The sequence below is a fragment of the Schistocerca nitens genome, chromosome 10, assembly GCF_023898315.1.
Source record: "Schistocerca nitens isolate TAMUIC-IGC-003100 chromosome 10, iqSchNite1.1, whole genome shotgun sequence".
NCBI classification, from domain to species: Eukaryota; Metazoa; Arthropoda; class Insecta; order Orthoptera; family Acrididae; genus Schistocerca; species Schistocerca nitens.
Window position 1 is genome coordinate 232952068 of NC_064623.1, and position 72089 is coordinate 233024156.

The 72089-nt window shown below is 43.6% G+C and overlaps 1 protein-coding gene across 1 annotated transcript; it reads left to right on the plus strand.

Moving 5' to 3' along the window:
- The first annotated feature begins 7613 nt into the window (after positions 1 to 7613).
- On the plus strand, positions 7614 to 41392 carry LOC126210038 (arylalkylamine N-acetyltransferase 1-like). The gene is made up of 4 exons (XM_049939140.1): positions 7614 to 7794; positions 16278 to 16444; positions 23155 to 23279; positions 41150 to 41392. Exons 1-4 carry the CDS (start codon positions 7614 to 7616, stop codon positions 41349 to 41351), a joined length of 675 nt encoding a protein of 224 aa, XP_049795097.1. The 3' UTR covers positions 41352 to 41392.
- The last annotated feature ends 30697 nt before the right edge of the window (positions 41393 to 72089 follow it).

Below are 72089 nucleotides of genomic sequence, written 5' to 3' on the forward strand. Positions count from 1 at the left end.
ATATTGCTTTCTCCTACGCGTATCTCGCGAAAATTCCATGGAGACAAAATTAAAGGATTTTTCCCGGGAACTATTTGGGACTGGAACACGTGGAGAGCGAGGGGGGGGGGGGAGTAACAAAGTACCCTCCGCCACACATCCTAAAGTGGTTTGCGGAGTATAGACGTAAATGCAGATGCAGAGCTGCAACAAACCAGTTTCTGGCTGAAGACCACTACAAGCATCACAGCAACAACAACGACGACGAAGACGACGTAATTTTTGTAGTACTCAGCCATACACAATTGATATCAAAGTGTACGGGCCTGAAGATGACGTTCACGCAGCGCCGAAACTAGTAGCCAAATAAATATGAAATCTTAAATACAGCTGGGGGAGTTTCATTTTCAAAGAAAAAAAAATTATACCAGCTGATGTCCCAGCATCATCTAGTTTAAATATGGATGTACGAAGATTAATTTATGTAAAGCAGCTTCCGCCGGCTGTCTATACTGTCCACGATGACTCAGTGCTAATTAACTGGAGACGTATTGTGGAGGACGTCAGATCAAATATCTCACCGATCATCGAGGATTAGGGTTCCACAGTTACCCTGGGTTGTTTATGGCGAGTCCGAGGAAGATTCATTTGAAAAGGGCGAGCTCGGTGCCCTTCGCCAAACAATCCCCCTTCCGTGGTCGTGCTTCGTCTATAATAAACTTACTGCGCACGGGACGTCAGAGTTACAGCTTCCTTCTTTTTTTTACGACTACGAAGTACCAACAACAATGCATCTGTGGTGCATGCTTCTCCGTAATCTACAATATTACCGAACGAATGCAGCCTGACTATTTAAAATTTTGTTTTCAAGATTTCTTAAAATTACTGACAATTTAAGCATTTAAAATGCCACATATTATTTTTTCAGTCTCTGTCACAGTTGCGCTCATTGATTTTTATTTCTGATGACCAGTTTCAGACTAATTGAAAGTTTTCAAACCATAGCCTGGAGACAATGAACAGCTGTTAATGTAACCCTTACAAAAATTTTACAACGTTTCAACATTCCAGAAGATTAAACAACTCTGATTTGTGTAATGGACACTGAATACCGTTATAAATGTTGGCACATATGGAATACCCATAAATGGTATGTACATATTCAGGAACCATTAAGTTCACAAACACGAATAGTGAAAGGTGTCAAGCTCTCTCCAGACGTACGTGGTCTACTGAAGGTCCATGTGTTGACCGTGTCGAAGTAAACTGAACAGAGGAAAAAATTGGTTCAAATGGCTCTGAGCACTATGGGACTCAACTGCTGAGGTCATTAGTCCCCTAGAACTTAGAACTAGTTAAACCTAACTAACCTAAGGACATCACACACATCCATGCCCGAGGCAGGATTCGAACCTGCGACCGTAGCGGTCTCGCGGTTCCAGACTGCAGCGCCAGAACCGCGCGGCCACTTCGGCCGGTGGACAGAGGAAGCTAGTCGCTATGTGTAATATTGTTATACGCTGCGAAGCCTTGCATGCTTCATGCTTCGCAGTGATAATCATCCGCTATTCGTTAAACAGTATTAATCTTAGCGAAAATTTGACGACACCTCATGATATCAGTTAAACGGTTATAACGCACCAATTAAAACTGCCAAAAGTCAACACCATAATCTGGTTCTACAGTCACACTCCTCAAGTCACCATACAGTAATGGCGAAGGGTACGTTGTACCACTACTAATAATTTCCTTTCCAGTTCCATTCGTAAGTAGAGGGACGGAAAAATGTCTTTATACCACCGTACGAGGACTAATTTATTTTCTTTTATCTTCGTGGTCTTTAAGCGAAACGTACTTTGCTGGCAGCAGAATCGCTGTGTACTCAGCTTCAAATACCGAGTCTCTAATTTTGCGCAATACTGTTTCGTAAGAAGACCGTCACATTCCCTCCAGGGATTGCCGTTTGAATTCAGGAAACATCTCCGGAATGCCTGCGATCTGATCGAACAAATATAGCAGCACGCCTCCGAATCGCTTCGGTGACCTCCTTTAATCCGACCCGATGGGAACCCCAAATACTCAAACAGTACTCAAGAATCGGTCTATCTCTTTTGAGAATGAGCAACACTTTCCGTAAGTGCACCCAATAAATCGAAGCTGACCATTCGCCTCTCTCACTACAATTCTTACATGCTCGCTCCATTTCATATCGCTTTGCAACGTTACATATATTTAACCGATATGACTGCCAAGCAGCAACCATTATGCTGTATTCCAAAGTCACACGATTTTTTTTTACCTTCATTCGCATTAACTTACATTTTACTACATTTAAAACAAGCTGACCTTCAGCAGACCACAACAATATCTGTAACCACAGGCCAACCGCAGAGATTTTTCTAGGGGAGGGGGAGGCAAGAGACTGCCATTTTTTATACATAAATGATTTGATCATTTTTCAAATGGGTGATGTCAGTTTTCAGATGGGTGATGCCATTAGAACTAAATTTTTTAGCAAACACCAAAACCTTATTATATGTCAGAGAACTGACTTCTAGAAGTATATGAGAATTGTTTAATGAAACTGCATTCCAGATTGCAGTGGAGAGGGGGGGGGGAGTGTCCCTTATTAATCCGCAGTCCCTTGTAGTCGCCTATGGCCATAATTGCAATAATTAGTAAGTAAGTATGCTTTTATTATTATGTAAAAGACAACTGTGTGAAAAGTATATGAAAGAATGTTACGGCAGTGTTCGAATCTATTGCGTAGGTCACTATTGGATTACAGTGTAAGATATGTGTATGACATCAGAGGGGCATATGACGATTAACATTTCATTTTGACCTGTGTCGATGATGATGATGTTGGTTTTCTGGGGCTCTCAACTGCGCGGCCATCAGCGCCGTTCAAAGTCCCAATTTTTACACAGTGCAATCTACCCACTGTCACCAATGGTGATTATGATGAAATGATGAGGACAACACAGACATCCAGTCGCCGGGCGCCTGTGCCGAGATTAATCGTTGCTATTTTTTGAGACGAAGGGATGACTGCGTCAGACTGGTGCCTTAAAGACTACCTATGCCAATGTCACAACTCAACACTGACTTAGGGTACAATGGAACCTAAACTCAATATAATGTTAGTATGCGGCCCTGCAATATCGTTGTAAGATCACCCTCTCCAAGCCAACCATTGTTAGGAGATGTCCATTATTTAAGCGGAGATTTTTTAAAAAATTCCTATTTCCCCCCCCCCCCCCCCTTGAAGGGGTTTACCCTGCATTTTTAAATAATTAAATTTATTTGATATGTTCATGTTTCATGTTTTTGCTTCATACAAATAAAAATACCTACACTACGTGATCAAAAGTATACGGACACTTCACTCAAAACGACTTACAAGTTCGTGGCGCCCTCCATCGCTAATGCTGGAATTCAATATGGTGTTGGCCCACCCTTAGCCTTGATGACAGCTTCCGCTCTCGCAGGCATACGTTCAATCAGATGGTGGAAGGTTTCTTGTGGAATGTGAGCCCATTCTTTCCGTAGTGCGGCACTGAGCAGAGGTATGGGAATCAGTCGCTAAAGCCTGGCACGAAGTCGACGTTCTAAAACATCCCAAAGGTGTTCTATAGGATTCAGGTCAGAACCCTGTGCAGGCGAGTCCACTACAGGGATGCTACTGTTGTGTAACCACTCGGCCACAGACCGTACATTATAAACAGGTGCTCGATCGTGTTGAAAGATGCAATCGTCATCCCCGAATTGCTCTTCGACAGGGGGAAGCAAGAAGGTGCTTAAAACATCTATGCAGACCTGTGCTGTGATAGTGCCACGCAAAATATCAACGGGTTCAATCCCCCTCCATGAAAAACGCGACCACACCATAACACCACCGCCTCCGAATTTTACTGTTGGCACTACACACGCTGGCAGATGATGTTCACCGGCCATTCGCCATACCCACACCCTGCCATCGGACCGCCACATTGTGTACCGTGATTCGTCACTCCAAACAACGTTTTTCCACTGTTCAATCGTCCAATGTTGACGCTCTTTACACCAAGCGATGCGTCGTTTGCCATTTACCGGCGTCATGCGTGGCTTATGAGCAGTCGCTCGTCCAGGAAATCTAAGTTTTCTCACCTCCCGCCTAACAGCCATAGTACTTGCAGTGGATCCTGATGGAGTTTGGAATTCCTGTGTGATGGTCTGGATAGGCGTCTGTCTGTTACACATTACGACCTTCTTCAACTGTCAGCAATCTCTGTCAGTCCACGGACGAGGTCGGCCTGTACGCTTTTGTGCTGTACGTGTCCCTTCACGTTTCCACTTCACTATCACATTGGAAACAGCGGACCTAGGGATGTTTAGGAGTGTGGAAATCTCGCGTACAGACGTGTGACACAAGTGACACCCAATCATCTGACCACGTTAGAAGTCCGTGAGTTCCGCGGAACACCACATTTTGCTGTCTCACGATGTCTAATGATCACTGAGGTTGCTGATACGAAGCACCGGGCAGTAGGTGGCAGCACAATGTACCTAATATGAAAAAAGTATGTTTTTGGGGGTGTCCGGATATGAAATGTCAGTGTTCCTTTACTTACTTTGGAGATGAAGTACAACGTTATTTGCCTCTTCCTTCGAACTGTACGATTACGTAGCTTGCCAATCTATTGATTTATGCTATAACTAAGAGAATTCTTTTCGGTGTGCACTCAGCTCTGACATCATGTTCATGGAGGACAAGCGAGACCGCATCGATCGGCACAGGTGGATGAGCTCTCAGTACGAGAGTATAATCGGCAAATTGACTGGCCGGCCCCTTCTCCCGACTTAAATCCTATCGAGGACGTTTGGGATGCGGTGGGGAACGTGCTGTAGCACGTCCACACGCCCAACGGCCATCAGCAGTTGTCAACCGTACTGCTGGAGGAAGTGAATGTCCTACAACAAAAACTCGTTACCCAACTTGTTGCCCGCAGCTCGTGGTCTAGGTACTAGAGTTGCCTCCTCTGGATCACAGGGTCCCTGGGTCGATTCCCGGCAGGGTTGGGGATTTTCTCTGCGTGGGGACTTCGTGTTTGTATTGACGACATCATTTCATCATCAACCTCATCCTTCGTGATGGTGGCTAGATTGGACTGTGAAAAAATTGGGCCTTTGTACAGACGCTGATGACAGCGCAGTTGAGCGCCCCACAAACCATACATCACCATCATTACCAGACTTGTGGCCTGCGTTGCAGTCCTTGGTGATCGTGCAGTTTATTCAACAACCATTACTCATCTTTTGTAATGTCCAGGGGGCTATAAGAAATCGCAGTGACTCAGTGTAATTAATGTCTTTGAATAAAAATGTCATTCATATCCGTCTCATTGCGCATTTCTTTCAATTACCTTCTGTATTATGCTGTAGTCGTTCTTTCTGTGTGTGGTTTAAGTTTGATCGACCTATGTTACTTGACAGTTCGACATCGTGCCAAAGCTACTTTCGTTCTTTCGTTTCCCGCTGCCATGTTATATGTATAACGCTCACGAATATAAAAAATTCCAAAATGATTTTACCGTACAGAAATTACAGGGTGACAACTATTGAAGTATATAAAATAAAATCGTCACAACTTCTGAAAGGTTTACGCTACGACGTTTCAACTGCACGGTTGGCAGCGGTGCATGATGTGAATTAGTATACGTTGTGTGGTTTGGTTTAGTGACGAAATCCTCTTTCATCTGGATGGTTTTGAATCCCTCTTTCAGTTGGATGGGTTCGAAACCCTCTTTCATTTGGATGCGTTCGTCAATAAACAAAATTGGTGCATTTGGGGAACTGAGAATCCACATTTCCCGATCGAGAAGTCTCTTCACCCTCAATGCGTGACTGTGCGGTGTGCAGTGTCCAGTCACGGAATAATCGGTGCGATATTCCTTGATAGCACGGTGACTACCGAACAGTACATGAAGCTTTTGGAATCTGACTTCATCCCCATTATCGAAAGTGATCGCGGTTTCGACAAGATGTGGCTCTTACTAGACATAGCTCGAGCATACCGAAGCAGGAGGGTGTTTTATGTCCTGGAGGAGCACTTTGGGGACCGCATTCTGGTTCTGGGGCACCCAGAGGCCACTGGCATAGCCCTCGATTGTCTGCCATATTCTCAGGACCTTAACACGTGCCACTCCTTTTTGTGGGGCTATATTAAAGGTGTACAACAATAACGTGAAAACCATTGCCCAGCCGAAAACAGCAATTCAGGAGGTCATCGACAGCATCTACGTTCCAACACTTCAGCGGGTCATGCAGAATTTCGCTATTCGTCTGCGCCACGTCAGCGCCAATGATGGCAGGCACATCGAACTTGTCATAATCTAAATTCCAGTATCTTACATGATGAATGAAGTGTGTGCACGCCGTAGTTTGTAAATAATGTACTTGTTTCATGTTGTTGTGGTGTTCAGTCCTGAGACTGGTTTGATGCAGCTCTCCATGCTACTCTATCCTGTGCAAGCTGCTTCATCTCCCAATACGTACTGCAGCCTTCATCCTTCTGAATCTGCTTAGTGTATTCATGTCTTGGTCTCCCTCTACGATTTTTACCCCCCACGCTGCCCTCCAATACTAAATTTGTGATCCCCTGATGCCTCAGGACATGTCCTACCAACCGATCCCTTCTTCTAGTCAAGTTGTGCCACAAACTCCTCTTCTCCCCAATCCTATTCAATATCTCCTCATTAGTTATGTGATCTACCCATCTAATCTTCAGCATTCTTCTGTAGCATCACATTTCGAAAGCTTCTATTCTCTTCTTGTCCAAACTATTTATCGTCCATGTTTCACTTCCATACATGGCTACACTCCATACAAACACTTTCAGAAACGACTTCCTGACACTTAAATCTATACTCGTCGTTAACAAATTCCTGTTCTTCAGAAACGCTTTCCTTGCCATTGCCAGTCTATATTTTATATCCTCTCTACTTCGACCATCATCAGTTATTTTGCTCTCCAAATAGCAAAACTCCTTTACTACTTTAAGTGCCTCATTTCCTAATCTAATTCCCTGAGCATCACCTGTTTTAATTCGACTACATTCCATTATCCTCGTTTTGCTTTTGTTCATGTTCATCTTATATCCTCGTTTCAAGACACTGTCCATTCCGTAAAACTGCTCTTCCAAGTTCTTTGCTGTCTCTGGCAGAATTACAATGTCATCAGCGAACCTCAAAGTTTTTATTTCTTCTCCATGGATTTTAATACCTACTTGGAATTTTTCTTTTGTTTCCTTTACTGCTTGCTCAATATACAGATTAAATAACACTCCCTTCCCAACCACTGCTTCTCTTTCATGTTCCGCGATTCTTATAACTGCCATCTGGTTTCTGTACAAATTGTACGCTCCCTGTATTTTACCCGTGCCACTTTTTTTTGTGTGGTTCTATAATTATCACACTATACAGCGGGGCTGTGGACCCACACATGAAGAAACCACTAGTTCCTGTTTCATAGTTTCCAGTTTTCTGAATTTGATAGAAAAGAGCCGAGAGTTCTGTAGCAGCCATCTGTGTCCACTTGGGTAATGAAATTACTATACAAAGACAGCTACAAGCACGCTTCTGCTTGTGCAGGTCATGTCCTCGCCGGGCTTCGCCATCCGGACGCTGACGGAGAGGGACGGCCCACAGCTGGTGTCCTTCCTGAGGCGCTTCTTCCTGAGGGACGAGCCGCTCAACGCCGCGGTGGGCATCATGGCCGACGGGCAGGAATCCTCCCCAGAGCAGGAGGGCTTCTGTCTGGAGGCGCTGCCCGAAGGTACGGCTGGGTCAGCTCACCACAAGGAGTCACTCCTCTTAAATACCGGCTGGCTGCCGTGTAAATGCTGGCAGAGCTTCTCTATTTTTTATTTTTTCAGTCTCGTCTATAATTATCGTCTGACAGCAAAACGTAGTAGACATTCTAATGCTTAATGCGAAACCGGTTTACACTGGAAAAAGTTAGTTCCAATTTTGGCCACCAGGTGCAAATGTGGCGCTGCGAATGCAAGAAAGACGTACAGATTTGTGTCCATATTTAATGGATCAGCAATGGGATGTGGGCAGGAAAGGTAAAACAAATCAGAAAGACCTCATGTTGGTTTTAAGGAAAGGTCAAACAAATGAGAAAGACCTAATGTTGATTTTATTATTAACTGTTGGTTACATAATTTGTTCAATATAAGCACTGGAGACATCAACGAGATGCAGTACAGCGCCAGATTTGCACCTGCTTGCCAAAATTGTAACTAATTTTTTGTCGTTGCTTAACATTGTTAGGAAAAATATCGAACAGTTCTTGTCCGATTTATTTCAAGTTTGTACACATTGCCCTAATAAACGTTGTATGAACAGAGGCTAAATATTTTAATATATATAATACAGAAACATATATGTAATATACAAAGGGAAAACGTTGTTACCAAAAATCTCGGAAAGTTCTTCAGCGATTTATTTCAAAGTTTTACACGATACTCTAATAAGCATTCGGACAGATGTGGGATACATACTTTTTTGTGTATGTAATATGTAGATTTATATTTAATATAAATAGAGGAAGCGTTGTCAGCAAAAATTGCGGTAAGTTCTTCACAGATTAAATTTTAACACGATATTGTAATAAACGTTCGATCACACATAAGTTATGTTGTTTTATACGACAATGTGTAGTTTTTCTGTTATACCTAACTGCGGGAGAGAAAATGCTCTGCTGTGTTGTGAAAATGTGCAGCTTCGGTTTCAACTACAATAACATAGAATTAGACGAAATGTTTCCTCCGAATACATTCTTTTTCCTAATATATAATTTCAAACAAAAAGTTTGCACAGTATTGTACTGTTTTGTTTTCTTCCCCGCCGTGGGTTTTATAGCAAACGGGAAAGTTGTATTTGTGGTGTGTCGGCTTATGATAGGAATTGTATTCCGGAATTTGAAACGTCCGAAACTTTTTAATCCTATCCCTTCGCAGGTTAAAACTATGCGAAATACTGCCACTGAAACTACTATACAGACCCAGCAGCTGGAGTGGTATCCCTCATATCCCAAATACCAATGATCCCACCCGGTTTACCCATTCATTTTGATCGACTTCAGTTCCCAACCAGCATTTCACTTCCAATACGAATAAACAACGCTCAAGTCAGAGAGAGCGGTGACGAGAAGATGAACAGAGAAGGGAGTGGGGGGGATAATGGACACAGAGAGAGGGAGGAAGATATGGACAGAGAGAGTGGGGAGGAAGTGATGCACAGAAGAGGGGAGAAGGAGGTGATAGAGAGAGGGAGTAAGGAGTTTAGGATGTATACGCAATTAATACAGTATTACGTGAATAAGAAGCACTATCGTGTTTGCTAGTATACTATAATGCAAATGATCAGCTTTCCAGTAGGTAGCAGTACTGCCAACTTGTTTCTGTGTATAAGGTAAGATTATGCAGTCCGTTTGTCATTCAGAAATCTCCATCTGAATGTTCATTGGCTGTGAGAATACCATGTTATACTAGATACATTATGTTATCAAAAGTGTGGTGTCACCGCCAGACACCACACTTGCTAGGTGGTAGCCTTTAAATCGGCCGCGGTCCGTTAGTATACGTCGGACCCGCGTGTCGCCACTATCAGTGATTGCCGACCGAGCGCCGCCACACGGCAGGTCTAGAGAGACGTCCTAGCACTCGCCCCAGTTGTACAGCCGACTTTTCTAGCGATGGTTCACTGACAAAATACGCTCTCATTTGCCGAGACGATAGTTAGCATAGCCTTCAGCTACGTCATTTGCTACGGCCTAGCAAGGCGCCATTGCCAGTTACTATTGATACTGTAAAACATGTACCGTCAAGAGCGACGCTCATCATTAATGGATTAAAGTTAAGTATTCCACCAGCTACGTCCGTTTTTCTAAAGTCTAATTTCCTTGTCCTGTTCCAGACCTCACGCCAGCTTGCGTGAGCTAAAAACGCGAGCCTTTCGGCTTCCTCTAGTACCCGGTGTTGGCTCTCCTGCCAACCCACAACAAAAAGTATCCGGACATCCCCAAAAACATACGTTTTTCATATTAGGTATATTGTGCTGCCACCTACTGCCAGTAGACATTCCACATCGTGAAAGAGCAGAATCAGGCGCACCACGTGGTCAGGTGATTGGGTCACTTGTGTCATACGTCTGTACGCGAGATTTCCACACTCCTAAACATCCCTAGGTCCACTCTTTCCGATGTGATAGTGAAGTGGAAACGTGGACACCTACAGCACAAACGCGTACAGGCCGACCTCGCCTGTTGACTGACAGAGACCGCCGACTGTTGAAGAGGGTCGTAATGTCCAACAGGCAGTCATCTGTCCAGACCATCACACAGGAATTCCACACTGCATCAGGATCCACTGCAAGTACTATGACTGTTAGGCGGGAGGTGAGAAAATCTGGATTTCATGGTCGAGCAGCTGCTCGTAAGCCACACATCACGCCGGTAAATGCCAAACGACGCCTCGCTTGGTGTAAGGAGCGTAAACATTGGACGATTGAACAGTGGTTCAAATGGTTCAAATGGCTCTGAGCACTATGCGACTTAACTTCTGAGGTCATCAGTCGCCTAGAACTTAGAACTACTTAAACCTAACTAACCTAAGGACATCACACACATCCATGCCCGAGGCAGGATTCGAACCTGCGACCGTAGCGGTCCCGCGGCTCCGGACTGCGCGCCTAGAACCGCGAGACCACCGCGGCCGGCCGATTGAACAGTGGAAAAGCGTTGCTTGGAGTGACGAATCACGGCACACAATGTGACGATCGGATGGCAGGGTATGGCTATGGCGAATGCTCGGTGAACGTTATCTGCCAGCGTGTGTAGTGCCAACAGTAAAATTCGGGGGCGGTGGTGTTATGGTGTTGTCGTGTTTTTCATGAAGGGGGCTTACAGCCCTTGTTGTTTTGCGCAGCACAGGCCTACATTGGTGTTTTAAGCACCTTCTTGCTTCCCACTGTTCAAGAATATTCTGGGATGGCGACTGCATCTTTCAGCACGATTCAGCACCTGTTCATAAGCACGGCATGTGGCGGAGTGTTTACACGACAATAACACCCGTGTAATGGACTGGCCTGCACAGAGTCCTGACCTCAATCCTATGGAACACCTTTGGGATGTTTTGGATCGCCGACTTCGTGCCAGGCCTCACCGACCAACATCGACAGGCTTTAGCGACTGATTTCGATACCTCTCCTCAGTGCAGCACTCCGTGAAGAATGGGCTGCCATTCCCCAGGAAACCTTCCAGCACCTGATTGAACGTATGCCTGCGAGAGTGGAAGCTGTCATTAAGGCTAAGGATGGGCCAACACCATATTTAATTCCATCATTACCGGCGGAGGGCGCCACAAACTTGTAAGTCATTTTGAGCGAAGTATCTGTATACTTTTGATCAATAGTGTATACAGTAAGAAAAGGAAACATCGAACTACACGTGTCACAAGCGGCGGGGTGTGGCCTATTCAGGCAGCCGTTTATAGTTCTGCCAAAATGCTGCTTGCGTCCCTTCGGGATACGACAGTCTTGCTAATATGGAATCAATGTTTTCAGGGGGACCATATTCAACGCCATGTAGAACTTATTGGCTCCACACGACTTGTGCCTGAGAGAAAAGACGTCGTGTGCGGCCATGTAGAATCGGACAAGAAAGTCGCTTGTTATAAAGCTGAATTATGAGAAATAAGTTTTAATCTGATCTTCATAAAGGACATAAACTGAAGGAATGTTAAAGAGTAGGCAGTTCTAAACTCTCGGAATATTTTGTAAACTTAAGTAAGAAAAATGGATGTGATGGTGCTGCAGTAGGTGAAATGGCTTTAGTTTATCGTGCTGTAAGGCGTAATTTAAGTTATTCCAGTACTGACTGTGAAAACTAATTTGTACTGGCGTAACCATAAGCGCCAAAACGATGAGGAAGAACGCAAGACTAGAGAAGGCGGTGAGGCGACTGCAGCCAATAGACCGCTGACAAAGAGCGTATCACGACAGGGGCGACCTCTGCAAGAGGTGAATACAAGCGCCGCCCCTGCCAGCCTAGGCGCACATTAGTGGACGGTATTCGCAGAACATTGGCGAGGCCTGGCAGATAGTGCTACGAGGACAGTTATTAGTGATCCATATCCATTGCCTGTTTGAACATTGTATGCAGCAAGGACTCCGGTTTATGTTGCACGTCGCCCATCACTTGTGACACCATTGTTAATTCAAGTTAAGTACTGTCAATCTGCTTTATTGAAATAAAACAACTGATGGCATTCGCTTGAGTTGTTGTATAGCATTCCGAGAATGTAGCATCCCTTAGGCACTCTATACGAGACGAGTGGGCAAAAAACCCCACAAAATTAGTATCCCATAATGTCGCGAATTCAAAAGTTAGTTCACAACTGAAATGTGGATGTAGAATGCAGACTGCTCATGAAAAATGTGCTAGCTCCCAAGAATGTTAGTTAGACTTTTTAGAAGTTCTAATTACACTACTGCCCATTCAAACTGATACACCAAGAAGAAATGCAGGTGATAAACTTGTATTCATTGGACAAATATATTATGCTAGAACTGACATGTCATTACATTTTCACGCAATTTGGCTGCATAGATCCTAAGAAATCAGTACCCAGAACAACCACCTCTGGCCGTAATAACGGCCTTGATACGCCTGGGCATTGAGTCAAATAGAGCTAGGATGGCGTGTACAGCAGCTTCAACACGATACCACAGTTCATCAAGAGTAGTGACTGGCGTATTGTGACGAGCCAGTTGCTCGGCCACCATTGACCAGACGTTTTCAGTTGATGAGAGATCTCGAGAATGTGCTGGCCAGGGCAGCAGTCGAACAATTTTCCGTATCCAGAAAGGCCCGTACAGGACCTGCAACATGCAATCGTGCATTATCCTGCTGAAATGTAGGGTTTCGCAGGGATCGAATGAAGGGTAGAGACACGGGTCGTAACACATCTGAAATGTAACGTCCACTGTTCAAAGTGCCGTCAATGCGAACAAGAGGTGACCGAGACGTGTAACCAATGGCACCCCATACCATCACGTCGGGTGGTACGCCAGTATGGCGATGACGAATACACGCTTCCAATGTGCGTTCACCGCGATGTCGCCAAATACGGATGCGACCATCGTGATGCTGTAAACAGAACCTGGATTCATCCGAAAAAATGACGTTTTGCCATTCGTGCACCCAGGTTCGTCGTTGAGGACACCATCGCAGGCGCTCCTGTCTGTGATGCAGCGTCAAGGGTAACCGCAGCCATGGTCTCCGAGCTGATAGTCCGTGCTGCTGCAAACGTCGTCGAACTGTTCGTTCAGATGGTTCTTGCCTTGCAGACGTCCACATCTGTTGACTCAGGGATCGAGACGTGGCTGCACGATCCCTTACATCCGTGCGGATAAGATGTCTGTCATCTCGACTGCTAGTGATACGAGGCCGTTGGGATCCAGCACGGTGTTCCGTATTACCCTCCTGAACCCACAGATTCCATATTCTGCTAACAGTCATTGGATCTCGACCAACGCGAGCAGCAATGTCGCGATACGATAAACCGCAATCACAATAGGCTGCAATATGATCTTTATCAAAGTCGGAAACGTGATGGTACGTATTTCACCTCCTTACAGGAGGCATTACAACAACGTTTCACCTGGGAACGCCAGTCAACTGCTGTTTGTGTATGAGAAATCGGTTGGAAACTTTCCTCATGTCAGCACGCTGTAGGTGTCGCCACCGGCGCCAACCTTGTGTGAATGCTCTGAAAATCTAATCATTTGCATATCACAGCATCTTCTTCCTGTCGGTTAAATTTCGTGTCTGTGGCACGTCATCTTCGTGGTGTAGCAATTTTAATGGCCAGTAGTGTACGCAGCAGTAGCAGCAATACAATTTCAAACAGAAAATACCCAGTCCACTGTGGCCGTTGGTACTGAACTCACATCCTCAAAATTCTACAGCCAACAACGTGTGTCGGTCGCGCCGTTTAAATAAAAGGCGCCAACCTCACAACGGCCATGAGCTTTGTGCCAATCGTAGAGTAAAAGAACTGCAGCACATGCACGTTAAGCCAGTTCATAAACGTGAGAAACACAGGTACACAGCCACCAGCTGAAGAAGTCCTTTCCAGAGACACACCAAATGGTGCAGGAAGCCTGCGGTGATTAGTGCTTTAGTCGTACTAGCCGTTACGAATGGTTCAGACCGTTTAAAACTCGCCGGACGGAAGTTCGAGATGAGCCTCGTTCAGGACGCCCTTCGACATCTACCGACATCGCTCATGTCAGGAACGTCAACGAAATTGTACGTTCCAATCGAAGACTGACCGTCCGAGAGTTTGCAGAAGAATGTAACATTCCAGTTGGGTCCTGTCATGAAATCCTGACAGCATCCTGGAACGCATCGTGTTGGCACTAAGTTCGTCCCACGGCTCACGAGTCAAGACCTGAGTCCCCCGCTATTTCACCCCTGTTGGTGCGTGACTACTGAAGAAAAACCGGAATCACTGTGCTGCCTCATCGTCCATACTCTCCAGACGTGGCTCCTGCGGACTTTTTTTTAATTTCCAAAGTTGAAAACCCCTTTGAAAGGACGAAGATTTGCAACGATAGACGAGATAAAGTTCGCAGACGGCGTTTCGCGCGATATAGTAAGAGGCATACCACGAGTGCTTCCGGAAGTGGAAACGGCATTGGGACCGGCGTATCAACTGTGGAGAAGAGTATTCCGAAGGAGACCATGCACATTAAGTAAAAGGTAAGGCTAGAAAAATTTTGTGGACGAAGTTCCGTAATCATAACGTGTAAGCTTTCACGGCCGGCATCTCCATTAATTAAAACTTCCGGGCTGAAGTTATATAAAATTGCTTCTCCTTCCTGACGTTTCGTTGCCTACTGCGTGCAACATCTTCTGAGGTGAGTTAGCGACTGGCTGCTGGGCGCTGGTGGTCCCGCTTATATAGAGCGCTTGGATGGCGCCACCACTCATCACGTGCTTTCTACTTTAAAACTGTCTCTGGCTAGTGCCATCGCTCTCGATTATAGGTAATCCTAGGCACAAGTGAGGAGTCATAAAAACTTTAGTGGACAGGGCTATAACATCTGTGAGCCAATTTATTTGCAAGATGAATTAAGCCATCTGCGAACGGCTTTCAAGAGAAATGGGTACACTGACAACGTAATAGATCGAGCACTCCACCCTAGAAGAAAAGTGTCCGAAAATACACGACAACAACAACTGTCGGCTGGTAAATTTTTTCTTCCATTTATTCATAACATCCCGGACCGTATTGGGAAAGTTTTGGCCAAGTTTAAAGTGGACACAATCTTTCGACCTACCAAGAAAATTAGTGAAAGTTTAAGATCGGTTAAAGACGCACGACACCCCTTAGCTACCCCAGGTGCGTATAAAATTCCGTGTAGCTGTGGCATGGTTTATATTGGAACAACTAAAAGGAGTGTTAATACCCGCCTAACGGAACACAAAAGGAACTGTAGATTGGGACAGACTGACAAATCAGCTGTAGCGGAACACGTTTTCAAAGACGGTGATCACGAAATAAAATTTAGAGGGACACACGTGATAGCTAGGACCTCACATTATTATACTCGCATGTATAGAGAAGCTATAGAGATCTACAAGCACGGAAATAATTTTAATAGAAAAGAAGAAGGATTAAAACTAGACAAGATATGGCGGTCGACTCGGTACCAACGAAGTGACTATCGATTACCTATAATCGAGAGAGATGGCGCTAGCCAGAGATAGTTTAAAAGTTGAAAGCACGTGACGAGTGGTGGCGCCATCTAAGCGCTCTATATAAGCGGGACCTCCAGCGCCCAGCAGCCAGTCGCCGACTCACCTCTGAAGATGTTGCCCGCAGTAGGCAACGAAACGTCAGGAAGGAGAGGCAGTTTTGTATGTGGACCACGTCAATTCAGCCCGGAAGTTTTAATTAATGGAAGTTCCGTAATTTTTTGAACAGACCTCGTAGATTCTTCATGTTAAAATCTTTGAGTTAAAAGTAAGACAGTATGTCTTTTTTTCCTTCATGAGAGTGCATCAGCCTGTTACCAATCTGAGAAGTTCCTGGGCGTCCCAAAAGTTGTGAAAATCCAAACAGCTTGAAGTTTTGCGCTTGTCGTGCATTTAGTTTCACGGAGAAATCTTACTCTTTATCCCCATTATTCCTGCGTGCCAGCTTGAGGTATCGAGCACGGCTGTGATGGTGGACTTTTTGGCAGGACTGTCGCTGCAGGCAGTGGACACGGAGAGCGGGAATTTGTTGGGAGTCAGCCTCAGTCGTCTGCACCAGCCGGGGCTCGAAGCGGAGGCCGTGAAGAACGCCGAAGCGTGTCCGGATCCTGCCTTCCGCAAGATTCTGAGGCTCATCGCGTTTGTCGACCTCCAGGTAAGTAGTTCCCTCTCCAGCAAGGCCAGACGAAAACTGCGCCCATTGAGATTTGCGTTCATACAAAAGTCTGTGAAATTCTCTCTCAATACTCCTCAAAACTATTTGTTCACAAAGTCACGGTCTACCTGCAGCGCTCCGCGGGGTAGCCGCGCGGTCTACGGGCGTCTTGCCACGGTACGGGAGGCTGCCCCGTCGGAGTTTCGAGTCCTCCCTAGGGCATGGGTGTGTGTGTGTGTGTTGTCATTAGCTTACGTTAGTTTAAGTTAGATTAAGTAGTGTGTAGGCTTAGGGACCGTTGACCTAAGCAGTTTGGTCCCTTAAAAATTCACACACACACATCTACCTGCACCCTCAGAGACTTCATCCAGCAAAAACACCCCCTATGCCTCCAGTGAGGTGCTCAGCCGCGTCGAAGGCGACATCCAAATGACCACAACATAAAACATCCTGCTGCTGGGAGAATGGCGTCACCAGTTGTCGATACTACGTTCTACAATATGTTGTCTTACTCTTGCATATTCCACTGGTTCTGGTCGTTTCAAAGTTTAAATCCTGCCTTTTCCTCTTTCCTGATGCATACTGTGTCCTAATGTGAAAAATCATGTTAGCATTGTCACCTTAAAATAGGTTTTCTTTGTTTTTATTATTATTTTGAGCTTTTCCTCATTACAGAGGCTTATCCCCAACATAACAATTTACTTGGAAATTACAATACAAACAATAAACATTCTTAAACTATATTTTCAAAATATTCCTGCAGGTGTTTCGATCTTGTGTGTCCTCTTCCTCTGCGCCCATTCTCCTCATTGTGTGCTGTACATTTTGGAGCCAGGTGGTCATAGGTCGTCCTCTTCTTCTTCTCCCCTCCGGTTCCCACTCCAGTATCAATTATGGTATTCTGGCTTCCTCCATTGGTCGTACATGCCCGTACCACTGTAATTTCTTCCTATCCATTACGTCATATATTCTTTCTTTTATTTCCATTCTCCTTATTACTTCGGTGTTCCTTATCTTTTCTTTCCTGGAGATTCTTGCCGATCTTCTCCAAAAGTCCATCTCTAGAGCTTGTATTTTTTTTTTTGTCCTTCATGTTAATTGTCCAGGTCTCCGTTCCATACAGAACCACACTCTCTAATATGGATTTGTATATTCATTTTTTTGTTCTGCTCATTACATTCCTGCTCCATAAGACTGAGTTAAGCATCCCAATGACCCTCCGTCCGCTACTAATTCTTTTATTGATTTCTGACTCTGATTTTCCCTCGATTTCTAAAATGGATCCCAAATAACAGAAAGTGTTTATCTTTTTGATTTTCTTTCCTTCAAAGTATAGCTCATCTGAATCATTAGTCAAGTATTCTGTTTTTTGAAACTTACTGGCAGATTAAAACTGTGTGCCGGACTGAGACTCGAACTCAGGACCTTTGCCTTTCGCGGGCAAGTGCTCTACCGACTGAGCTACCCAAGCACGACTCTCGCCCCGTCCTCACAGCTTCACTTCTTCCACTACCTCGTCTCCTACCTTTCTTCCAGGAGTGCTGGTTCTGCAAGGTTCGCAGGAGAGTTCTGTGAAGTTTGGAAGGTAGGAGACGAGGTACTGGCAGAAGTAAAGCTGTGAGGACGGAGCGTGAGTCATGCTTGGGTAGCTCAATTGGTAGAGCACTTGCCCGCGAAAGGCAAAGGTCCTGAGTTCGAGTCTCAGTCCGGCACACAGTTTTAATCTGCCAGTAAGTTTCATATCATCGCACACTCCGCTGCAGAGTGAAAATCTCATTCTGGATTCTGTTTTTTGGTAATTAATCTTCAAACCCCAAGTTTTGTATGCTACTTCTAGTTGATTGTTTTCTTTGTTATTACGTAATTTATTTTATGAGGCATACCTTGTCCTTTGGCAGAATATCTTTCTTTTATTTAAAACGCAAATTTATAATATACAGAACAAAAGTATGGAAACGTTACAAACTCAACACATTCTAAAGTAACTGAATTCCTTAACTACGTCTAATTTGTGGTCTCCGATTTTGGTGCTTAGTTTATTGTTAATCTCATTTCTGCTACTCCTCATTACTTTGCTCTTTTTTTTCTTTACTCTCAGACCATATTCTGTGTTCGTTAGACTGGTCATTCCATTCAGCAAGTCTTGTAATTTTGTCTCACTTTCACTGAAGATAGCAATGCCATCGCCGAATATTACAGCGGATATTCTTTCAGCCGGAATTTTAATCTTACTCCTGGAACTACTTTGTTTCTGTCACATCTCCTTCGATGTACAAAATTAAAACTATGCGCAAATGGCTGCATCCCTACCTTAGACTCTTTTTAATCTTATTGTTCTCCCTTGATTCCTGTGAATATTATGAATTACCCATCTTTCCCTGCAGCTCGTATATATTTTCCGGATGATTTCTAATATCTTGCAGGATGTTACGAAAGCGCTTTTTAATTCGCGAAGTCCAGTGAAGGAGCCTTAATTTGTCCTAAGCCTTGCCTTCATTATTGATCGCAAAGTCAGAACTGCGTCTCTATCTTCGCCTTTTCTAAAGCAAAACTGGTCATCCTCGAAAAGATCTTCAGTTGTCTTTTCCATTCTTCTCTTAGTAATCTTATCTGCAAACTAGATGTAAGAACTGTTAAGCTGATCGTGCAATAGTTCTCACATTCATCTGCCTTTGATATCTTTGGGATTATGTGGGTGATAATCTCCTTGAAGTTCGATGGTAAGTCTCCAATCTCATGTATCCTCCATACTAAATTGAATAACGGTATGGTTGCCTCTTTCTGGAGGTATGTTACCTATTATCGTCTGCCTTATTTGATAGCAAGCCTTCCAGAGCTCTGTTAAGCTCTGACCCTACTGCTGGATAACTTATATCTTCCACAGTGACGCCCATTTCTTCTTGTGACACATCATCAGACAGTTGCTCCCCCTTGTAGAGGCCTGCAGTGTTCTCTTTCCGCCTGTTCACTCACTCCTTTTGTAGTGACGTCGCCGCCACTGGAGTGTCTTCATCGCCACTCTCCCATCCTCGTCGCCACTGTGCAGCCTTGTACCAGGGAAGCAAGAGTTATGGGTGGCTGGTATCTTCTACTTAACTTTAATAGAGCCCATGTGTTGTGGTACAAGTTCATCAGTAAATAGTCCTCTTGCAGACAATATCGGTAATCTTGCTATTACACAAATCTGGTCACTAGTCTCCTCAGTATGCACTGTGGCAACCTGCGATGTGAACTGACAGATGCCAACTGAAATAGTCAGTAAGACAATGAGCTATTGACTGAGCGGCTGAGGCCCCTCAGTTTTTTTGTTTAATTGTATTTAAATTCCCAATCGTGGCGGGCTGGCAGGAGCATATGCGCTGCTCTTCACCGAAAGACAAAGAACAAACAATAGAAGACATTTAAAAATAACAAAGTAGAAGACATGATGAACATAGATATAAAAAAGGGGAGTATCATGAAAGACAATAGACAAAAAAAGGGGCGACTGTAAAATGGAGATAAAAAGCGTGAAAAAGTAGTGCACACAAAAACCACACACTGGGACAATTCAAAGAACACAAGGCGCAGTATGACCGGAGCATAAAAGTAACGACGGATGGCATAGTACAAAACAAACACTGACAGTAATGCTAAGTACACGGCCAGCACACAATTAAAATCACACCTCTCGACGCACAGAGAAACAGCACTAAACACAACGCTGACGATGATCAAAATGGAGGATCTGCCAGGTGCAAGGAGATGAGGGAGAACGGAAGAAGTGAGGAAGAGAGGGGGAAGATGGACAGGGGGCGCGCTGAAGAGGGCCAGGTAGGGAGGGATGTGGGAAGGAAAGAGGCAAGGATGGGAGCAGGGTCTCAGGGGGAGGGGAAGGAGGAAAATCCGCTCTAGGAGAAGGAGGGGAAAGGAAAAAGGGGACCCTGGGGAGGGGGGGGGGGACAAGGCCAGGTTATAGTAGGAGGGAAGGGTAGATGTCACGGCCAAGTTCATCATCTGGGAGGGGGAGGCGCTGGAAATTGCCCTGATGAAGGACATGGAGGGTGTGGAGGTGCAGTGAGGGAGGGGTACAGCGATAGAGGTGCGGCAACAGGTGGGATGTGGAGAGGAAGGAGGAAACCAGGAGCTGGGGGGGATCAAGCCTGCAGACAAAGGATGCAGAGATGTTGGAGGAACAGGAGGAGGTGAGGGAAGGGGATAAGTTCATACAGCAGCCGTGTGGAGGAAGGAAGGCGGATGTGGAAGGCAAGGCGGAGTGCATGGCGTTAGAGGATTTAGAGGGCCTTGCAAAAGCGGGTGGGTGCGGAGATCCAGGCAACACTGGCATAACACAGGATAGGACGAATGAGGAATTTGTAGGTGTGGAGGATGGTGGAAGGATGCAATCCCCACCCCCCAGTCAGTGGCGATGGCCTAAATACTCGCGGTCGAGAGGGCGTTGGTGGCAGATTGCTTGCGAGTCTGTCTTTGGCCTGTCTCGTGATAGGCACACATTGATCGAGCGCCTACTATCGATCTTCGCACTACATCTTTGCTGAGCGGTGCGCTGTAGACAGCTTACGCCAGCACACCATTTTCTTCCACTCTTAATATGGAGGCTCTTCTTCATAAATTCACCAAAGGTTATCGGACTTTTCTGTATGCTGAATTTGTCCTTCTGACAACCAATTCCTTTCCTATTTGTTCACGTCTTTCCTGCAGCCATGTCGCTGTTGCTTCCTCACAATAATTAGTGACTTTATTCCTGCATTGTAAGGCAATAAAGCTAAGAAATATTGAGCATGTTCTTCTTATTAATTTTTCCTCTGTTCATCGAATTATATTTTGTGTAAAGAGTATAAGTGTACACACTTTTATATGTGGAACCTTAATATGTATATGCATCAGTCTGCTGTTTTTTTCCTCTCTCTGTGCATGAAACAATCTCCCCGCAAACATGTCACAAACTTTCCGACCTGATGTTTTCTGCAGAATCGTAAAGGCAGTACTGATTGTAAGTGGACTTCTTCTGTCAACACAGACTGCCTGTCCACACCTCAACACCTGACCTGATGCCTAGGATAATCGCTTACTCTTGCCACATGTACTTGGAGACACTATTCAACCAAAAACCATACGAAAGGTAATCAATACTGGTCATTAAAATTGCTACACCACGAAGATGACGTGCTACAGACACGAAATTTAACCGACAGGAAGAAGATGCTGTGATATGCAAATGATTAGATTTTCAGAGCATTCACACAAGGTTGGCGCCGGTGGCGACACCTACAACGTGCTGACATGAGGAAAGTTTCCAACCGATTTCTCATACACAAACAGCAGTTGACCGGCGTTACCTGGTGAAACGTTGTTGTGATGCCTCGTGTAAGGAGGAGAAATGCATACCATCACGTTTCCGACTTTGATAAAGGTCGGATTGCAGCCTATCGCGATTGCGGTTTATCGTATCACGACATTTCTCCTCGCGTTGGTCAAGATCCAATGACTGTTAGCAGAATATGGAATCGGTGGGTTCAGGAGGGTAATACGGAACGCCGTGCTGGATCCCAACGGCCTCGTATCACTAGCAGTCGAGATGACAGGCATCTTATCCGCATGGCTGTAACGGATCGTGCAGCCACGTCTCGATCCCTGAGTCAACAGATGGGGACGTTTGCAAGACAACAACCATCTGCACGAACAGTTCGACGACGTTTGCAGCAGCATGTACTATCAGCTCGGAGACCATGGCAGCGGTTACCCTTGACGCTGCATTACAGAAACGAGCGCCTGCGATCGTGTACTCCACGACGGACCTGGGTGCACGAATAGCAAAACGTCATTTTTTCGGATGAATCCAGGTTCTGTGTACAGCATCATGATGGTCCCATCCGTGTTTGGCGACATCGCGGTGAACGCACATTGGAAGCGTGTATTCGTCATCGACATACTAGCGTATCACCCGGTGTGATGGTATGGGGTGCCATTGGTTACACGTCTCGGTCACCTCTTGTTCGCATTGACGGCACTTTGAACAGTGGACGTTACATTTCAGATGTGTTAGGACCCGTGGCTCTACCCTTCATTCCATCCCTGCGAAACCTTACATTTCACCCGCATGTTGCAGGTCCTGTACGGGCCTTTCTGGATACAGAAAATGTTCGACTGCTGCCCTGGCCAGCACATTCTCCAGATCTCTCACCAATTGAAAACGTCTGGTCAATGATGGCCGAGCTACTGGGTTGTCACAATACGCCAGTCACTACTCTTGATGAACTGTGGTATCGTATTGAAGCTGCATGGGCAGCTGTACTTGTACACACCATCCAAGCTTTGTTTGAGTCAATGCCCAGGCGTATCAAGGCCGTTATTACGGCCAGAGGTGGTTGTTCTGGGTACTGATTTCTCAGGATCTATGCAGCCAAATTGCGTGAAAATGTAATCACATGTCAGTTCTAGTATAATATATTTTTCCAATGAATACCCGTTTATGATCTGCATTTCTTCTTGGTGTATCAGTTTTAATGGCCAGTAGTGTATAATTATTTGTCTGCAAATGTCGTAAATTCTAATGTAATGTTGTTCAGTACACTGTCCTCAATCGCCAATAGAAATAGCTGCACTTATTACACCCTGTAGAACCCTGTTGCAGTCGCAGTTAGAACATTTTTAACGCCTGGTGTATCTAGCGTTCGGTCAAGCTGAGATGCACTTTCTGTCACTAACAGGTCTCGGAGGAGCTGCGCAGCCTGTTCCCCGGGGCGGACCTACGCCAGGTTGAGGTCCAGGTCGTATCTGTGGATACAGCGACCAGGGGCCGAGGAGTCGCCAAGGCTCTCATAGACCACACGAGGTAAGCATGAAATGCCTCACACTATATTGCAGATGTCCCAGACATGTCAAAGACAACACAACGTGTAAACCACTACACACTGGCGCTGCAAAGCTCACATAGACCAACCAAAACCAACATCTTCATCACAGAATAGCACTTTCACCCAGAGACATCAATCATTTGCTGGATGTATTCCCATCCCTGTCTTCCCCTACGATTTTTGCCCTCTACAGCTCCCTCTAGTACCGTGGACGTTCCTGTCTTAATACAAATTTTATCATTCTGTGCCTTCTTCTGGTCAGTCATTTTCTGGATGATTCTGCGGACAACCTCTTCATTCCTTATCTTATTGGTTCACCTAATTTTTAACATTCTTCTATAGGACCACATCTGAAACCCTTCGCCGGCCGCTGTGGCCGAGCGGTTCTAGCCGCTTCAGTCTGGAAACGCGCGACCGCTACGGTCGCAGGTTCGAATCCTGCCTCGGGCATGGATGTGTGTGATGTCCTTAGGTTAGTTAGGTTTAAGTAGTTCTAAGTTCTAGGGGACTGATGACCTCAGATGTTAAGTCCTATAGTGCTCAGAGTCATTTGAACCATTTTAAAACCCTTCGATTCCTTTGTTTTCCGGACTCCCCAAAGACCGTGCTTCATTTTATCGCAATTCTACGCTCCAAACGAACATTCTCAGAAATTTCTTCCTCAAATTAAGGTGACGTTGGATACTAGTGGATAGTTTTTGGCCAAAATAGCTCACTTTCCTCGTGCTAGCGAGATTTTTATGTCCGCCTTGCTACGTCCGCCGTGTTTTACTTTGCTTCCAAGGTGGCAGAATTCCTTTACTTCGTCTGTTTTCAGGTCACCAATTCTGATGTTAAATTTTTCGTTATTCTCATACCACCTTCCCTTTACTTTCATCTGATTTATTCTCAGTCCATTGCATGTACTCATCAGACTGTCCATTCCACTCAACACGTAGTCAGATTCTTACACACTTTCATTGATGATAGCAATCTCATCATCGGGTTTTGTCATCCATATCCTTCCGCCCAGAATTTTAACCCTACTTCTGAAACTAACCTTGATTTCCATCATTGCTTCTTCGATGTACGGATTGAACAGTAGGACAAAATATTGCATCCCTGTTTATGGCCTTTCAAATACGGCCACACCGTTCTTGGTCTTTCATTCTTACTGTTCCCACTCGGGTCTCGTCCGTATTGTATATTTCTCGTCTTTCTCTATAGCTCATACTTATGTTACTAGGAATTTTCGACATTTTGCACCATATTATATTCATGTCCATAAAAAACAGATCACCTTGAACGATTAGAGATAGGACGTTCATATTCACAGGACGTGTACATTGGTATGTTCTGCAGGAACGATTAGCTTTTGAACCATGTTGTCCCACGGGTTCAAAGCCAACATCGATATCGAGGCGCAACGCAACCTACCATAAAATGTGCCTGCGCCTCTCGTTGTGAGTATAAATAGAAGGTAATGGACCAGAGTGACTGGAGCAGACGTTCAACGTAATCGCGAACCGTATCATGAAATCAGTGAGTTTCGAAGAGGGTGGGTTATTAGCATGATAGAATGTGATGCAGCCATCCGGGAAATTGCTGCTCTTGTGGGACAAAGTGTTTCGGCAGTGTAACGAGTGTGTGCAGAATGGTTCACGGAAGCTCGTAGAACAGGTCGTGATGGGTCAAGTCACACCACAGAGACCACCTCATCCGAATGGCATTGCAGGACAGATCTGCATCCTCCTCGGCTCTGGCGCTAAAGTACAACAGCGCAACACATCTTACAGGGTCAGGGGTGACAGTCCGTCGCCGTTTATTACGGCATGGGTTACGTGCGCGTCGTCCACTTCTCCGTCTACCTTTGACGAATGTGCAGAAACGTGCTAGACGGCTGTGGTGAATGGAACTACGTCTCTGGGGAGAGGCATGAGATCAGACAGTGTATTCGGATGAATCCAGGTTCTGCTTGTTTGAAAATGATGGCCGCATTTTGGTTCGCTACGGACAGGAGGAGCAGCATCACAGTGCCTGCATTCGCACAAGACATACAGCGCCAACTCAGGGTCATACGGTTGGGGTCCAACTGGGTACAGCCACAAACCGCAGTTGGTGCGTCTCCAGTGCGACCTAAGTGAATGACATCCTGCCACCCGTAGCCATACCCTTTCTGCACAACACCCCAGACGCCATTTTTCAGCAAGACACTGCACGACCACACGTTGCTGCACGAGCATATGCCATCTTGGTGTCAAAGATGTCACCCTTCTGCCTTGGCCTGCCAGATCACCAGACTTGTGGCCAATTGAAAATATGTGGAACGTGCTGAAGCATCAGTTGCAGCACTGTGATCCAATGCCAACCGCCATAGATGAACTTTGGAACCGGATGAGTGCAACATGGATGGCTGTACCACAGGACGCCATTCGCGCCTTATACGTGTCGAAGCTATCACGCATGGAACAAGTTATCAGGGCATGGCGGACCTGTGCCCACTAGGCAACAGGACACGTGCTGAACCCAGGCGATTGAAACGTTAATCATTTCTGCAGAACATACTAATGTACATGTCCTGCGAATATGAACGTCCTATCGCCAGTCATTCAAGGTTTTCTATATTTTCTGAACATGCATCCATATTTTCTTAAGCCCTGCACAATATCACGACTGCTCTCTGGTACCTTTCCATTTAATACAGCCAAATTGATTTCCTCATGGAACAAGTCCTCAATTTTATTTTCCTTTCCAGAGATCATGTAATATAAACATTAAGATTTTGGTCACTATACAGTCGAGTTGCTAAAGACCGTGTAAATGTAAGGTCTCGGTCGTTACACAACCAGTGCAAAAATGCTCCTGTTGGAGGAAAAAAAAGGCGAATGTGCTCCTGTTTATTAAAGGACTCCGAATGAAAAAAAAGTGGGGTACAGGATGCCTCATTCTACCTTCCTCAGCATCTTTTAAAAACGTTCCCAAAACTTTTGGCATGTGTATATATTCACGGTCTTTTGATACGCAACTCGCTTCTGACTTTCACAGGCTCCCCTAAATGTAACTCGCTTACACGAACTAGTCCATCGCTATAACTCTCTCATCTCATCCACTCCCACCTGCCCATGCTCACTCACTCATTCAGCCCAACTTATTGTCTTTGTCTCTTTGCGTCTCTCTTAAAGTCACTGTCTCCTGTGTCACAACCACAGACTCCTTCGTTCTGTCCACCTACTACTATCTCCGTTCATTGTAACTGTCTCTTTCTTACTGCTACTATCTCATTCATTCCTTCGCACTGCTGCTGTCTCTTGTGACTGTCACTGTCCCTTGTCACTGTCATACACTTTGTCTTTCATTATTACTGTCTCTCGACCACTTTTAGTTTCTCCTGCTCTTAACTCCTGTCTGACTGGCACCGTCTCCTTCACTCTTATCCTGGCGCTATTCTGTCACTGTCAACTATCTTCCACTGGCATTGTGTCCCATTCTTTCTCTCACTCTGCCGTTGTCTCACTCGCTCTTCCCATACCACATTCACTGTGCAGTATTTTTCAGTATTTGTTACTTGTCTGTCTCTTTCCTTTGCCACTGTCTCCTCTCGCAGCCCAAAAATTAGCGAATATGATCGCATGTCAAAATTTTTAGCAAAAGTTTTAAGGTTTGAGGAAGTCAGATGACCTAAATGGTACGCCACTTTTGAGTCAGTCTTTTCATAAACAGAAGCATATTCGCCTTCTTTTTTTTGCTCCAGTGGGAGCAGTTTTCCACTGGTTTCTTTCCTTTCCCTGCTAGAGTAGGGCAAGTCACTGATATGAAAAGAACTTCATGGGTTAGTAAAATATTGCTGATTTACTTGCGTGAAATTGAAATAAAGCAAATTTGTATAATTTACACCTTACACCTTATACCGGATTTTTTGTGCTTCATTACTACAATATGGGGTTGCCAGAATCCTTCAGATGACAACGGAGACACAACTCACACAGAATTTTACTAGCGAGCGTATTTTGCGTGTACCACTACGGTAACCAATGAGCGAGGTGGACAAGTCGTCACCACATGGACACGCATTCGGGAGGACGGCGATTGAAACCCGAGTCCAGCGATCCTGATTTGTGTTTTCCGTGATTTTCCTAAATGCTGGGATGGTTCCTTTGAAAGGGCAACGCCGACTTTCTTCGCCATCCTTCTCTAATCTGATGGAACCGATGACCTCGCTGTTTGGTTCCCTCCCCCAGATCAACCAGTCAACCAACTATGGTAGCTTAGAAACCTCTGTATCTCGGATACGGATAGAGATATCAAGAAAATTTTCAAGATTATCCGAGATGGGGATCTTATATATACGTCGTAAAACTTTCAGCCACTTGCTGTGCGTAGCAGTCTTGGAATCTGCGGCTCGGTTTTCGTTACAGAATAGCATGTTTTTAGAGTTTTCTCATCAACCACCCATGAACCTACAGGATGCCTCCATAAGCCTGTTAAGGTTCGCCGTAGACCAGATGAAATGGAAAAAGAACCAGTCGATTTGTTTGATCGGCCTAAGCTAGAGGAAGTTTGTAATATTCAGACTTTGATCATGTACGCAGGGTAGTTACAGTAAGGTATACAATTGGTCCCTAGCCCAAGGGCTCTACAAAACGCCGCACCCTACCTTTCTATGAGCAGCAGAATCCGAGGTATGGACCCTGGAAATATCTCGTTTCTTGTGCGGCGTTTTGGAATATATTAGGTGGCGCATGCTGTCACATGCGTACCGAAATGGAGCTGCCAAATATCTCATAGACCACACAACTTAAAGATACGGTTAAGACCATTACACAAGAGAGTTGCTATAGGTACCGCTGACCCCAATACAATAAAATAAAAATTGCTACAAACTGCTGTTCCACACGAAAATACACTCGCCGGCTCAACGGTGGGTTCTTTGAACGATGATGGACGACCGTAGGCCGAACGTTCCGAATTGTTGTTTGTTACTCAGTGATCACGACTCATTGCCACGATCGCGAGGAGAGAAGATGGAGATAGCTGTAGATACGCCTTGGCTCCTATGAAAGCGATGCTCTATCGCCTCTGTGGATGAAAGTTTCAGACACAGGTTTCCATCTGAAATCCTCTATAATCTCCAATATTTTTCGGTATGCAGGAAAAAAATAATAAACTACAGATGGAAACCCATAACCGAAACCGTCATCCATAGAGGCAATAGGGCATTGCATTCATAGAAGAAAACATCTTCTCCATTAACGATCATGGCAATCAGTCGGGACCACTGAACAACAAACAACATTGCCCGACATTTCGCCTATGGTCCACCAATGTACAAAGTCTCGTTTGCTGCCAAAGGGGTTGCCTAGTGGTAGGCGCTGGTGCCTATAACTTCGACACTATGTAGCATCGTTGGATGTTACTGGATATGGGTTCCTATCCTCGATTTGTTCCTGAAGACATGCTGTACAACCTCTCAAGGTTTGTCGCAACATCTCTGGGACAGCCTCTATACAAAATGTTTAGAGGCCATTGTTTATATTTGACAGTCAGGTCACAGCACTGTGTGTCACTGATGCAAGTCATTCAGACGGCCCCTAAAACCAATGAATGGGCAGTTCTCCATAGTATATCCTATCGACCTATCGTCTGTTCATCCGCACCACAGTCACACGCAACATTTTAACAATAATGCTATTTCTTGACAATGTATTGGGAGAATGGGAAGTCATTTTAGCGACTATGGGCAGTGAATGAGAGAATTCATTGACATAACAAATTTAACAAAAGGGAGCTTTTATACAATTAAATTTTCCTTGCAAAATATGTCTCAACTTTATCTACGATTATGACAGAAGCTGAAGAAATGAACTAAAATGTGTGCATTAGCCGGGACTTGCACCTGAGTCTCCTGCTTACTAAGGCGGTTGTGTTAGCGATAACACAATCGTAGCAGAACATTTGACTGAGCATCATGAACTACCCCAGCCCAATGGCCTCCTTAACTCAAACTTCAATCCTCACGAAAACAAGAAGGGGAATATAGACTGAAGGCATGAAATGAAGTCTGTGTTAGGGAGGGCATTGGAGTACATACCCCTACAGCATTGCCAAATATACTACTATGGTGGTGTAATGTCTAACTCATCTGTGTAGAGAGCAAGAGACCTGGTTTCAAGTCTTGTCCATAGCACAAATTTTAATTCATTTCTTCAGCTTTTGTCATTTTGGTAAATGGGAGATTGTCATGCTAGTCACCTTGGAACGACCATCTCTGAAATGGCGAAACTGGTCAGCTGATCGCATGCTACTCTCGCGAGGATCAGTGGCAAGTGGATCAAAGTTGGTAAAACGACAGGTAGCCAGTTCTCATCATAGAACATGGGAGTGGAAGTTTGGCCACTCTATAAAGCAGGCTAAACGGAGTTCTGTAGCAGACCTGAGGACAGGGCGAAGTGCTGCCTCAGGCGCTACTGTTCCACAACACAAATTTCAGCTCAACTGTTGATTACGGGACTCTGCAGCAGATGACCAATACACGTCCTCATTTGAAGCCAATGACATTGACAATTGCAATTGCGGTGGACATGGGATCATCGACGTTGGATCGTGGATCAATGGAAACGTGACGCCTCGTTGTACCAGGTGGTTATAATTTAAGGTGCAGCTACTCACAGAGGACCAGTATGTGCTGTAAATATCGTATGGTCGAGAGACTCGGTGGGTATTCTAATGCGTTAATTTGGAACCGATTTAACCTGAAAACAAATTAGTTCAGTTTTGGCCCACCAGGTTCAAATCTGACGCCGTGAATGCAAGAAAGACGTACAGAAATGTTTTCATATGCAGTGAATTAGCAACAGCAGGTGGACAGGAAAGGTCAAACAAGTGAGAAAGTCATAATGTTGATTTTATTATTAACCACCACTTACACGATTTGTTCAGTATGAGCAACGGAGACGTCGAGAAGATGCTGTATCGACGTAATCAACAGCTGCCCGCTGCAGTTCCGGTGGAATCTGAGTAATGTGTTTCTGTAGGCCGGCCTTCAGATCTGGTACAAACTGAATGTGTCCCTGGTAAACCCTTTCTTTTAGATACCCCAGAACGAAAAGCCACATGGATTCATATCAGACGACCTTGCAGGCCACGAATCTGGAAAACGCCTATAGATAACACTTTTGTGAAAAGTTGCATTAAGTATATCTCTTATTGGGCGGACGACATGAAGTGTTTCCCCATCTTGGATTTACATCTACATTTACATGGTTACTCTGCAATTCACACTTAAGTGCCTGGCAGAGGGTTCATCGAACCATTTTCATACTACTTCTCTACCACTCCACTCTCGAATGGCGCATGGGAAAAAGGAACACCTAAATCATTCCGTTCGAGCTCTTATTTCTCTTATTTTATTATGGTGATCATTTCTCCCTACGTAGGTGGGTGTCAACAAAATATTTTCACATTCGGAAGACAAAGTTGGTGATTGAAATTTCGTAAATACACTCCTGGAAATTGAAATAAGAACACCGTGAATTCATTGTCCCAGGAAGGGGAAACTTTATTGACACATTCCTGGGGTCAGATACATCACATGATCACACTGACAGAACCACAGGCACATAGACACAGGCAACAGAGCATGCATAATGTCGGCACTAGTACAGTGTATATCCACCTTTCGCAGCAATGCAGGCTGCTATTCTCCCATGGAGACGATCGTAGAGATGCTGGATGTAGTCCTGTGGAACGGCTTGCCATGCCATTTCCACCTGGCGCCTCAGTTGGACCAGCGTTCGTGCTGGACGTGCAGATCGCGTGAGACGACGCTTCATCCAGTCCCAAATATGCTCAATGGGGGACAGATCCGGAGATCTTGCTGGCCAGGGTAGTTGACTTACACCTTCTAGAGCACGTTGGGTGGCACGGGATACATGTGGACGTGCATTGTCTTGTTCAGCAAGTTCCCTTGCCGGTCTAGGAATGGTAGAACGATGGGTTCGATGACGGTTTGGATGTACCGTGCACTATTCAGTGTCCCCTCGACGATCACCAGTGGTGTACGGCCAGTGTAGGAGATCGCTCCCCACACCATGATGCCGGGTGTTGGCCCTGTGTGCCTCGGTCGTATGCAGTCCTGATTGTGGCGCTCACCTGCACGGCGCCAAACACGCATACGACCATCATTGGCACCAAGGCAGAAGCGACTCTCATCGCTGAAGACGACACGTCTCCATTCGTCCCTCCATTCACGCCTGTCGCGACACCACTGGAGGCGGGCTGCACGATGTTGGGGCGTGAGCGGAAGACGGCCTAACGGTGTGCGGGACCGTAGCCCAGCTTCATGGAGACGGTTGCGAATGGTCCTCGCCGATACCCCAGGAGCAACAGTGTCCCTAATTTGCTGGGAAGTGGCGGTGCGGTCCCCTACGGCACTGCGTAGGATCCTACGGTCTTGGCGTGCATCCGTGCGTCGCTGCGGTCCGGTCCCAGGTCGACGGGCACGTGCACCTTCCGCCGACCACTGGCGACAACATCGATGTACTGTGGAGACCTCACGCCCCACGTGTTGAGCAATTCGGCGGTACGTCCACCCGGCCTCCCGCATGCCCACTATACGCCCTCGCTCAAAGTCCGTCAACTGCACATACGGTTCACGTCCACGCTGTCGCGGCATGCTACCAGTGTTAAAGACTGCGATGGAGCTCCGTATGCCACGGCAAACTGGCTGACACTGACGGCGGCGGTGCATAAATGCTGCGCAGCTAGCGCCATTCGACGGCCAACACCGCGGTTCCTGGTGTGTCCGCTGTGCCGTGCGTGTGATCATTGCTTGTACAGCCCTCTCGCAGTGTCCGAAGCAAGTATGGTGGGTCTGACACACCGGTGTCAATGTATTCTTTTTTCCATTTCCAGGAGTGTAGATCTCGCCGCAAAGAATACCGCCTTTGTTTCAGTGACTGCCACCCCAACTCTCGTATCATATCAGTGACACTCTCGCCCCTATTGCGCGATAACACAAAACTGGCTGCCCTTCTTTGTACTTTCTCCATGTCCTCCGTCAATCCTACCTGGTAAGGATCCCACACCGCGCTGCAATATTCCAGCAGAGGACGGACAAGTGTAATGTAGGCTGTCTCTTTAGTGGGATTGTCGCATCTTCTAAGTGTTCTGCCGACAAAGCGCAGTCTTTGTTTCGCCTTCCCTACAGTGTTATCTACGTGGTCTTTCCAATTTAAGTTGCTCGTAATTGTAATTCCTAGGTATTTAGTCGAATTGACAGCCCTTAGATTTGTGCGATTGCTCGTATACCCAAACAGTGATTTCGACACAGTTACGCGTTTTCAAAGCAGAAATCACATGCTGTACGAGGAGGTCTCGATAGCGTGCAGGCGTCATGGTACACCTGAAAGGTGCTCTGCTTTTCTCGTGATGGAAGAACGGACCGAGAGTTAAGGTGCTTATGAATCCACACCACACAGTCACGTACAGCGAGTGCAATGGCTCTTCGTGTTAAACAAGCGGATTAACAGTGCCCCAAATTCAGCAGGTCAGTGCAGTCACAGCTTCCTGTAGTGTAAAATGTCCCTCGTCACTCCACAGAATATTGGCTGGCCACATCACATCAACTTCAGTCGACACCATAAACCGAAGATCAAATTCAGATAGTTGATGCGGATCATGAGGTTTCCGTTGCTGTACCATCTGGATCTTGTACGGGTACCAGAGTAAAATAAACCACAAAACTTTCCGTACTGTTGACCATTGGATGGACAATTCTCGTGTCTCTATGGGAGCACAAGCACTATGGATGACACGTGCTGCATGGTCAGATACAGCAACAGCAACCTCGTCAGTAACTTCCACCGGGATAGGTGCCACACGAAGCCCAACTGGGTTTCCAAATTTCATTAACATGTTCCTTTCACCATTTAATGACATCGGGCATCTTCTCAGACATTTCAGTCAGCTATACTGTCTCAGTGCAGCAGTGCAATTACTGCATTTTACATAAAACAGTTTCACCACAGCGCGTGGTCTCTCTTCTCGATAGCCATACTGTTCACTCAAGCTATGGCTCGTCAAATGACAGCGTGGATGTGAGACCTTAACTTTTCCTGGCGAATTGAATGTTGATATAGCTTACGGGTTTGCTGCCGGGTGGCGTCGTCGAACAGCACCGATATTTCGACAGGAGCACACCCTGCCATTCTCAAAGCACAAATGCAAGGAAGAAAAAATGTGCAATGAAATTTAATACCGCGATTCACAGAGGAGAAACAAGGAAGATACGACCCACAGAACAAGTTTCAACACAAACAAAGATAACCAACATCAGAAATATCGATAGTTACTATTAATCAACAGGTGAGGTAGCACTAATTCTGTCCCTCTGCTTTTTGAGGAGAGACAGAGTCCGATTCCAAGCAGCATTTAAACAAAATCACTATCTCTGTTAATAAGGTTCTTGATAGTTTGATTTCAACAGCTTCCTTAATATATCCCAATAACTGGACGTGCAAGCCAGAATCTCCGTGTTGTATTCCATAGGATGACAGGTGTCAAGACAATGTTCTGCAAAAGCGGATGTCATACCGTCATACAAACAGTGTACAGCGCCTGATTTGCACCCGGTGGCCACAACTGGAACTAAAGTTTTCCATTCCGTAATAACATATCTACCAAGTTTCGCTGCCATACGATAGATAAAGTCCACACTGGAATTCCGTGAGTAGTTGCACTTAACTACATGGTACGGCACACGTTTCTTATTTCACATGGTCGACAGACGTGCCCATGCACACCATGATCCAGGTTATGGGGCGCACATGGTATCGGACACCAGTTCCACGCCTTGAAACTACTGGCTGGGAAGTTGCGGGAATTGCCTGACCTGTGCATAGACTTCTGGTTCCACTTACCTCCAGGAAATGTACGAAGGACTTGGTGAATCCACGTCCCGCAGAATGGCTGCTATAATGCGATCCAAAGGTGGAGCCGGCCGCGGTGGTCTCGCGGTTCTAGGCGCGCAGTCCGGAACCGTGCGACCGCTACGGTCGCAGGTTCGAATCCTGCCTCGGGCATGGATGTGTGTGATGTCCTTAGGTTAGTTAGGTTTAAGTAGTTCTAAGTTCTAGGGGACTGATGACCACAGCAGTTGAGCCCCATAGTGCTCAGAGCCATTTGAACCATTTTCCAAAGGTGGACCAACACGTCATTTGTTCACTACTAGCACTTCATTCTCACGAAATAATGAATGCAATGGACAGGCGGTGTCAAATTGATTCCATATTTCTACATTCCCAGAAGGTTTTGACACCGTTCCTCACAAGTCACGTCTAACCAAATTGCGGTCCTGTAGAAAGTTGTCGCAGTTGTGCGACTGGATTGGTGATTTCCTGTTACAAAGACGACAGTTCGTAGCAGCTGATGGAAAGCCATCCAGTAAAACAGAAGAAATGTCTGGTGTTCCCTAAAGAAGTGTTACAGGCCCTCTGCGGTTCCTGATCTACCGGGTGATCAAAAAGTCAGTATAAATTTGAAAACGTAAACCACGGAATAATGTAGGTAGAAGGTAAAAATTGACACACATGCTTGGAATGGCATGGGGTTTTATTAGAACAAAAAAAAGTTCACAAAATGTCCGACAGATGGCGCTGGACAGCAAAACTGCTACCGCGACGGGTGAGAGGTACGCCGATATCTTACAGAATCGCATCATCCCCACTCTAGCTGATAAACACCTGCTGGAACGTACGATGTTCATGCAGGATGGCGCTCCACCCCATATTGCTAGACGCGTAAAAGATCTCTTGCGCGCGTCTTTTATTGATGATCGTGTGCTCAGCAGCCACTTTCGTCATGCTTGGTCTCCCAGGTCCCCAGACCTCAGTCCGTGCGATTATTGGCTTTGGGGTTACCTAAAGTCGCAAGTGTATCGTGATCGACCGACATCTCTAGGGATGCTGAAAGACAACATCCGACGCCAATGCCTCACCATAACTCCGGACATGCTTTACAGTGCTGTTCACAACATTATTCCTCGACTACAGCTATTGTTGAGGGATGATGGTGGACATTTTGAGCATTTCCTGTAAAGAACATCATCTTTGCTTTGTCTTACTTTGTTATGCTAATTATTGCTATTCTGATCAGATGAAGCGCCATCTGTCGGACATTTTTTGAACTTTTGTATTTTTTTGGTTCTAATAAAACCCCATGTAATTCCAAGCATGTGTGTCAATTTGCACCTCTCTATTTACATTATTCCGTGATTTATTCAGTTTTCAAATTTATACTGACTTTTTGATCACCCGGTACATAAACTATTTAGGAGACAATCTAAGCAGCCCTCTTAGTTTGTCTGCATATGATGCTGTCATTTACCATCTTGTAAAGTCATCAGATGATCAAAACAAACTGGAAATTTCGCAAAATATCTGTATGGTACAAAAAGTGGCAACTGAATAAAATAATAAAAATTGTGTGAAGTTGTCCATATGAATACTAAAACGATTCCGCTAAATTTCGATTACACGATATATCAAACAAAACCTAAAAAGGCTGCAAATTCATCTAAATGCTTGAAGATTACTATTAAGAATAACATAAATTGGATCACGTAGATAATGTTGTGAGGAAAGCAACCAATGACAATTTATTGGCTGAAAAGTTAGAAAATGCAACAGGTCTACTAAAGAGACTGCTTACACTTCGCTTGTCTGCCGTCTTCTGGAATATTGTCATGCGGTTTGGAATCCGCGTCAGATGAGATTGACGGGGTACACCGAAAACTTTAAAGGAGGTCAGCTCGCTATGTATCATTCTACATCTACATCTACATACATACTCCGCAATCCACCATACGGTGCGTGGAGGAGGGTACCTCGTACCACAACTAGCGTCTTCTCTCCCTGTTCCACTCCCAAAAAGAACGACGGAAAAATGACTGCCTATATGCCTCTGTACGAGCCCTAATCTCTCTTATCTTATCTTTGTGGTTTTTCCGCGAAATATAAGTTGGCGGCAGTAAAATTGTACTGCAGTCAGCCTCAAATGCTGGTTCTCTAAATTTCCTCAGTAGCGGTTCACGAAAAGAACGCCTCCTTTCCTCCAGAGACTCCCACCCGAGTTCCTGAAGCATTTCCGTAACACTCGCGTGATGATCAAACCTGCCATTAACACATCTAGCAGCCCGCCTCTGAATTGCTTCTGTGTCCTCCCTCAATCCGACCTGATAGGGATCCCAAACGCTCGAGCAGTACTCAAGAATAGGTCGTATTAGTGTTTTATAAGCGGTCTCCTTTACAGATGAACCACATCTTCCCAAAATTCTACCAACGAACTGAAGACGAAAATCCGCCTTCCCCACAACTGCCATTACATGCTTGCCCCACTTCATATTGCTCTGCAATGTTAAGCCCAAATATTTAATCGACGTGACTGTGTCAAGCGCTACACTAGTCACAATGATAGGGGAAACAGTGTCACGAATCTGATACACGGACCGGGGTGGCTATTACTGAAACAAAGGCTTTTTTTGGTGGCAGGATCTTCTCTTGAAATTTTAGTCACCAACATCCTCCTCAGAGTGTGAAAATATTTTGTTGGCGCGCACCTACTGTAGCGACACTATGAAACTACTTTTGTCTAGCCATAACTGTGGGTTTTTCATTTCTCAGTGAACTAGAACACATGAAATATTAGTTCACTTGATTATATAAGTGATAAAAAGATTACTTAAGGGGGGTAGGACATCAAACGGGCCGACTTGGAGCAGGACAGTCACCACAGGACATTTTAATTTCTACTGCCTATACTTTTACAAATAAATTCATAAAACTTTGTCACCATGACCAGGAAGGATTGAGAACTCATAGCAGTGGAAGCTCAAAAACGTAGCAAAATACCTTTTTCTACATGTGAAATTTCATCATTTTTTCACTTATTACTGGCTGCATTTGTTGCTATAGGTACACTTTTCTTCCTAAGTAAGAGAGATTCTTCGATGAATTTTTCATAGCATACAAACAGTAGTTACAGGTATATGAAACTCTAGAATTTTCCTAATCTATTGAAAAACTGTGGAAAAAATTGAGATAATTAACTACAAAACTTGAATTTTTTCTAAACATGGTTTAAAATGCAACAGTTCATTCATTTTTTAACAAATTAAATAACTTCTAGAGTTTCATCCACCTGTAACTATGGTTTGTATGCTATGCAAAAGTCATCGAAGAATCTCTCTTACTTAGGAAGAAAAGTGTACCTATAGCAATAAATGCAGCCAGTAGTAAGTAAGAAAATGATGAAATTTCACATGTAAATAAATGTGTTTTGTTACGTTTTTGAGCTTCCACTGCTATGAGTATGAATCCTGAATCCTTCCTGGTCATGCTGTTAAAGTTTTATGAATTTATTTGTAAACATATAGACAGTGGAAATTAAAATGTCCTGTGGTGCCTCTGCTGCCCAAGTCGGCCAGTTTGACGTCCTACCCCCTTAACTCTGACACATTTCTTTGCCACAGGAGAACTGGACAATTTATAACTGTCACTGACTATAAAGCTTCACTTTATGCACTAATTAACAAACTGTTCTCTTGAAGTAAAACATGCAACATTTACGAAAGTACAATTTCATCAGAAACTTTAACAATTCGTTTGTCAGACACTATGATGTTGGCTCCTTCAGCAAAGGTCACAGACTTGGCTTAGCTTCTGCATGGTCGACACTATATTGGCCTCAGTGTGATGGCGCTGCTATACTGAGAGGGAGACCTGGTCTTCTCTCTGTATTCCATCAGTAGTTGCGGATTGCATCGAGTCCTCGCTAATGTCTGTGGTATCGATTCGTGTTGGCGACTTTGGTCTGGCAACGCGATCCCTGGACGAAACCACACCTTGATAGGGGCAAACGATCATCATAAAAAATCGGAGCACAAACGGAAAGATTTCAGTGTTTGTTGTTGCTACGCACTATGTGAGCGCTTGACGGTGGTTCGATAAACCTCTGCCAAGCTCTTAATTATGAATTGCTCAGTAGTGATGTAGATGCAGAGACCTGCGAGCACGTAGAAGTGCCACAACACAACGTCCCATGGACTCGACTAATGTCTGGAGAAGTGCTGGAGGGAACTGACACCATGAATCCTGCAAGGCTGTCCATAAATCCGAAAGAGTACGAGGGTGTGGAGATCTCTTCTGAACAGCACGTTGCAAGGCATACCAGATATGCTCAAAAATGTTCATGTCTGAGGAGTTTGATGGCAAACGGAAGTGTTTAAACTCAGAAGTGTGTTCCTCGAGCCACTCTGTACCAATTCTGGACGTATGGCGTGTCGCATTATCCTGCTGGAATTGCACAAGTCTGTCGGAATGCACAATGGACATCAGTGGATGCAGGTGATCAGACAGGATGCTTACGTACGTGTCACCTGTCAGAGTCGTATCTAAACGTATCAGGGGTCCCACATCGATCCAACTGCACACGGTCCACACCATTACAGAGACTCCACCAGCTTGAACAGTCCTGTGCTGACATGACGGGTCCATGGATTCGTGAGGTTGTCTCCAGAACCGTACACGTCCATCTGCTCTATGCAATATAAAACGAGACACGTCCGACCAGGCAACATGTTTCCGGTCATCAACAGTCAAATGTTGGTATTGATTGGCCCAGGCGAGGCGTAAAGCTTTGTGTTGTGCAGTCATCAAGTGTACATGAGTGGATCTTCGGCTCCGAAAGCCCATATCGATGGTGTTTCGTAGAATGTTTCGCACGGTGACACTTGTTGATGGTCCACCATTTAAATCTGCAGAAATTTGCGGTAAGTTTGAACTAATGTTACGTTGAACGAATCTCTTCAGTGGTCGTTGGTCCCATTCTTGCAGGATCTTTTCCGGCCGCAGCGATGCCGGAGATTTGATGTTTTGCCAGATTACTGATGTCCATAGCACACACGTAAAATGGTCGAACGGAATAATCCCCACCTCATCGCTACCTCGGAGATGCTGTGTCCCATCGCTCCTGCGCCGACTATAACACCACGTTCAAACTCATTTAAATCTTGATAACCTGCCACTCTAGCAGCAGCGATCGATCTAACAACTGAGCCAGACACTTTTATAGGCGTTTCTGTCCGCACCACCGTATTCTGCCCGTTTACATATCTCCAAATTTCAGTAAGAAAGCCTACACCGGCTTTTTTGGCGCTTCACTGTAGATGTAGCGATGTAGATTAAGCAGGTAGGCATTATCGCTTGGCTCATTGGTGCAAAATCCCCATTGTCTGAAACTGTTGTTTGCAGTATTTGTTCGTTTAATCTTTTTGATTATTATCCTTATGATCATTTTCTATAGTTTGAAAAACTTTTTTCATATTTTCTGTATCAGTTCTGCAGAAAAAAGGCGACAATGTACACTACTGGCCATTAAAATTGCTACACCAAGAAGAAATACAGATCATAAACGGGTATTCATTGGACAAATATATTATACTAGCACTGACATGTGATTATATTTTCACGCAATTTGGGAGCATAGATCCTGAGAAATCAGTACCCAGAACAACCACCTCTGGCCGTAATAACGGCCTTGATACGCCTGGGCATTGAGTCAAACAGAGCTTGGATGGCGTGTACAGGTACAGCTGCCCATACAGCTTCAACACGATACCACAGTTCATCAAGAGTAGTGACTGGCGTATTGTGACGAGCCAGTTGCTCGGTCACCATTGACCAGACGTTTTCAATTGGGGGGGAGATCTGGAGAATGTGCTGGCCAGGGCAGCAGTCGAACATGTTCTGTATCCAGAAAGGTCCGTACAGGACCTGCAACATGCGGTCGTGCATTATCCTGCTGAAATGTAGGGTTTCGCAGGGATCGAATGAAGGGTAGAGCCACGGGTTGTAACACATCTGAAATGTAAAGTCCACTCTTCAGAGTGCCGTCAGTGCGAATAAGAGGTGACCGAGACGTGTAACCAATGGCACCCCATATCATCACGCCGGGTGATACGCCAGTATGGCGATGACGAATACACGCTTCCAATGTGCGTTCCCCGCGATGTCGCCAAACACGGATGCGACCATCATGATGCTGTAAACAGTACCTGGATTCATCCGAAAAAATGCCGTTTTGCCATTCGTGTACCCAGGTTCGTCGTTGAGTACACCATCGCAGGCGCTCCTGTCTCTGATGCAGCGTCAAGGGTGACCGCAGCCACGGTCTCCGAGCTGATAGTCCATGCTGCTGCAAACGTCGTCGAACTGTTCGTGCAGATGGTTGTTGTCTTGCAAACGTCCCCATCTGTTGACTCAGGGATCGAGACGTGGCTGCACGATCCGTTACAGCCATGCGGATAAGATGCCTGTCATCTCGACTGATAGTGATACGAGGCCGTTGGGATCCAGCGCGGCGTTCCGTATTACGCTCTGGAATCCACCGATTCCATATTCTGCTAACAGTCATTGGATCTCGACCAACGCGAGAAGCAACGTCGCGATACGATAAACCGCAATCACGATAGGCTACAATCCGACCTTTATCAAAGTCGGAAACGTGATGGTACGCATTTCTCCTCCTTACACGAGGCATCGCAACAACGTTTACCCAGGTAACGCCGGTCAACTGCTGTTTATGTATGAGAAATCGGTTGGAAACTTTCCTCATGTCAGCACGCTGTAGGTGTCGCCTCCGGCGACAACCTTGTGTGAATGCTCTGAAAAGCTACTCATTTGCATATCACAGCATCTTGTACCTGTCGTTTACATTTCGCGTTTGTCGCACGTCATCTTCGTGGTGTAGCAATGTTAATGGCCAGTAGTGTAGTCTTTTACGGCAAACTAAGCAATTGCTCGATCTTTTTTTCCAGGAAGCTGGCCAAGGACAGAGGAATCCCGCTGGTGCGGATCGACTGCTCCAGCGTGTTCTCCGCCAGGGCGGCGGAGAGGCTGGGCTTCCAGAAGGTTTTCTCCCTCAAGTACGACTCCTACAGACCGGACGGGGAGGTCGTCTTCACGCCGTCTGAACAAGCTGGCGACGAGTACCGCACATACATCCAGAGAGTCATCTGACCTGCTTCTGTACGGTGCAAATAGTGGCAGAAATGGACGAGAAACTGACCCAGAGACGTGCTGTCACGTTATTTATAGTACCTGAAAAATACGTAGTGAAAGGGACATCCTCTTGTTGCTGACAATGTGTGGTTTAAATTTTTACCATGCTGTAACATGTGTTTCCCTAAATTCGCTGATTCTCTGTACGCAGGAGAGGCACAATTTCACTGACAAAATATCATTAGCTGTTCAGACACATCTTTTGAGTATTTTGCTATAAGGAACCCGCGGCCTCCGGTGCTCATGACAGAGTAATTGCAATCCGCTTGATTTGTGTCTGTGTTGCATATTAAATATTTGCTCAGCAGTGCAAATTGTCTACCAATTGCTCTGTGTGTCTTGTTCGGAAAAAATGAAACTTGTTCTGTTCTATATCTGCAGCGACATATACACCGACATCTATACTCCGCTGCTGATAATGGTCTTAAGGAGACTGAACATCAGCCTCCTAAAGGCCCCCCTCTCACTTGTGGGAAGTTGCTCAACAGGGGGTTCATCAACACCCGAAAATGAAAACTGAAGCAACCACCGTGGAACACACTAAAATCATGAAACTAATACGCTTTTACTTCGTATTTAGTAACTGGAAACTGTATGTGTACCAAAATCTCTCGCTGGCAATGTGAAACCAAGTACTTTTAACTTCCAGTTACAGTATCTGATCTAGAACCGTAGTTACTCAACCTTCGAATACGAACATATTTATGCAAATTACTTTTAAGTGTGTAATTGTAATTCATCTGAAGCGAATCCGACAGTCTGTAAAAGAAATTAAAAATAAAGAATTGTTACCAATAATACTCAGAATGCCTTTGTCATTAAACAATCACGCACAATGGCTAACAGTTGTGTTACGAACATATGTCATGTTATAAGAATACATAATTGAATTTACATAAAATTTTGCCAATGAAAACTGATCTTAATTTTCTCTGCAAACGTACGTTTAGGCCCTACAATAGTTTCTTACCTCGCAACAGGTAACTATTTTGTAATTACATTTAATCGTTTTAATGACACATAAATGACTATCAACAATTATAATTTTTCCTTAGCATTGTCACACACCGTAAAATTTAGTTTTTTACGCGATCTTTAAATTAGATAAGTTTCACTTTTTGCATTTTTTAATGAAATACTTTGAGCAATGTTGGAGGGAGCAATGTATTTACGCTACTCAGTATGCAACTTTTTATCCACTATGGACACCAGCACGTAGTTTTTGTTAGAAACGATCTAACCTTACCACTATAACACTTCACAATTAGCGCTTGCAGCAAATAAAACGGTAAAAGTTGCCTTCTTCCAAAAATGTCATCCCTCTATAAAATCATGTCATACTCTTTTTCTGTCCTCACACACATCAGGAGCCTGTCAGACAAATTTCTATTCTGTACTGCACCTCTGCTATCTGAGCCTCTCACTCTGCCATGACAATAATGCATGTAACATAAGTGAACAAATATTAGAAACTATGTTAAGTACATTTACATTCAAAACTGCAATAAAAAATTAATTGTATAAATATACCCCTACAGAGAAGGGCGCTAGAAGATAGTGCTTCATGAAACAAATTTACTCGTAACATCTTTGACTTTTGTAGATATTACATAAATAGGAACATAGTATCTACGTGTAATGAAAAGTATCTTATACAATGACAGCTGAATTTTGAATTACAGTTATGCAATAGAAGTGTAGAATAATGTGAACATTGTGTACCTGTAGGCTAGTTTACTGTTACGTTGATCTCAGTTGCTAAATAGCCACAAAATAACAAGACAAAAGATCTACCCCTCTGTTCAGTGCATCTACTAACAAAGAGATTCTAATCCACAATACCAAACTACAAAACATACGACACAACTTTATGAAAAAGGAAAAGGTGATTACCATGCCTTTGGTAACTACTATGTACACACCATCAGATCAAACATAATATTTGCAGACAAAGTCAGTCAGTTTGCAAGTCACGAGCTTATTGTTACAGTTACAATAATAATATGTTACTGCTAACAGTCCGCCCCGATAGCTGAGTGGTCAGCGCGGCGGTCTGTCACGCCAAGGGGCCCGGGGGTTCGATTCCCGCCTGGGTCGGAGATTTTCTCCGCTCAGGGACTGGATGTTGTGTTGTCATCATTATCATTTCATCATCCATCAGTGGGAGGCAGCGGGAAACCACGACTGCAATCACTTCCCTAGACGCTCATGCGGTGGACCTCTATGACGAGGCTTCCCCTATGACAAGACCTGCCGTAAGGCAGAACACAATGTTTAAAGTTTTACTGCTGACAGCTAGTACCATCTTATCATAACTTTACAGAAACTCTAAACTGGAAATCCGTACATTGTATGACAGTAGTGTGGAAATAAGCTTAATTACTTCTTGAATCTTACTTTCTTGTCTTTAATTTACTTTTAGATTTGGACCAAAGCAAGAAAGCTACAATCTCATACACCACCATTTTACCACTATCTCCGTCCGCCCCCGATAGCTGAGTGGTCAGCACGGCGGAATGCCACGACAAGGGGCGCGGATTCGATTCCCGGCTGAGGCAGGAGATTTTCTCCGCTCAGGGACTGAGTGTTGTGTTGTCCTAATCATCACCAGTTCATCCCCATCTCCGACGCCCAAATCGCCCAGTGTGGCGTCGAATTCAATAAGTACTTGCCCTCGGCGGCCGAACTTCACCGAATGGGGGATTCCCGGCCCATAATGCCGTACGCCCCCCCCCCCCCCCCCACCTTGACGTTGGTGGGGAGGCTTGTGTTCTTCAGCGATACAGATAGCCGTACCGTAGGTGCAACCACAACGGAGGGTTATCTGTTGAGAAGCCAGACAAACGTGTAGTTCCTGAAGAGGGGCAGCAGCCTTTTCAATAGTTGCAGGGGCAACAGTCTGGATGATTGACTGATCTGGCCTTGTAACACTAACCAAAACGGCCTTGCTGTGCTGGTACTGCGAACGGCTGAAAGCAAGGGGAAACTACAGCCGTAATTTTTCCCGAGGGCATGCAGCTTTACTACATGGTTAAATGATGATGGCGTCCTCTTGGGTAAAATATTCCGGAGGTAAAATAGTCCCCCATTCGGATCTCCGGGCGGGGACTACTCAAGAGGATGTCGTTATCAGAAGAAAGAAAACTGGCGTTCTACGGATCGGAGCGTGGAATGTCAGATCCCTTAATCGGGCAGGTAGGTTAGAAAATTTAAAAAGGGAAATACGTAGATTGGTTTAAGTTAGATATAGTGGGAATTAGTGAAGTTCGGTGGCAGGAGGAACAAGACTTCTGGTCAGGTGAATACAGGGTTATAAATACAAAGTCAAATAGGGGTAATGCAGGAGTAGGTTTAATAATGAATAGGAAAATAGGAATGCGGGTAAGCTACTACAAACAGCATAGTGAACGCATTATTGTGGCCAAGATAGATACGAAGCCCACCCCTACCACAGTAGTACAAGTTTATATGCCAATTACCTCTGCAGATGAGGAAGAAATTGAAGAAATGTATAACGAAATAAAAGAAATTATTCAGATAGTGAAGGAAGACGAAAATTTAATAGTTATGGGTGACTGGAATTCGTCAGTAGGAAAAGGGAGAGAAGGAAACGTAGTAGGTGAATATGGATTGGGGGTAAGAAATGAAAGAGGAAGCCGCCTGGTAGAATTTTGCACAGAGCACAACTTAATCATAGCTAACACTTGGTTCAAGAATCATAAAAGAAGGTTGTATACATGGAAGAAGCCTAAAGATGCTGCAAGGTTTCACATAGAATATATAATGGTAAAACAGATTTAGGAACCAGGTTTTAAATTGTAAGACATTTCCAGGGGAAGGTGTGGACTTTGACCACAATCTATTGGTTATGAACTGTAGATTAAAACTGAAGAAACTACAAAAAGCTGAGAATTTAAGGAGATGGGACCTGGATAAACTGAAAGAACCAGAGGTTGTAGAGAGTTTCAGGGAGAGCATAAGGGAACAATTGACAAGAATGGGGGAAAGAAATACAGTAGAAGAAGAATGGGTAGCTTTGAGGGATGAAGTAGTGAAGGCAGCAGAGGATCATGTGGGTATAAAGACGAGCGCTAGTAGATATCCTTGGGTAACAGAAGAAATATTGAATTTAATAGATGAAGGGAGAAAATATAAAAATGCAGTGAATGAAGCAGGCAAAAAGGAATACAAACGTCTTAAAAATGAGATCGACAGGAAGTGCAAAATGGCTAAGCAGGGATGGCTAGAGGACAAATGTGTGGATATAGAGGGGGTAAGATAGATACTGCCTACAGGAAAATTAAAGAAACCTTTGAATAAAAGAGAGCCACTTGTATGAATATCAAGAGCTCAGATGGGAACCCAGTTCTAAGCAAAGAAGGGAAAGCAGAAAGGTGGAAGGAGTATATAGAGGGTCTATACAGGGGCGATGTACTTGAGGACAATATTATGGAAATGGAAGAGGATGTAGATGAAGATGAAATGGGAGATCCGATACTGCGTGAAGAGTTTGACAGAGCACTGAAAGACCTGAGTAGAAACAAGGCCTCCGGAATAGACAACATTCCATTAGAACTACTGACAGCTTTTGGAGAGCCAGGCCTGACAAAACTCTACCACCTGGTGAACAAGATGTATGAGACAGGCGATATACCCTCAGACTTCAAGAAGAATATAATAATTCCAATCCCAAAGAAAGTAGGTGTTGACAGATGTGAAAATTACCGAACTATCAGTTTAATAAGTCACGGCTGCAAAATACTAACGCGAATTCTTTAGAGGCGAATGGAAAAACTAGTAGAAGCCAACCTCGGGGAAGATCAGTTTGGATTCCGTAGAAATATCAGAACACGTGAGGGAATACTGACCCTACGACTTATCTTAGAAGATAGATTAAGGAAAGGCAAACGTAAGTTTCTAGCATTTGTAGACTTAGAGAAAGCTTCTGACAATGTTGACTGGAATATTCTCTTTCAAATTCTGAAGGTGGCAGGGGTAAAATACAGGGAGCGAAAGGCTATTTACAATTTGTACGGAAACCAGATGGCAGTTATAAGAGTCGAGGGACATGAAAGGGAAGCAGTGGTTGGGAAGGGAGTGAGACAGGGCTGTAGCCTCTCCCCGATGTTATTCAATCTGTATATTGAGCAAGCAGTGAAGGAAACAAAAGAAAAATTCGGAGTAGGTATTAAAATCCATGGAGAGGAAATAAAAACTTTGAGGTTCGCCGATGACATTGTAATTCTGTCAGAGACAGCAAAGGACTTGGAAGAGCAGTTGAACGGAATGGACAGTGTCTTAAAAGAAGGATATAAGATGAACATAAACAAAAGCAAAACGAGGATAATGGAATGTAGTCGAATTAAGTCAGGTGATGCTGAGGGAATTAGATTAGGAAACGAGGCACTTAAAGTAGTAAAGGAGTTTTCCTATTTGGGGAGCAAAATAACTGATGATGGTCGAAGTAGAGAGGATATAAGATGTAGACTGGCAATGGCAAGGAAAGCGTTTCTGAAGAAGAGGAATTTGTTAATGTCGAGTATAGATTTAAGTGTCAGGAAGTCGTTTCTGAAAGTATTTGTATGGCGTGTAGCAATGTATGGAAGTGAAACATGGACAATAAATAGTTTAGACAAGAAGAGAATAGAAGCTTTCGAAATGTGGTGCTACAGAAGAATGCTGAAGATTAGATGGGTAGATCACGTAACTAATGAGGAAGTATTGAATAGGATTGGGGAGAAGAGAGTTTGTGGCACAACTTGACTAGAAGAATGGCTCGGTTGGTAGGACATGTTCTGTGGCATCAAGGGATCACCAATTTAGTATTGGAGGGCAGCGCGGAGGGTAAAAATCGTAGAGGGAGACCAAGAGATGAATACACCAAGCAGATTCATAAGGATGTATGTTGCAGTAGGTACTGGGAGATGAAGAAGCTTGCACATGATAGAGTAGCATGGAGAGCTGCATCAAACCAGTTTCAGGACTGAGGACCACAACAACAACAAATGCCGTACGCTCGTTTCCTTTCCATGCTACTGTCTCCATCGCATCCACCAGGAAAATCATTTATCCCACTCTTTGTACCTGAAGAGAACATTCCCAAGCGAATATTTACATTTCTTTTATCACTCACGAAGAATCCCTCTCTCTTAGCTTCAACATACCTTGTGTTCTTTATGATTTTTAATATCCTACCACACAGAAATTAGCAATAATCATTCCTTATACTTCACAATATATATTCTTATTTACTCTTCCCCACATAATATTACATACTTCATCTATTACTCTACTTCAGTTCATCACACGTACCTCACCTTTTTACATTTATAAATGCACCGAAATTCTTACCTCATTTCTTCCGAAACAAATCATTCCAGCATTGTGACAACCAACTAGCATATTGAATAGATATGTAGCTTGAATTGGTACTGTATATGTGGTGCACGGACTCTTTTTTGGAACAGCATCCATAACAAATCAAGATATTTTATATCTTGTACTGTCACACAAAATTAACAAATGATTTGACAAGAGAAATATTGCAGCATAAGCATATTTTAATGACATTAACATAAGAAAATCACAAGTCACTAAACATTAAAAACTACTCACCATCACCAAACCCTTCTTTACTAAACATGTCTTACCTCTCACAGGTTAGCGTTACTATTTATTAATCTTTACCTCATTTACATATACTTATTCCTAGACACTATATTCTTTTAGCTGCTGAGAATTCTTCCGGGTTGTATGGCCGTGGTCTGTGGAACTCTTCTATCCCTGACGTTTCGTCCAAAGCTACGTCGGACATCTTCGGAGGTGCTCCTGTTTGTGCTGGGTCTTGCCGGCCATACAACCGGGAAGAATTCTCAGCAGCTGAAACACCCGGTTGCGAAAGCCTTCATTGTATCACTATATTCTTTTTCTAGAAGTCTATATAACTTATTTCACATTTACTTACTGTCTCTCTGGAAAATCATTCAAATGGTTTTACAAGCTAACTACCACAATTACCTTTACCTACAGATAGGAAAGAAGACGATACTAGCAGTGTTTGAAATGAGAAATAAAATTGCACTCAGTTGAGAGTGTACCATGTGCCATTATGATATAACAACGAAAGAGCTATTGACTCCCCACGCCAAAGAGTGCAGCTTTCTTTGCACAAGCTCAGCCTTACTTCCATGTGATAAGAAACTTTATTTTACTTAATATTTACTTTTCTCTAGTAATCTGTAATTACCAGTTTAATAAACATAGACTGTTCACACTACTGAACACAATGATCTGTCATCATTCACGTACATGAAACTCTACTCTAAACTTGTTGTAAGCCTGCGTCGTTAGTTCTCCAAACAAATCCTCACTATGCTCATCACGCAAGAAAAAACTGAAGTTATAGCGTGTAATACTTTACATATCTACATTCAGTACGTTTTTTAAAATTATTTCACAGTTGTAAGGTAAGGCGGGACAAGACGGGGAGGTGGGGTAAGACGGGGAAGGGCCTTAAGCTACAGTTATAGTGCTGCCATCTGTGGATAGCTACGTCAACATCATCAATACACAGGTCCCAGTGTGTTGACATTGCTGAACCTTAGTTTGGCGGCGGTTTCTGTGAGCTTTGCAAGGTACGTACAATTGTTATACTGATTTGCAATGTTTTACACCTTTCGAGGTCCTAAAACATGTGATTCGTGAACATTTGTCCAGACTGTATATATAGCACTGAATAGTACGCCTTATTAACAGTAAACTGCTGTGTTAGTAGTCAATGTTCACTAAATAGTGTTCATGTAGGCGTAACATAACCTGACAGCATGGTAGGGGGCAAGACGGGGTGGGGCAAGATGCGGAGCTTCCCCGCCTCGCCCCTACTATTTGTCCAACCATTACGTTCTCATCGTCTCATGCGTTTACCTCGCTGCGGGTTTTGAACACGTACATTATACGTTGAATACAATTGTAAATAGAATGGTATTCGTTATTCCATCGTTTCCTAATTAATTACAAAGTATGCCTTAGGCTATATGGTGAATGACAATGCACAAAACGTGCAAAGTCAGTATTCTTGCTATGCTTTAACGACTGACTATTGGAAATATGGTATTTACTATATAATATAGATTACCAGGAATGATCTGACTCAATAGTACGTTCCACGTGTTTTATTTCAGATGGTTTGCAAGTATCGGCGACAAACGTCTAGGCATGATTGGTCATTGGAGTCAATGGAAGGCGCTGTAAATGCTGTTATAGAAGGTCATGTGGGTTCTTTCAGGGCTGCTCGACAGTTCAACGTGCCACAGACAACGACTGAACGACATATGGCAAAGAAACGTGCTAATCATGGCTATACAGTTGTGAAAAGGTTAGGACCAATCACTAGTGTGTTTACCCCCAGAACAAGAGGCTGAACTTAACACAGATGGAAGGACAGTACTTTGGCCTAACACTTAAAACTTTGTGAACTTGCTTTTCGGCTAGCTGAACGAAACAACATCAAACATCCATTTATACTGCAGCCAAATCAGCTGGAAGAGATTGGTTAAATGGGTTTCTTGCACGAAATCCTACCTTAACAATACGAAAACCAGAGGCCATATCAATCGCACGAGTAATGGGGTTTAATCGAGTTTCTGTAGATCGGTTTTTCGATCTGTTAGGAAGTCAATTAGACACATTCAACTTTACGGGAGACAGAATTTCCAATTGCGATGAGACTGGTTTAACAGTCATTCCCAAAGGTCACAAAAAGGTGGTTGCTTTGAAAGGGCGCAGACAGGTGGGAGCAGTTACTTCAGCATAAAGGGGCCAGACTGTGACTACAGAAATCTGTTTCAGCGTCGGGGTGCTACGTACCACCTACGTTAATTTATCCTCGAAAACGAATGCAACAAGCGTTTGAGACTGGTCTGCCCCCTCGTGCCTGGGCAGAAGTCCAAGAAACTGCTTGGATGACGAAAGAACTATTTTTACTTGGTTTAAGAAGTTTATTGCATTTACTGAAGCGTCAAAGGAAAGACCACTACTTCTCATATTGGACGGCCACAAAACGCACACCAAGAATTTAGAACTGATAAATGTGGCCCGCGAAAATGGGGTTGTCTTGCTGTGTTTGCCAACACACTGCTCACACCGTCTTCAACCATTAGACGCGGAATTTATGAAACCTCTCAGTAAATTTTACGAAGATAAAGTAAGATCATGGCTTCGCACCCATCCTGGAAAAGTTGTTACGCTACATCAGATCGCAAGATTATTCGGTTCAAATGGTTCAAATGGCTCTGAGCACTATGGGCCTTAACTTCCGAGGTCATCAGTCCCCTAGAACTTAGAACTACTTAAACCTAACTAACCTAAGGACATCACACACATCCATGTCCGAGGCAGGATTGGAACCTGCGGCCGCAGCGGTCGCGCCGTTCCAGACTGAAGCGCCCAGAACCGCTTGGCCACTACGGCCGGCAGTTTATTCAGCAAAGCCTCCATTCATTCAGCTACAATGTCCACAGCAGTGAACGGGTTCCGGAAAAAAGGCATTTGGCCTGTAAACAGAAATGTGTTTCAAGAAAGTGATTACCTTCCCTGTTCAACTACAGGCATTCATCAAGCTCACACACCTGAAGTTACAGAAGCGGAAGACCAAATACCAGAGATGTTGTCAAGATGTAAAACACCTGAACAATTAACAACTGACGGTGAAGCCTCTGTTTCGTCTAACTTTCAGGTTACCAACCCTGAAATGGTGTTAGCTATTCCAAAGGTGGATAAAAAAAAAAAAAGGAAACCATCTAACAGGCATGGAAAACCCGTTGTTTTAACCGAATCTCCTTACAGGAGTGAACTATCTGAAGAGACGCGCTGCATGTAAACGAAAACTCTTCTCAAAGACGAGCCGGCCGAAGTGGCCGTGCGGTTATAGGCGCTACAGTCTGGAGCCGAGCGACCGCTACGGTCGCAGGTTCGAATCCTGCCTCGGGCATGGATGTGTGTGATGTCCTTTGGTTAGTTAGGTTTAATTAGTTCTAAGTTCTAGGTGACTGATGACCCCAGAAGTTAAGTCGCATAGTGCTCAGAGCCATTTGGACCATTCTCAAAGACGTTTAGTAAACCTGGGATACCACCAAAAGGACATAATGACAACGAAAAAGTGACGAACGTTACTGACGTCTTAACAACCCCTTCATGCTCAAGGTACAATATACTGAGGTCGAATGACAACGAGGAAGAGAGTGAAGAATGTTTGTACTGCTATGACTTCTCTGAAGGAGGCTGGATACGGTGTATTAGCTGCGGACGCTGGGCCCACGACACTTGTGCAGGGATAGTAAGTGATGATGACGAGGCTGTCCACACTTGTGTACTATGTGGGAGTAAGAGGCCTAAATAAAACGTAATACCTGACTCTACAATTTGCAGAACCATGTTTCGAAACCTTATCGTCACATGATTTCGTTATTCCAGTCCTTATTTAAGCTTTAGAGATGAATTCATGCTAGTTCACCATCTTACCCCGCATATGGGGCAAGACGGGGAATTGGTAGTTTATGTTTCAAATCGAGATATTTCTAACTAAATGTAACAAGTGTGCAGGTTTCTTTGCATGCTATTGTAATTCAATGGTTAAGTAGAGAAATGATAATCAAACCCACTTGAATTTGTTTATTTTTGTCCCTTTTGTAAGGGTTTAAAGTTAGCTTCCCCATCTTGCCCCGCCTTCCCCTACCAAGTTGGGTAACTACTAACTGTAATATTAGCTCTTTCTTATTTACTGTTTGACTGTCAGAAGAGCCCTCAATAAAATGTGCTTGACGCGGTCTGGGGCCTCCCGTTACGGTTCGCGCGGCATCCCCCGTCGGGGGTTCGAGTCCTCCCTGGGGCATGGGTGTGTGTATTGTGCTTAGCGTAAGTTAGATTAAGTAGTGTGTAAGCTTAGGGACCGATGACCTCAGCAGTTAGGTCCCATATGCTCTTACCACAAATTTCCATTTTCCTAGATCACAGACTCTAGCTCATCCTCCTGTTCAAATGGTAACACATCATTAGGTTTCACGACAATGTCTATGACAGGATTAAACACATATTGCAACTTGTAGAAACACCAATTTATTACACTCTTTGGTTTCATCACACACACACACACACATACACACACACAGCTTTCAAATATAGCCATTCTTCCTCATCCTACGTCAAAACTCCATCTCCATGTTGTAATACTTTGTAAATAATTAATTTTTGTATGCTGTGAATTCCACAAAGATGGAAACTGTGGGAAAAATATGGAAATACGGAAAACATGTGAAAAATCTTGGCACAAAATAAGAATATACACTCCTGGAAATGGAAAACAGAACACATTGACACCGGTGTGTCAGACCCACCATACTTGCTCCGGACACTGCGAGAGGGCTGTACAAGCAATGATCACGCGCACGGCACAGCTGACACACCAGGAACCGCGGTGTTGGCCGTCGAATGGCGCTAGCTGCGCAGCATTTATGCACCGCCGCCGTCAGTGTCAGCCAGTTTGCCGTGGCATACGGAGCTCCATCGCAGTCTGGTAGCATGCCGCGACAGCGTGGACGTGAACCGTATGTGCAGTTGACGGACTTTGAGCGAGGGCGTATAGTGGGCATGCGGGAGGCCGGGTGGACGTACCGCCGAATTGCTCGACACGTGGGGCGTGAGGTCTCCACAGTACATCGATGTTGTCGCCAGTGGTCGGCGGAAGGTGCACGTGCCCGTCGACCTAGGACCGGACCGCAGCGACGCACGGATGCACGCCAAGACCGTAGGATCCTACGCAGTGCCGTAGGGGACCGCACCGCCACTTCCCAGCAAATTAGGGACACTGTTGCTCCTGGGGTATCGGCGAGGACCATTCGCAACCGTCTCCATGAAGCTGGGCTACGGTCCCGCACACCGTTAGGCCGTCTTCCGCTCACGCCCCAACATCGTGCAGCCCGCCTCCAGTGGTGTCGCGACAGGCGTGAATGGAGGGACGAATGGAGACGTGTCGTCTTCAGCGATGAGAGTCGCTTCTGCCTTGGTGCCAATGATGGTCGTATGCGTGTTTGGCGCCGTGCAGGTGAGCGCCACAATCAGGACTGCATACGACCGAGGCACACAGGGCCAACACCCGGCATCATGGTGTGGGGAGCGATCTCCTACACTGGCCGTACACCACTGGTGATCGTCGAGGGGACACTGAACAGTGCACGGTACATCCAAACCGTCATCGAACCCATCGTTCTACCATTCCTAGACCGGCAAGGGAACTTGCTGTTCCAACAGGACAATGCACGTCCGCATGTATCCCGTGCCACCCAACGTGCTCTAGAAGGTGTAAGTCAACTACCCTGGCCAGCAAGATCTCCGGATCTGTCCCCCATTGAGCATGTTTGGGACTGGATGAAGCGTCGTCTCACGCGGTCTGCACGTCCAGCACGAACGCTGGTCCAACTGAGGCGCCAGGTGGAAATGGCATGGCAAGCCGTTCTACAGGACTACATCCAGCATCTCTACGATCGTCTCCATGGGAGAATAGCAGCCTGCATTGCTGCGAAAGGTGGGTATACACTGTACTAGTGCCGACATTGTGCATGCTCTGTTGCCTGTGTCTATGTGGCTGTGGTTCTGTCAGTGTGATCATGTGATGTATCTGACCCCAGGAATGTGTCAATAAAGTTTTCCCTTCCTGGGACAATGAATTCACGGTGTTCTTATTTCAATTTCCAGGAGTGTAGAATGTCTGTATTTGCTAAAGAAGAGTGGTCATTTGATGACATATTGCAAAAAAAATAAAAAAATAAAAAAAAATAAAAGAAAATAAAAAAAAGAAAAAGATGGTTTCGAAGGTGTTTACTACAAGCACATGATTCTTCAGACACGTGTTTTGGATATTCTCTATAGTTTATGCTGCATTAGAGATCCTATGGCCGAGTTAGAAAAAATTTCATATAATTATGTATTCACCCAATGAATGGGGCTGTCTTATTTGTTAAAGTGACACATCACGCATGTACATTCTACATAGAGATAGATAATATCTAGATAGGGCAATTATTCATATGATTACATCATTTTCTTAACACTTTCTTCTATGAAACTGGTCACCTTTAAGGAATAATGATTTTAGCGCTAAAACGTACAATTGACAGACAGTACCACTGTTTGTGGACATAGAGAGTCTTCTGCAGAGTTAATAACAGACCATTTTATTCCTCACAGAGTTCTATCGGTAAAACGTACAGATCTGTGTCATTTGTCTGGAGTGATGTGGAGGGGGTGGACGAAGCTATCATCTTGAAAACTGTCAGCCCAGAGTGGATCAGTTGGATGGATGGAGTGACCTTGGGTAGGGCTAATAATGTCCTAGATGTGGAGCCTGTTGCAGGAGAACATGAAAGAACTACTTTTATAAACAAGGGAGAGATTTGGATGGTGGCAATACTATGCAAATTCTTGTAGGGAAATGACACGCATTTCTTATCATAATACACACCACAGTTGGATTCAGCATCTATAGGAAGAATATAGTAGTGCTAGCAGATTGTAGTGAATTACAGACAGACTTGGTGTTGATACTGGATGTAGCATATAAAGGGGAAGGAATCCAGCACCGTCCTACTACAGTGTTTACAGGAAGAGTAGTTACCATAAAATACGTAGGAATAACCTATGTTAAGTGGAGGGAGTACGTTTAGCAGAAGTAGATGCTGGGCTGAGATAAATGTAATCTATCCACGAAATATGTGGCTTCAAATGGTTCAAATGGCTCTGTGCACTATGCGACTTAACTTCTGGGGTCATCAGTCGCCTAGAACTTAGAACTAATTAAACCTAACTAACCTAAGGACATCACACACATCCATGCCCGAGGCAGGATTCGAACCTGCGACCGTGGCGGTCGCGCAGTTCCAGACTGTACCGCCTGGAACCGCTCGGCCACGTCGGCCGGCTATGTGGCTTCCAAAACACAACTATTTATTAACATCATATTACATGATTGGTTGTCGAGACCAGGATTGTATCATGGAGATATACTCCAGTCTCTCTCCTGATTTATATCTCTATGGTGATGGTAGTATGCATGTTCCACGCCAATAATCGGTATTTTGTGCCATGTTCTGTAATGCGCATGGAATACCGTATTATGCATCTAGAGGCTGGTGTAATGTATCCCGATCAAAAGGCAAAGATTTTGAAATATACTGTCGTTAAATTTGACTGACAGTTCTTAAGATTATTCATGTCAAGTGCGAAACCGTTCAAATGAAAAATACAAAGTGACACATCACGCATGTACATTCTACATGCTGATGTTGCATTCTTCTGCAGTCTGATTGTTCGGATCCGGCCAAAGTGGCCGAGCGGTTCTAGGCGCTACAGCCTGGAACCGTACGACCGCTACGGTCGCAGGTTCGAATCCTGCCTGGGGCATGGATGTGAGTAATGTCCTAAGATTAGTTAGGTTTAAGTAGTTCTAAGTTCTAGGGGACTGATGACCTCAGAAGTCCCATAGTGCTCAGAGCCATTTGAACCATTTTTTTTATTGTTCGGAAATCTGGACACAATACATGCCAACGTAGAGACAGAATATAGAATGCATAATTAAGAAGTAATATAAATACTGAATCATCTCTACTCTGAGTGGTCACCTTAAGTTACTTGCGTCCACAGTTGTCAGGCCCAGAACCTTTGGTGGCAAGCAGATAAGTTTGATGCTGGCCGACCATATTTGTATGAAATATAACGCAGCAAAATAATTTTCGTCACACTAGTAAACGTGAATCAGAAATTTAGAAAGAGCAGGTATTGTCTGTTAGGAGAGCGGCAGTTAAAACTAAGTTTTGGAAACAGCCACAACACACTTTGTATTTTTCATTTGACCGGTGTCGCACTTGAGATGAATAATCTTAAGAACTGTCAGTCAAATTTAACGACAGTATAATGCTGTCAGACAATTTTAAATTGCATATGCTGATGACGCTCTTGTTCATTTGTAGAGCTATACAGGTCAACAAAAAAATACGAAGTGGGACTTGTGGCTGATTTCAAAAACTTTGTGAATCAGAAATTTAGGCTGCAAGGTTCGACTTTTTCTATGTCTTGCAAACCAGCACATATTGGCACGCGGGTGATGTGGGGATCGACACATCACCATATTGATCCCCTTCCAACCTAATTAACACTAAAATACAACAAAACTCTACACTTATGGAAGGTAGTAGTATCATTTCTGATAAATGAGACTTAGACTAACCCACAATTTCCAGTTATTATTTCAAATTTACTACGAACGAGTAACATGATATGCCTACACTCAGGAAAGCAGAAGAAGACAGATAACAAATAGGTGTTTCATGCCTCTCTTATATTGCAAAGTGTGCACTGAAAATAAGCAGCGACGATGACTGTAAGAATATATGGTTGTGGTATTATACAATTCTATCTTTTGCAAGAGCGAAATAATTAATTACAATTCCCTCTTGAAAGACTGTGAAACTATTGTTAACAATGTTAACAATGCTGGAAAAGCCATTCAGCTATTGCGTTTGGGGGTTTCTTTGAGATGATATGGTACACAATCGCATTTACACCATTACATTAGTTTAGATGAAGAGTCACATATTCTCTTTTATTAGTCACGTTGTCGTGAAATTTCCAGAATAATTGATACAGATAATACGACATTCTTGCCGGCAGGTGTGACCGAGGGGTTCTAGGCGCCACAGTCTGGAACCGCGCGATCACTACGGTTGCAGGTTCGAATCCTGCCTCGGGCATGGATGTGTGTGATGTCCTTAGGTTATTAAGGTTTAAGTAGTTCTAAGTTCTAGGGGACTGATGACCTCAGAAGTTAAGTCCCATAGTGATCAGAGTCATTTGAACCACTTTGAACGACTTTCTTTCTGACACTTGTTCTCCAAGAAATGTATACAGTTCAGTATTTCGTCAACAACATATCGTGTGTCACGTACTTGCCTGAATTTCTGGAAATTCTATTATGCCCTGGACAGTTTAAGTGAATAACTGCCTCCCGCTCTCCTCTGGGCGTAATCGACAGGAAACTAGAGAAGGTTACGAGAGACTCTTCAATCGTTCATATTAGATATTATAAGATTAGATTATATTAGATATTATAAGAGTTTTTTACCATGAGGGACTGAACTAACATAATATTTTCAAAACAGTTACTAGAAAACTGTTGTTTTGAAGCAAGTTGAAACTTATGTAAAATTTATCATTTTAACTCTTCTCGTGAATATTGAATCATCACGTTGGCACTACATATAAAAGGTTACAATGACTAAATTTCGTTCTTGCTTCACAAGATTGAAGAGAGATTATGTTATGGAAGTGGATGAAGGTTGCAGCAGATGATGAGCACGTGCGATGGACTGAAGGATGTCGTACAGACGACGTCGTCAGCTGAGGTAGGACCCATGTCAATGATTAGGTTCTCGACAAAAAAAGATCATCATACGGGCAGTAGGTAAGATATATGCCCAGACATCTATGTTTCTCAAGATTGTCTCATACACAGTCGCATCGTCAGATGACGTGAAGCAATGGTACAACTGAATTACTACTACGTACAGTATGACCTACGCAGGTTATACTAAAATATATTTTTCTTAGGAAAAATTAATGTCACACATTTTTTCTCTGCCAATTTCGGTTGAAAATACACCAAACTCTCGCTAATGCGGCCCTAAGTAGTCCGGCCTCTCAGTAATCCGGCACACTTTCAGCTTCTAGTCGTTCAACCTGAAATGACGCCTACAATAATGAAATTTCGGCTGCAACAATGTTGTTAGTTAATTATAATGTTCAACATTCCTGTAAACTTTGAAATTTCCTTACGAATAATTATCATGGCTTCTAATGGGAAATACGTTATTTATAGGCCTCAAGCAGAAACTCGAAATTAGATATAAACTGAAATGAGGTTCTTCTTAGGAAACCATTGTTGCTGGCAGCAGTGTTGGACCAGCAATTATTTCTGACCAAACTTCGGCAGAAATGAGATAATCATAAGCTCACAGGAAAGTTACGATGAAACTGATAAAGAAGAGGACGTAGGAGGAGAGAACATGAGGATATCTCAGACTGCTGGAGCTGGAGACGTGTTCCTGGAGTACATTATGCAACAACTAGAAACATGGCAGGGCCTATGAAATGCTTCTAAGGCCGTTGTGTGATAAAGCGTACTGCCGTCGCATACCATAATGGAGACAACTAAAACTTTGGGAGTAACGTAGAAGTAAATATCCTCGGAGTAGTGAAGCAACTTAAATCACTTAATAAAAGCAAGTCTTCTGGTCCAGAGTGTATATCAATTAGGTTCCTTTCGCAGTATGCTGATGCACTAGCACGGTACTTAACAATCATATACAACCGTTCGCTCGACGAAAGATCCGTACCCAAAGACTGGAAAGTTGCACAGGTCACATTAATATTAAAGAAAGGTAGAAGGAATAATCCACTAAATTACAGGCCCATATCGTAAACGTCTATATGCACTAGGATTTTAGAACATATATTGTGTTCAAACATTATGAATTACCTCGAAGAAAACGGTCTATTGACACACAATTGACATGGGTTTAGAAAATATCGTTCCTGTGAAACACAACTAGCTCTTTATTCACATGAAGTGTTGAGTGCTATTGAAAAGGCATTTCAGATCGATTCTGTATTTCAGGATTTCCAGAAGGCTTTTGACACTGTACCACACAAGCGTCTCATAGTGAAATTGCGTGTTTATGGCATATCGTCTCAGTTATGTGACTGGATTTGTGATTTCCTGTCAGAGAGGTCACAGTTCGTAGTAATTGACGGAAAATCATCGAGTAAAACAGAAGTGATTTCTGGCGTTCCCCAAGGTAGTGTTACAGGCCCTTTGCTGTTCCTTTTCTATATAAACGATTTGGGAGACAGTTTGAGCGGGCGTCTTAGGTTGTTTGCAGATGACGCTGTCGTTTATCGACTAATAGAGACATCAGAGGATGAAAACAAAGTGGAAAACGATTCAGAAAAACGAAAAGTGTGAGGTCATCCATATGAGTGCTAAAAGCAACTCGTTAAACTTCGGTTACACGAAAATCAGTCTAATCTAAAAGCCATAAATTGAACTAAATGCCTAGGTATTACAATTACGAACAACTTAAATTGGAAGGAACACACAGAAAATGTTGTGGGGAAGGCTAACCAAAGACTGCGTTTTATTGGCAGGACTCTAAGAAAATGTAACAGACCTACTAAAGAGACGGCCTACACTACGCTTGTTCGTCCTCTTTTAGAATACTGCTGCGCCATGTGGGATCCTTACCAGATAGGACTGACGGAGTACATCAAAAAAATTCAAAGAAAGGCAGCACGTTTTGTATTATCGCGAAATATGGGAGAGAGTGTCACAGAAATGATGCAGGATTTGCGCTGGAAATCATTAAAAGAAAAGCGTTTTTCGTTGCGACGGAATCTCCTCACGAAATTCCAATCACCGACTTTCTTCTCTGAATGCGAAAATATTTTGTTGACACCGACCTACATAGGGAGGAACGATCACCACAACAACATAAGGGAAATCAGATCTCGTACGGAAAGATATATGTGTTCTTTCTTTCCGCGCGCTATACGAGATTGGAATAATAGAGAATTGTCAAGGTGGTTCGATGAACCCCTCTGCCAGGCACTTGAATATGATTTGCAGAGTATCGATGTAGATGTAGTTAGGACATGTTTCATAGAGAATGTCGAATGATACTAATATGCATGACACACACTCAAGGACCAAGTTTTCTGTAAAAATCAATGTATCTTTTGATTTGATGAACTACAATCCCTAGATGTGTACACTAAATTTTAGACACTCTCTAAAATCTGGCACTTCCGCTAATACAGCGCCCATATGCGCAAGGAATGGCCGGTTTAGCAAGAGTCTAGTGCATGTGGCATTTGTTTTCGGACGTCGTGGAACATTCCTGCTTCAGTCCCTACAGTATCTTCAAGTTCCGATAGATGGAGGCGTTAAACGTAGCCTTCACAATGGCGCCTGTAACTGAGGTACGTTTCAAGCAGAGACCTGCCATTGTGTTTGTTTCGGCAGACAAGCAGAAAGTTGCAGATATTCACAGACGCTTGCAGAATGATTACGGAGACCTGCCAGTGAACAAAAGCACGGTGAGTCGTTGGGCAAGGCGTATGTCATCACTGCAACGAGGTCGCGCAAACCTTTTCGATCTTCCCCGCTTGACTTCTGCATAGTATAAAGATTCTCTTTTTTTTTAACTTTACTACTGTTACCATAAAAAATGTGCGTCTGTGTAAGTTTCCAATCATATTAAAGAACATACTGCAGACCGAAGGAAAAAAATAATGAAATATCATGTAGAACAGTCTTGATCGCATGAAAGGACTTTTGATCATAACTGGTGACTGGTTTCGACGCGGTGTGGATCATCTTTTTACTATACTTCAGTGATTAGTGTGAACATAGTGGCACGGAACAGGAACTGTGGGTACCACCCACTGATGAATAAAAGTGTTTTTACGTGATCAGAACTGATCTGTATAATACTTTATTACTGTTCATTATAAACACTGTTGTGACCAATATGTTCACAAAGATTGAAAGTGATGTTAAAAAAGAATATATGCTGTGTCTCTGACATAGTAATCAATAAAAAATATTCTACAAAGAAAAGTCACCAAAGGGAATATTATGAATAAATGAAGATTTCTTTCTCTATTTCCCTGTTATTATTTCCAAAAAGTAAAATTAAAAACGTACCTGCATTCCTAAAAGCCCGACCTCATTGGTAGTTGCAACTGTACATGAATGTTAAAAGAAGGGAGTTGTATTGCATATAAAGTAATCTGTACGAAAAAAAGATTGATAGATTTGAGACACAATATAAATGACGAGATTGTCTGATGGACCAAGGGACTGGTGTGGGAAAATCATTATTTTTGGGTAATAAATCACTATACGTAGGTATTAAATAATGGTGATAAAAGTGATAGGTTATTAGAAGTTATCATCAAAGTGACATGCCATTAATAACGGTGATAAAAGTGATGTGTCATAAATTAACCAATAAATAATGGTGATAAAAGCGATGATAGACTTTCCTGTGGGATAAGGAGATTAGGTCAAGCGGCTGACTTGTAAGGAATATTGGGCCCCTTGTCCCAGGAGGATTTTGGCCAAGGAGGACTTTGACCTGTGATGTTGAAGGACAACTGCTTCAGGATGGTGACCTCTGACCTAGACGTTAGGTCTTGAAACAGATACAGCCCCCGCCCCCCCCCCCCCCCCCAACCCTTACCAACACGCCCTCTTGCTGTATGGACTTCATTATCAATATCTTTCATAAGTTGTTTATCCTTCTATGATATCTAACTAGCAAATCCAACAGCAAACTGTTCTCTTTTTGATACAAATTGCTCGTTAACTATCTTCTCTTGCTCCAGAGATAAATCATTACACGTTCGGACACCTTTCTAACTGTTTCAGATAGAGGCTCTTGCGTAATTCGTATTTCAGATACCTCGTCTGTCAGTTTACCCGTCGATTCAGGCAAGCCAGCATGAGTCTGTCTTAACTTATCTCATTAGCAATTTCCTTCGTCAGATTATTCGTTAACTCAGAAAAGTGCTTTGCTATCGTCTCCTTGACATCGGTAGTTCCCTTGGCTAAATTTCTTTGCGCCTCAGACACTTCTTTCAGCAATTTGGCTTGTATTAGGGAGATTTCCCCTTTTGTAGCCACAAACTCTGCTAACATATCCATTCTGGGGATTATTTCCGGTAATGTATCTTTCGATTCACTACTTTGCACAGTTTGCTCCACATTTTCAGAATATGGTTGAATAATGCCGTGTTCGTTTACCTCCATTTTATTTTTTTTATTTTTGACCATGACCTACAAAATTTCCCAAAAACTTTCAAAATTCCCTTATACTCTGTTACAACAACAATAATCAACCTTATTACACTCTTACATATACCGGGTGATCAAAAAGTCAGTATAAATTTGAAAACTGAATAAATCACGGAATAATGTAGATAGACAGGTACAAATTGACACACAAGCTTGGAATGACATGGAGTTTTATTAGACCCAAAAAAATGCAAAAGCTCAAAAAGTGTCCGACAGATGGCGCTTCATCTGATCAGAATAGCAATAATGACCATAACAAAGTAAGACAAAGCAAAGATGATGTTCTTTACAGGAAATGCTCAAAATGTCCACCATCATTCCTCGACAATAGCTGTAGTCGAGGAATAATGTTGTGAACAGCACTGTAAAGCATGTCCGGAGTTATGGTGAGGCATTGGCGTCGGATGTTGTCTTTCAGCATCCCTAGAGATGTCGGTCGATTACGATACACTTGCGACTTCAGGTAACTCCAAAGCCAATAATCGCACGGACTGAGGTCTGGGGACCTGAGGGGCCAAGCATGACGAAAGTGGCGGCTGAGCACACGATCATCACCAAACGACGCATGCAAGAGTTTTTTTTTGTTCTAATAAAACCCCATGTCATTCCAAGCATGTGTGTGTCAATTTTTACCTCTCTGTCTACATTATTCCGTGGTTTATTAAGTTTTCAAATTTATACTGACTTTTTGATCACCAGGTACTTGAAATTAGCAGAATTAAGCTTCAATACCTCAAAAAAATTCTTGCAGCGCCTCGCGTTCTAGTTTACGTGACACGAAACTACTACGAAAATATTCTGTTTCTATAGTACCAAAGCAAATTGTTACTGTACAAAAAAATTTCAAAAGTTCTTCAAGATAATCCTAATAAATCGTTAAAAAAATTACTGAAAATGAATCAAAATTTGGGGCGGCTTAGCTGTATAGAGGATACGACAACAGAGACATAGAACGAGCTGTGAGGAACAGTGAAGACAAAACATACAAAGGAGCAGAAGAACCTCTTCCTGTAGTTCGCCTACCTGATGTCAGAGGCGTCAGAGACGGTGAGGGCAAGTTTGTGGCCCGCGCGCGAGCCAAGCCCGTATTTCAAAGTGGCTGTGAGACACGAGATCTTTGAAGCCCACTAAGGATCCAGTGACAGAGCACTGAAAGACCTGAGTCGAAATAAGGCCCCGGGAGTAGACAACATTCCATTAGAACTACTGACGGCCTTTGGAGAGCCAGTCCTGACAAAACTCTACCATCTGGTGAGCAAGATGTATGAGACAGGTGAAATTCCCTCAGACTTCAAGAAGAATATAATAATTCCAATCCCAAAGAAAGCAGGTGTTGACAGATGTGAAAATTACCGAACTATCAGCTTAATAAGTCACAGCTGCAAAATACTAACGCGAATTCTTTACAGACGAATGGAAAAACTGGTAGAAGCCGACCTCGGGGAAGATCAGTTTGGATTCCGTAGAAATGTTGGAACACGTGGGGCAATACTGACCCTACGACTTATCTTAGAAGAAAGATTAAGGAAAGGCAAACCTACGTTTCTAGCATTTGTAGACTTAGATAAAGCTTTTGACAATGTTGACTGGAATACTCTCTTTCAAATTCCGAAGGTGGCAGAGGTAAAATACAGGGAGCGAAACGCTATTTACAATTTGTACAGAAACCAGATGGCAGTTATAAGAGTCGAGGGACATGAAAGGGAAGTAGTGGTTGGGAAGGGAGTGAGACAGGATTGTAGCCTCTCCCCGATGTTATTCAATCTGTATATTGGGCCAACAGTAAAAGAAACAGAAGAAAAATCCGGAGTAGGTATTAAAATCCATGGAGAAGAAATAAAAACTTTGAGGTTCGCCGATGGCATTGTAATTCTGTCAGAGACAGCAAAGGAGTTGGAAGAGCAGTTGAACGGAATGGACAGTGTCTTGAAAGGAGGATATAAGATGAACATCAACAAAAGCAAAACGAGGATAATGGAATGTAGTCGAATTAAGTCGGGTGATGCTGAGGGAATTAGATTAGGATATGAGACACTTAAAGTAGTAAAGGAGTTTTCCTATTTGGGGAGCAAAATAACTAGTGATGGTCGAAGTAGAGAGGATATAAAATGTAGACTGGCAATGGCAAGGAAAGCGTTTCTGAAGAAGAGGAATTTGTTAATGTCGAGTATAGATTTAAGTGTCAGGAAGTGGTTTCTGAAAGTATTTGGAGTGTAGCCATGTATGGAAGTGAAACATGGGCGATAAATAGTTTGGACACAAAGAGAATAGAAGCTTTCGAAATGTGGTGCTACAGAAGAATGCTGAAGATTAGATGGGTAGATCACATAACTAACGAGGAGGTATTGAACAGAATTGGGGAGAAGAGGAGTTTGTGGCACAACTTGACAAGAAGAAGGGACCGGTTGGTAGGACATGTTGTGAGGCATCAAGGGATCACAAATTTAGCATTGGAGGGCAGCGTGAAGGGTAAAAGTCGTAGAGGGAGACCAAGAGATGAATACACTAAGCATATTCAGAAGGATGTAGGTTGCAGTAAGTACTGGGAGATGAAGAAGCTTGCACAAGATAGAGTAGCATGGAGAGCTGCATGAAACCAGTCTGAGGACTGAAGACAACAACAACAACAACGATCCAGTTCATGCTTACCACACCGCAGGCGTCAGCGAACTTGGACGTGAAGGCGGTGAAGTCTGTGTTGATGGAACTGAGAATCCATTAGAACTCGCGCCTCGAACCATGAACGCTACACATGAATGGGACAGAACACCACAAAGAATGCCGCCGTTCCATCAGTTTTGTAAAACCTCGCGTGCTTGCTTGGCTGCCGTGAATGCAGCAGCGAGAAACAGACAAGCTATAGAAGTAATCAAACAGCCTAACAGGATGAACAGGGAGGATGGCTGCAAGGTACTTAAGGCCTGGCTGCCGGCGATTCCACACCACGTGTGTTCACCAGCCAACAGCACCACTCGCCCCGGATTTAACAGCGCAAACAGCGGCCGCGAGAGAACTGCTTTGCGTCCGTAGCACTTCACTGCAGGGGAACACTACTCCACGTACGCAAGCTGTCGATTTACTATTGCCTACCAGGCACCAACGAGAGTTGCCTACCAATCACTTATTACAGTGGTACAGACAATACCCTACCAATCACGTTATTTCCTACCAGTCACCTCTTAGAGTTGCCTACCAATCAGCCACCACCGTAGTACAGTCAAACGCCCACCATACAGCCATCCCCCCTCCACAGCAACCTCTCTTCGAATTGGACAGTGTTTGAAGTGATCTCTATCTCAATCAGAAATCTATGGATACCAGTCATTGAATAGATATTCAGCGGTCATAGCCCTGCAGACCACGCGCTGCTTCCACAAACTGCCTCCATTCCTTCCTGTTTTGTGCCCGGTTCCTCCAGGTGTCTTCAATTCCCAGGGCTGCTAGGTCCTTCGCCAGGTCGTCCATCCAGCGCTGCCTTCGTCGTCCAATGGGGCGTTTGGTGTTTGGTTTCCCCGCTAGTGCCATCTTCGCCTGGCATACTGGCTACATGGCCCACCCATTGTATTCTTTCGCTCTTTATCTTCTGCAGGATAGTTGGTTGTCGCACCAGAAAGTAGATGTCCTCGTTTTCCTCCTCCTCCATTCTCCGTTATCTAAAATTGGTCCCCATATCTTCCTCATTACTCTTCTTTCAAATATTGAAACCTTCCCGTCTCCTCTATACCTCTTTTGTTAATGATAACCTTCCCGTTTACAATAAACTATGAAACCTTTCCTTAGGATTTCTATCTCTTGTTTAATAATAACAAATGAAATCTTCCCTTTGAAATTTATTCTCTTTCTCTATCTTCGCATACAAATTTAATTGCTGCTTATTAAAAGTGATTTTCTGATTATTTCGACGAAACATAGAATGTGTCGTCGTCGTGGCCCTCAGTCGTTATCTGCAATAACCCAAAACTGTTCCTTACCTTTTTTACTGTTACTGGATCGCCATGTGACTGCTACATCGAACTGCGACATGAATATACTTACTCTGGTTTACTATACTCTATTAACTGCTAGTGGGCTGTCATAATAAGTGGCTGTATTTATTACCAAAGCTGACGTTATTCTTTAATAGCAAAGCTGACGTTATTCTTTAATTAATTTCACTGAAGTTACGTAATTCATAGTTACACTTTTTCTTGACAACAATAAAATTTTTGCAAATTTTTATGTTGATGGCTTTTGGGATGGATTATAATCAGTAGTGCAACATTGCTGGCAAAAATTAATTATATTCTGAAAGCGCTTCAAATATTTACTGTTGGTAATGAAATGATTTTACAAACGTTCAAATGGCACTTACTTTTTACAATAATCTTTCAACTAGCATTGCGCAAACATACCTTCAGTACTCTTGAGTTTCGCAAAGAAAATAATTCAATAATATTAGTTCCTCTTATGATAATAGTTAGTTGATGTCTCTGTACATCCGTTTATAATCTCTTGTAAATCATAGCTGGTGGCTGGCAGGCACACTACTCCTCTCAACCTTTCGCTTCAGACCTGCTACCGACTCACTTCACATCTCGCTTACTACTGACTTCCTACGAACGCTAAAATGCGGTCTCTCCGCCAACAATGCTTTCTGGTGCAGACATTCCCTGCTACCATTACAAAATGTATCAATGCGCGGTCTTTCCCGCTCTTTTCTTAAAATGTATTCATACGCGGTCTCTCCCGCCCTTTTTAAAATTATATCAATTTGCGGTCTCTCTTGCCAACAATACTTTGGTGCAGACATTCCCTGCTACCACAATTATTTCCAACATGACAAGTATTAGTTATTCCTACTTAATCCTATTAATAAAATATAAACATTTATCATAAATTGTGATTTGACAATAAACAATAGAAATATACAAGTCTTACAATATTAATAGTTATTCCCTTTCTCTCTTAGTCATGTCCATGTTTCTGAACCGTACATTAGTGTTGGGCATATCACTGTGTTGCAGATTTTCATCTTAGTGTTCACTGAGATCGATTTAGAGCCAAACGTCTCTCTAAGGGAATGCATGCATTTCGTTCCCTCTGCTATTCTTTCCTTGTTGTCCATTTTTATGTTGTTGTCCGTGGTAAACAAAGATCCGAAGTATTTGAACCTCTTGCCATCTATCTCAAGAAATTCTACCTGCTCTTGTCTTCTTCCTAATTGCATGAACTCTTTTGTCTCGATTCACTTTGAGCCGTCTCCTGAGCATAATTGTCCATTTTCTGGTACATTTCTTTCAACTCGTGCTTCGATTCACTTAATAGTACTATGTCATCTGCATATGCGAAACAATTGAAGTTGCCGTCCATCTCTACTCCAGCCCACTCCTGTTGCCCACACTTTTTTATTACTTTCTCTAAAATGACATTGAACAGAACACATGAGAGAGCATCGCCTTGTCGGAGGCCTGTCTCAATCTCGAATGTTTCTGATGTGGCTCCTCGGAAACGTACAGCTGCCTTTGACCCTTCCATACAATCTTGCACCATTCTCACTAGCTTCCCAGGGATTCTGAAGTCCCACATTGCATTGTATAGGCTATTCCTGTGTATGCTGTCACATTCACGTTGAAAATCGACGAACAGGCTGTAGATATCTTTATCATATTCCCAATATTTTCCAAACAATTGTCTTAGTGTGAAAATGTGATCTATTGTCGATCGGTTTAGTCGAAAGCCAGCTTTGTACTCCTGTATGTTGTTCTCTATGAATGGTTGCAATTTTCTGAGGATAATGATGGACAGCACCTTATACGTTACAGTCAAGAAAGCTGATTCCTCTGCAGTTACCGCATTCCATTTTGCTTCCCTTCTTGTATATTGGGCATATTATACCCAATTTCCATTCTTCTGGCAGTGTCTCCTTCTCCCATATCAAGTGGATCAGTTTATATATAAGTGTAAGCTCTCACCTCCCTCCTTGATTAATTCTGATGTTATTCTGTCCTTCCCTGGGGCTTTGTTATTTCTGAGTCCTTTGATTGCGATTTTCACTTCTTCACTAACTTCCCATTCTTCTTCATCTTTCCGTTCCTCCGTAGAGTTTGCAGGTAATATCCCATCTTGGTCTGGGCGATTCAACATTTCTGAGAAATATTCTTTCCATCTTTCTACAGTTCTTTCCTTGTCATTTATCAAGTTGCCGTTCTTATCTCTAATGAAAAAAGTTGGGCTCTGAAATCCACGGTTCCTATTTTTTATGTATTGGAAGAACTGCCTTGAGTTCTTGTCTTGGCTCTCTGCCTCAACTAGTTCTAGCAAACTGGTTAGTCTCTGCTCTTAGGATTCGCTTTGTCTCCCTTCTGATGTTGATAGAATGTTCCCTTTTCTGCTCATTCTGCCTGTCAGCTAGCCACTTCTCTCTCATCTTCCTTCTCTTCTCTGTAGACTTCTGGCATGTCTCGTTGAACCACATCCTCTTCTTCATTATCTTCTTTCTTTCCAATATATCCTCCGGTACACTTACTACCGTGAACTTTATTTCTTTCCACCTTTCCTCCGCGTTCTCTCTTGGTTCTAGTGTCTCTAGGACCTCGGAACGGTTTTTGATTTCTATAGCATATTGTTTTTTAATGGCACTTTCTCGTAGTTTCTCAACATTCATAGCAGGTTCTAGTGTCCCCTTCTTCTTATATATGTAGGTGAACATGAGTTTAAGCCTGCACACAATGAGGAAGTGGTCTGACGTACAGTCGGCTCCTCTATACGATCTGACGTCCATGGCTCTATGGCTACAGCGCTGGTCCACCAAGATGTGATCTATGTGGTTGGTGGTTCTTCCATCCGGTGAACACCATGTTCCCTTATGTATTCTCTTATGTTCGAAGTAAGTCGAACTTACTCTCAGGAGCCGGCCGAAGTGGCCGTGCGGTTAAAGGCGCTGCAGTCTGGAACCGCAAGACCGCTACGGTCGCAGGTTCGAATCCTGCCTCGGGCATGGATGTTTGTGATGTCCTTAGGTTAGTTAGGTTTAACTAGTTCTAAGTTCTAGGGGACTAATGACCTCAGCAGTTGAGTCCCATAGTGCTCAGAGCCATTTGAACCATTACTCTCAGGTTCTTTGAGATAGCTAAGTTGATCATCCTCTGACCATTCTCATTGGTTTCATCATGCAAACTGTGCCTTCCTATAGTTGGTATGTAGAATTCGTCTTTTCCTGCTTTCCCATTAAAATCTCCCAGCACTATCCTCATATTTCTAGTTGGTGTGCTCTCAATTGTTTGTTCTAGTCGGTCATAGAACTCTTCCTTTTCGTCATCTGTTTTATCCTCAGTTGGGGTATGAACGTTGAATATTGCGATGTTTGACACTTGGCTTCCAAGTACTTTGAAACCAGTCATTGAATGCTTGCACCTATTTTGACTGGACCAGAGATGGGAACCTTCCTACACGTCGACAAGGGAGTCTGCAGAAAGCGTAATAGATCGCCGAAACTGGTAACCCAGTAAATTAAGAATCTGTAATCTTAGACAGCTAAAAGGTGTCTGGTTTGATGTTCTGTACTAAACATCCGAGATTCTGCAACCATTTGTGACAAGATAGACATACAGAGTCTCTTCAAACGGTCAAATGACATCACAGATATGTGGCGTCGGCAGCCATCAGATAACTGAGATAGACAGTATATAGGAGAAGACATTCAACAGTCTCGAACAGTTAACCGCCCTGTAGAAAATCGCAGCAAGTCGGTCGAAACGTCGGCAATGTAGTTACTTTAGTATTTTGTTCAAAAAACATATATATTTTGAATTCGCTGAACTAATTATGAACTAATGCTTTAGATGGGGCTTTTTCTCCAGATACATTTCCAAGCCGATCTTCACATTGTTTGGATGTTAATAGCAATCTAAAATCGTAAAAAAAAAAAAAAAAAAATCGTACCCCGACGATGTTCTCTGGTCAAATTCATTTATCGTCCACACGAAATCTTTAAATGTTGATAACTACAAAATATAGGAGGAAATCGAACAAACCACACAGCAAATAACTAACAAAACATTGGAAAGTGATACATAAACAAATTTCGTTTGTTTTTAGAACAATAGCATTCTAAAAGTTTTCAAAGTGTCTCTCGTAAAATGCTTTTTGGAAGTCTAGTACCGTAGTAGCAATTGGTAGGCCGTTCTTTCCGGCACTCTGGGTGTCACACACGAACAGAGTGAGATGATGGAAATCTTCTCGTATTTTTGGGTCACAGTCGAGTGATAATGTTTCAATGATATTTCTGCCATTCCACTGTACAAACTTCTATATTTTGTATTACTATTCTATATTTTGTATTTTCGGCCTTAACGCATTATCAAGTACAACAAAGAAAAACATGTGCACAAATGCATACCATTCCAATGTCAGATAAAAGGCTATCGAAATAATACTACTTACCTGTTGGGTATAATCAAACTTTGTTAAGTGAAGTCATCTTCAAGATCTATTAAACTGGATGCCGCAACATGTAGATAAGTATAAAATCGCAAAAATATATGACACACAGGTAGCAAACATGTTTTCCAACTATAGAACAATTGAGTCACAGAATAAACATTAGTATAGACGTTACATGTGCAGCGACATTCTCTGAAAATAACCAATCAATGTTGCTCGCGTTCAGAGATGAATAGCGTAGGTCGTAAGTCTATGTTGTATATTCCATGACTACGTAAAGATCATAGGTACATAAAATGGAAACACATTTACACTTCTTTGAAAGAACAGTGTTATCTGTGAATACATCCTTTGAAGACCAGTGTTATCTGTGCATTCAAGGTGTAAACAATATGCTTATAGTAGGAAAATATCATTCCGAAAGTAGTACCGTACATCATATACTGATTTAGATGAGAAACACCCGCACATCAGTGAACTGTAGAACAATTATAACCATGACAGAACAAAACAATCTACTGAATCTTATTACAAAGTTGGTCTACGAGTCAAGCATAAACATGGTACACAAAATTATGGAAGTTTGCCAACATATCATGTGATGTAACCAATATGTTGCAGAAGAGATATAATGCACAAAATATAATCTATTAAATATACAATTCACATAGTGATCGAATAATTGTAAATATGGTGGGCGAGGGGTTGTGAAGAGGGGGGGGGGGGGTGGGGAGGGAAGGGGGTGGAATGGAATTGGGAATAAAGCTTGTGCATATGGTGCTAGTGAGGTTGTGGGAAAGTAGTCAATGGGGTGAACTATGAAAAGGGAAAGTGGGAGGTGGTGCGAACGACGTGGAAAGATTTCAAGGAAATGGAAACTATCGACTGGGGGAGGCAGCTGGAGTGATGTGTGGCGATGAATGAGGGACAAAAGCACCGATTACAGAATTGTAAAGGGAAGTAGTAATTACAAGAGTTGGAACTATTTAAGTGCAACAGTCTATTAGGAATTTAAAATTAATAGTCACTGTATAATGTAACCATAGAGATTGTGCCCTCTGCCACTTGGCAGTTGGTATATATTTGTTTGTACATAAGCACATTTGATATAGTCCTATGTTCCCTCCTTTACGTTTCTGCCGCCCTCCCCCACTTTCTTACACCCACTTACATTGGCTGTTACTAATTTTACATCCCAAATAGAGTGTTGTGCTTAGATATTAGTTTCACCTATTCTAATTACTACTTCTTTTTGTAATCCTGTAATTGGCGTTTTGGCTCTCATTCATCACACACACACCTCCATCTACCTCCCC

Excerpts from the sequence above, each read along its gene's own strand:
- LOC126210038 (XM_049939140.1), top strand. The coding sequence starts at position 7,614 with ATGTCCTCGCCGGGCTTCGCCATCCGGACGCTGACGGAGAGGGACGGC. Across the intron at positions 7,795-16,277 it reads TCTGGAGGCGCTGCCCGAAG|GACTGTCGCTGCAGGCAGTG; the intron begins GTACGGCTGGGT and ends ACTTTTTGGCAG. Across the intron at positions 23,280-41,149 it reads GCTCTCATAGACCACACGAG|GAAGCTGGCCAAGGACAGAG; the intron begins GTAAGCATGAAA and ends CTTTTTTTCCAG.